The 72,089-nt window shown below is 38.8% G+C and overlaps 1 protein-coding gene across 1 annotated transcript; it reads left to right on the top strand.

Moving 5' to 3' along the window:
• Window positions 1–32,997: 32,997 nt before the first annotated feature.
• Window positions 32,998–69,404, top strand: REL (REL proto-oncogene, NF-kB subunit; the record flags this gene model as incomplete). The annotated part of the gene is made up of 10 exons (XM_079720922.1): window positions 32,998–33,157; window positions 43,322–43,464; window positions 45,839–45,987; window positions 50,387–50,478; window positions 64,618–64,758; window positions 65,890–65,994; window positions 66,105–66,317; window positions 66,896–66,964; window positions 67,438–67,509; window positions 68,614–69,404. The coding sequence occupies exons 1-10, from the start codon at window positions 33,148–33,150 to the stop codon at window positions 69,402–69,404; spliced, it is 1,785 nt and encodes a 594-aa protein (XP_079577048.1). The 5' UTR covers window positions 32,998–33,147.
• Window positions 69,405–72,089: the final 2,685 nt, after the last annotated feature.

Raw genomic sequence — 72,089 nt, 5'->3', positions numbered from 1 at the left:
TTCAGGTAGACTGCCTATTACCTCTTCATTTGTTAGGTCTGGTAGGTTTTTATCTTGCTCCTTCACCTGCTGTGTGTTTTTCTGCTTTCTCATTTTGCTTATGTTACTGTGTTTGGGGTCTCCTTTTTGCAGGCTGCAGATTCGTAGTTCCCGTTGTTTTTGGTGTCTGTCCCCCGTGGCTAAGGTTGTTTCAGTAGGTTGTGTAGGCTTCCTGGTGGGGGGGACTAATGCCTGTGTTCTGGTGGTTGAGGCTCGATCTTGTCTTTCTGGTGGACAGGTCCACGTCTGGTGGTGTGTTTTGGGGTGCCTGTGGCCTTATTATGTTTTTAGGTAGCCTCTCTGCTAATGGGCGGGGTTGTGTTCCTGCCTTGCTAGTTGCTTGGCATAGGGTGACCAGCACTGTAGCTTGCTGGTCGTTGACTGAAGCTGGGTGCTGGTGTTGAGATGGAGATCCCTGGGAGATTTTCGCTGCTTGATATTATGTGGAGCTGGGAGGTCTCTTGTGGACCCGTGTCCTGAAGTTGGCTCTCCCACTTCAGAGGCACAGCACTGACTCCTGGCTGCAGCACCAAGAGCCTTTCATCCACCCGGCTCAGAATAACAGTGAGAAAAAGTAGAAAGAAAGAATTAGTAGAAGAAAGAAAGAGAGAGGGAAAGAAAGGAAGAAGGGAAGTAAGGAAGGAAGGAAGGAAGAAAGAAAGAAAGGAGGGAGCGAGGGAGGAAGGATGGAAAGAAAGAAGGAAAGAAAGGAGGGAGGGAGGGAGGAATGAGAGCAAAAGGAAGAGTGAATGGAAGAAGGGAGAGAGGGAGGGAGGAAGGAAAGAAAGAAAGAAAGACAGGAGGGAGGGAGGGAGGAAGGAAAGAAAAAGAAAGTGGAAAGAAGAAGGGTGGGAGGGAGGGAGGGAGGAAAGAAAGAAGGAAAGGAGGAGAGGAGAGAGGGAGGGAGGAAGGGAAGGGAGGAAAAAAAGAAAGAGCAGGTAAAGTAAAATAGAATAAAGTATGAAATATAGTAGCGTTATTAAAATTAAAAAGTAATTATTGAAAAAAAACACGGACCGATAGAACCCTGGGACATATGGTGGAAGCAAAGCTATACAGAGAGAATCTTACACAGAAGATTACACATACACAGTCACAAAAAGAGAGCAGGGGGAAAAATCAAAAATCTTGCTCTCCAAGTCCACCTCCTCAATTTGGGATAATTCGTTGTAAAAAGAGGAAGAGGGCGAGAAGTCTGAAATCTTGCTACGTCCACCTCCTTAATTTGGGATAATTCGTTGTAAAAAGAGGAAAAAGGGCGGAAAGTCTTAAATCTTGTCCTCAAAGTCCACTTCCTCAATTTGGGATGATTCGCTGTCCATTCATGCACTCCACAGACGCAGGGCACATCAAATGGACCGTGGAGCTTTAATCCGATGCCTCCGAGGCTTCACAGAGAGATTTCCCTGTCTCTGCTCTCACAACTCCCGGGTCTCAGCCTTGGACCTGGCCCCGCCTCTGAGCGTAGGTCGCCGGAGGGCGTCCGTTCTTCGCTCAGACAGGACGGGTTTAAAGGAGCCGCTGATTCGGGGGCTCTGGCTCACTCAGGCAGAGGGGAGGGAGGGGCGCGCAGTGTGGGGCGGGCCTTCGGCGGCAGAGGCCGGCGTGACGTTGCAGCAGCCCGTGGCGCTCCGTGCGCCCTCCCGGGAAAGCCGTCCCCAGGTCCCGGGACCCCGGCAGTGGCTGGGTGCCCAGGCCCCCCGGAAGGCGGGGCGGACAGTGACCCGCGCTCGCACACAGGCCCCGCGGCGGCGGCGGCGGCGGCGGCGGCGGCGGCGGCGGCGGCGGCGGCGGCGGCAGCAGCAGCCGCAGCCCCAGCGTCCCACGCCCGTCTCCAAGGTCCGCGCCTTACCCGCGGCTCGCGCCTGTCTCCGGCGCCTTCCCAAGCAGCCCTCTTAATGCCCTCTCCTCGCGCACCAGGCAACAAAAAGGAAAAAAGTCTCTTGCCTCTCCGGTAGCTCCAGACCCTTTCCCCGGACTCCCTCCGGGCTAGCCGTGGTGCACTAACTCCTTCAGGCTCTCTTCCTGCCGCCAGCCCCAGTCCTCTCCCTGCGCTCCGACTGAAAGCCGATACCCGAGCCTCAGCTCCCAGCCCCGCCCGCCCCGGCGGCCGAGCAGACAAGCCTCTCGGGCTGGTGTGTGCCTGAGGGCACCGATCCTCTGTGCCAGAATCTCTCCGCTTTGCCCTCCGCACCCCTGTTGCTGTGCTCTCCTCCGCTACTCCGAAGCTTTCCCCCTCCGCCACCTCCAGTCTCCGCCCGCGAAGGGGCTTGTAGTGTGTAGAAACCTTCCCTCCTTCACGGCTCCCTCCCACTGGTGCAGGTCCCGTCCATATCCTATTGTCTCTGTTTATTCTTTTTTTTCTTTTGACCTACCCAGGTATGTGGGGAGTTTCTTGCCTTTTGGGGGGGTCTGAGGTCTTCTGTCAGCGTTCAGTAGGTGTTCTGTTGGAGTTGTTCCACGTGTAGATGAATTTCTGATGTATATGTGGGGAGGAAGGTGATCTCCGCCTCTTACTCTTCCGCCATCTTCCTCCGGCCCCCGTAACTTTCTGAAGTATGGTTTTCTCTAGATATATGCCCAGGAGTGAGATTGCTAGATCATATGCTAACTCTATTTTTAGCTTTTTAAGGAACTTCCATACTGTTCTCCATAGTGGCTACACCAATTTACATTCCCATCAACATTGTAGGAGGGTTCCCTTTTCTCCACACCCTCTCCAGCATTTGTTATTTGTAGACATATTGGGCTTTTTTTTTTTTTTTTTTTTTTTTTTTTTTTGCGGTACGCGGGCCTCTCACTGTTGTGGCCTCTCCCGTTGCGGAGCACAGGCTCCGGACGCGCAGGCTCAGCGGCCATGGCTCACGGGCCCAGCCACTCCGTGGCATGTGGGATCTTCCCGGACCGGGGCACGAACCCGTGTCCCCTGCATCGGCAGGTGGACTCTCAACCACTGCGCCACCAGGGAAGCCCTTGTAGACTTTTTAATGATGGCCATTCTGACCAGTGTGAGGTGGTACCTCATTGTGGTTTTGATTTGCATTTCTCTAATAATTAGCAATATTGAGCATCTTTTCATGTGCCTGTTGGCCATCTGTATGTTTTCTTTAGAGAAATGTCTATTTAGGTTTTCTGCCCATTTTTTGATTGGGTTGTTTGTTTTGTTTTGTTTTGATACTGAGCTGTATGGGCTGTTTGTATATTTTGGAAATTAATTCCTTGCTGGTTGCACTGTTTGCAAATATTTTCTCCCAGTCCGTAGGTTGTCTTTTCATTTTGCTTATGGTTTCCTTTGTTGTGAAAAGCTTTTTAATAAAATTTAATTTTATTGAACTGAATACAGATTTCTAAAAATATAAGACCTCCATATTGGATGGTATTCCAAAAGGTACTTTTTAAAGCTTTTTACTTTGAAATAATTTTGGACTCACAATAACTTGCAAAAATAGTAAAAAGTGTTCCAATATATCCATTACCCAGCTTCTCTCGATGTTCTGGATCACTTTTAAAAAATGAGATACCATTCATATACCATAAAATTCACTCTTTAAAAGTGTACAATTCAATGGTTTTTAGCACATGCACAATGTTGTGCAACCATCACCACCATCTACTTCAGAACATTTCCAACATGCCCCAGAGAAACCCTGTATCCATTAGCAGTCACTCCCCAATCCGTTCCTCCCACTCTCCCAGCCCCTGCAACCACCAATATACCCTCTGTCTCTATGGCTGAACCACTTTTTAACTCAGAGTGGCCTGAATGATCTCAGATGGTATCACCATCTGTGTCATCAAGAGCACTCGTGAGGGAGCATTTTATAACAACACTCTGCTCTGTCTGCTGGGTTTTCTTCCAAGCTGCTGACACCCATTCTGCCAGTTTTGATGCACATGGCAGGCAATGACACCTCCATCATAACAGCTGCCTGGCTGAGGAGACTGTAATATGACTCCCAATTTTAGAGAGGTTAAAATGTGGGAAAAAATTCACATCCTAGAATCAATGAGATTCTATAATGGAAGAACGTTATTTGAGACATTTCAATTTTATTGGCATTGCATCATTGTCAAACATATTATCATAAGTTTATACTGTCATTTGATCCCATTGCATATCTTCTGGTAAACCAGTTGGACAATACAGCTGAGCAAATATGGGATAGGAAAGAGGACAGTGATGAGTTTTCACCCTAGGGTGCAGTGGGCATTGAAAACTTTATTAAATGACTGTTCTGCTCCCATTTCAGAGCCTTCTTGGAACAAAAGCTAAACGACCCAACAGTGGTTGAAGGAGGGACTCCAAGGAGCAGTGGATGGTAGGGGGCAGGGTGTGGAAGTTAGTCTCATAAAGGTGAGGACAGAACCATGTGCCGGTTCTTTTCTTTTTTCTTTTCCTTTTTTTTGTTTTTTTTAAACTTCTTGGCCCTGTCACTCAGCATGCAGGATCTTAGTTCCCTGACCAGGGATCGGGCTGCACCCCATGCAGTGGAAGTGCACAGTCTTAACCACTGGACTGCCAGGGAAGTCCCTGTGCTGGTTATTTTCTGATTGCCCATTCCCACCCTTTTCTGCCCTACTTTGTACCTGGGCAGGCTGACTGCTTAACAGACTACATTCCCTGGTCATTACAGTGCTCTGGTTTCCTGTGCGTTTCGTCAATGGGAGGGAGTTTAGACGGTGGGAAGAATGAGTAGGCTGGATATTTCCCCCCCTCACCCCCCAGCCCATCCCTACTGCTGGCAGTCAAGGGCACACTTTGGGCACTGACTCCTTCCCTCTGCCACGTTCCTGTTGGGCAGCGCCTCTGCCTCAGCTACAACTCTCCTGAGTTCTGTACAAGCTGCCTCCTCTTGTCCCTAGAACGAGAACTTCCATGTAAATCCTGGATGCTTCTACATCCCTTGTCTGTACCCTTAACCTTGCCCACACCTCTGCAAACAATCCCTTTGTTACATTCCCTTCAATTACCTCTTTAAGTATACCATTTATTTCCTGCTGAAATACTCAGTCCTTCCCCCAGGGGGAGTGACTCACTGACGGCTTGGGTGCTTCTTTCTCCTCTCATCTCTCTCTCCCTCTCACTCTCTCTGGGTCCATGCCCCCTGCAGCAGGCACCTAAGTCCTCTCTCCTACATGATACAATCTTACTGGGGCAGGTGTTTCTGAAATAGGGAGATAAGCAGTGGGGGCCAATAGGTTAAGTCCTGGGGGAAGATATTAAAAAGTCCAGTTTTGTCTACAGATCAAAACTATACTTTATAATCTAGATTAACCAATTTAAAAAGTTAAGATTTTGTTCCTTAAGCTCTGTTTCTCAAGTTGCTTCTTAAGTCAGAAGTTAGGGGGCATTATTCATTGGTCCCCTTAAATCCCAACAACCCCTCTCAAATGTATATCTCCAGTTTCAGACCCATACAGACAGCTGTCCTGTCACTTTGCTCTTCCTCTTTCTACCCCAACCTGTTCCGAGTTCCCTATTTCATTCCATCTAACCACTCTCCACCCAAGTGCTCATGCTGAAAGTCATTCTTTTTTATTTTCTTTTTGAGGGCCCTCTTCCAGGTTTATTTTATTTTTTAACATCTCAATTGCAGTATAATTGCTTTACATTGTTGTGTTAGTTGCTGCTGTATAACAAAGTGAATCAGCTATACGTATACATATATCCCCATATCCCCTCTCTCTTGCGTCTCCCTCCACCCTCCCTATCACACCGCTCTTGGTGGTCACAAAGCACTGAGCTGATCTCCCTGTGCTGTGCAGCTGCTTCCCACTAGCTGTCTATTTTACATTTGGTAGTGTATATATGTCCATGCCACTCTCTCACTTCATCCCAGCTTACCCTTCCCCCTTCCTGTGTCCTCAAGTCCATTCTCTACATCTGCATCTTTATTCCTGTCCTGCCCCTAGGTTCATCAGAACAATTTTTTTTTTAGATTCCATATATATGTGTTAGCATATGGTATTTTTCTCTTTCTGACTTACTTCACTCTGTATGACAGACTCTAGGTCCATCCACCTCACTACAAGTAACTCAATTTCGTTTCTCTTTATGGCTGAGTAATATTCCATTGTATATATGTGCCACATCTTCTTTATCCTTTCATCTGTAGATGGACACTTAGGTTGCTTCCATGTCCTGGCTATTGTCAATAGAGCTGCAAGGAACATTGTGGTACATGACTCTTTTTGAATTATGGTTTTCTCAGGGTATATGCCCAGTAGTGGGATTGCTGGATTGTACGGTAGTTCTATTTTTAGTTTCTTAAGGAACCTCCATACTGTTCTCCATAGTGGCTGTATGTTCTCCATAGGGGCTGTTTACATTCCCACCAACAGTGGAAGAGGGTTCCCTTTTCTCCACACCCTCTCCAGCATTTATTGTTTGTAGATTTTTTGATGATGGCCATTCTGACCAGTGTGAGGTAATACCTCATGGTAGTTTTGATTTGCATTTCTCTAATGATTAGTGATGTTGAGCCTCCTTTCATGTGTTTGTTGGCAATTTGTATATCCTCTTTGGAGAAATGTCTATTTAGGTCTTCTGCCCATTTTTGGATTGGGTTGTTTTTTTGACTTTGAGCTGCATGAGTTGCTTATATATTTTGGAGATTAATCCTTTGTCAGTTGCTTCGTTGGCAAATATTTTCTCCCATTCTGAGGGTTATCTTTTTGTCTTGTTTATGGTTTCCTTGCTGTGCAATAGCTTTGAAGTTTCATTAGGTCCCATTTGTTTATTTTTGTTTTTATTACCATTTCTCTAGGAGGTGGGTCAAAAAGGATCTTGCTGTGATTTATGTCACAGAGTGTTCTGCCTATGTTTTCCTCTTAGCGTTTTATAGTGTCTGGCCTTACATTTAGGTCTTTAATCCATTTTGAGTTTATTTTTGTGTGTGGTGTTAGGGAGTGCTCTAATTTCATTCTGAAAGTCATTCTTGACACCTTCTTCTCAACCTTATATACACGAATTTTCAAATACTGCAGATCCTGTCTATGAACAAATCATGAATCCACCCAACGCTCTCCATCAACACTGCTACGACCTTGGTACAAGCCACCAGTAACTCTTGCCCAGATGTTAGTAATAGCTTTTCTTAAAGTTTTAAGGGAGAAACAAACTAAAGAGACAAAAATTTGTCCATATTCTAAAGTCTCAGATGTATCATGAAGCTTCCAGGAAGTCCAAAATAATAGCTAAGAAACATTCATTCTAATACAGAGTGAATTCTAGTCCTTTTTTCTAACAGTAAGTGACATATTTTTAAATGAAAGTGACTAATATCTAAGGGACTTAAAACAATAAAAAAAAGAAAAATAAGTGTCCCAGGGTTTGGAGCTGTGGGAACTGTGAAGGGTGGTGCTCTCTATTTGCTCAATGTTTGCAAGTGCTCCCTAGGATGAGACCTGAGCCAAATCTGGTGTTCATCAGTAGCATCACTGTTCTAAGAAGTACATGATAAGGAGGACATCTTTGACCCAAAGATCCTCCAGGGCTCTCTGCCCAAATCCATTGCTGTTGTGGGTGGAATTGTGTACCTCCAAAAGATATATTCAAGTCCTAACCCATAGTACCAATGAGTGTGATCTTACTCAGAAATAGGGTCAATGCAAACATATTTAGTTAAGATGAGATCATACCAAATTAGGGTATGACTGGTGTCCTTATAAGAAGAGAAGAAACACAAACACAGATACAGAGGGAAGAGAGCCATATGAAGATAAAGTCAAGGTTTGGAGTTATGCTGTCCCAAGCCAAGGAACACGTAGGTCTACCAGAAGCTACAGGAGGCAATGAAGTATCTTCCCTCAGAGGCTTTGGAGGGAGCATGGCTCTACAACTGGTTGATTTCAGATTTCTGGCCTCTAGAACTGTGAGATAATAAGTTCCGCTGTTTTAAGCTACCCAGTTTGTGGCACCTTGTTACAGAAGCCCTAGGAAACTAATATGCCAGCCTTTAGGAACTTAGTCCTCTAGAGCAGGGGTTGGCAAACTGGCTCACTGACTTTTTATTTGGCCCATGAACTAAGAACTTTTTTTTTTTATCAGAAGTACAATTTGGGGCTTCCCTGGTGGCGCAGAGGTTGAGAGTCCGCCTACCGATGCAGGGGACACGGGTTCGTGCCCCGGTCCGGGAAGATCCCACATGCCGCGGAGCAGCTGTGCCCGTGAGCCATGGCCGCCTGAGCCTGTGCGTCTGCAACGGGAGAGGCCACAACAGTGAGAGGCCTGCATGCTGCAAAAAAACAAAACAAAACAAAACAAAAAAAACCCAGAAGTACAATTTGCAATCAATTTGAGGATAGGAAACATTAACTTTGAACCTCAATTAAGTGAAATGTCTCCTAAAAAAGAATTCCATTTTTCTCATTAGCAGACCTGTATTACAAAAAAACATATATTATTATTATATTTTTAATATCATTTTGAAATGTGCAGAAATTTGTTTTCTCTCTCTTTTTTTTTTTTTTTTTTTTTTTGTGGTACGCGGGCTTCTCACTGCTGTGGCCTCTCCAGTTGCGGAGCACAGGCTCCAGAAGCGCAGGCTCAGCGGCCATGGCTCACGGGCCCAGCCGCTCCACGGCATGTGGGATCTTCCCAGACTGGGGCACGAGCCTGCGTTCCCTGCATCAGCAGGCGGACTCGCAACCACTCCGCCACCAGGGAAGCCCTGTTTTCTCTCTTATTATATGAATTCCTACATAGTATTTATGGTTTTGCCTCCTGGCCTGCAAAGCCTAAAATATTTTCTATCTGGCCTTTTACAGAAAAAGTTTGCTAAACTCTGCCCTAGAGGAATCTCAGCAACGTCTCCTCATTTAGCCAAGGAAATTTCTAAGCATCAGTGAAAACATTTTTTTGTTGTTGTTGTTCTTCTTCTTTCTCTAATTGCTTTAGGTGCAAGGTTAGGTTGTTTATTCGAGATGTTTCCTGTTTCTTAAGGTGGGATTGTATTGCTATAAACTTCCCTCTTAGAACTGCTTTTGCTGCATCCCATAGGTTTTGGGTCGTCGTGTCTCCATTGTCATTTGTTTCTAGGTATTTTTTAATTTCCTCTTTGATTTCTTCAGTGATCACTTCGTTATTAAGTAGTGTATTGTTTAGCCTCCATGTGTTTGTATTTTTTACAGCTCTTTTCCTGTAATTGATGTCTAGTCTCATAGCATTGTGGTCAGAAAAGATACTTGATACAATTTCAATTTTCTTAAATTTACCAAGGCTTGATTTGTGACCCAAGATATGATCTATCCTGGAGAATGTTCCATGAGCACTTGAGAAAAATGTGTATTCTGTTGTTTTTGGATGGAATGTCCTATAAATATCAATTAAGTCCATCTTGTTTAATGTATCATTTAAAGCTTGTGTTTCCTTATTTATTTTCATTTTGGATGATCTGTCCATTGGTGAAAGTGGGGTGTTAAAGTCCCCTACTATGATTGTGTTACTGTCGACTTCTCCTTTTATGGCTGTTAGTATTTGCCTTATGTATTGAGGTGCTCCTACGTTTGGTGCATAAATATTTACAATTGTTATATCTTCTTCTTGGATCGATCCCTTGATCATTATGTAGTGTCCTTCTTTGTCTCTTCTAGTAGTCTTTATTTTAAAGTCTATTTTGTCTGATATAAGAATTGCTACTCCAGCTTTCTTTTGATTTCCATTTGCATGGAATATCTTTTTCCATCCCCTTACTTTCAGTCTGTATGTGTCTCTAGGTCTGAAGTGGGTCTCTTGTAGACAGCATATATATGGGTCTTGTTTTTGTATCCATTCAGCCACTCTGTGTCTTTTGGTGGGAGCATTTAGTCCATTTACATTTAAGGTAATTATCGATATGTATGTTCCTATTCCCATTTTCTTAATTGTTTTGGGTTTGTTGTTGTAGGTCTTTTCCTTCTGTTGTGTTTCTTGCCTAGAGAAGTTCCTTTAGCATTTGTTGTAAAGCTGGTTTGGTGGTGCTGAACTCTCTCAGCTTTTGCTTGTCTGTAAACGTTTTAATTTCTCCATCAAATCTGAATGAGATCCTTGCTGGGTAGAGTAACCTTGGTTGCAGGTTTCTCTCCTTCATCACTTTAATTATGTCCTGCCACTCCCTTCTGGCTTGTAGAGTTTCTGCTGAGAGATCAGCTGTTATCCTGATGGGGATTCCCTTGTGTGTTATTTGTTGTTTTTCCCTTGCTGCTTTTAATATGATTTCTTTGTGTTTAATTTTTGACAGTTTGATTAATATGTGTCTTGGCGTATTTCTCCTTGGATTTATTCTGTATGGGACTCTCTGTGCCTCCTGGACTTGATTAACTATTTCCTTTCCCATATTAGGGAAGTTTTCAACTATAATCTCTTCAAATATTTTCTCAGTCCCTTTCTTTTTCTCTTCTTCTTCTGGAACCCCTATAATTCGAATGTTGGTGCGTTTAATGTTGTCCCAGAGGTCTCTGAGACTGTCCTCTGTTCTTTTCATTCTTTTTTCTTTATTTTGCCTGCAGCAGTTATTTCCACTATTTTATCTTCCACCTCACTTATCCGTTCTTCTGCCTCAGTTATTCTGCTATTGATCCCATATAGAGTATTTTTTATTTCATTTATTGTGTTTTTAATCGATGCTTGATTCATCTTTAGTTCTTCTAGGTCCTTGTTAACTGTTTCTTGCATTTTGTCTATTCTATTTCCAAGATTTTGGATCTGGGAAATAGAATCTTGGATCATCTTTACCATCACTATTCTGAATTCTTTTTCAGGTAGACTGCCTATTACCTCTTCATTTGTTAGGTCTGGTGGGTTTTTATCTTGCTCCTTCTCCTGCTGTGTGTTTTTCTGTCTTCTCATTTTGCTTATGTTACTGTGTTTGGGGTCTCCTTTTTGCAGGCTGCAGGTTCGTAGTTCCCGTTGTTTTTGGTGTCTGTCCCCAGTGGCTAAGGGTGGTTTAGTGGGTTGTGTAGGCTTCCTGGTGGTGGGGACTAGTGCCTGTGTTCTGGTGGATGAGGCTGGATCTTGTCTTTCTGGTGGGCAGGTCCACGTCTGGTGGTGTGTTTTGGGGTGTCTCCGGACGTTTTATGATTTTAGGCCACCTCTCTGCTAATGGGTGGCGTTGTGTTCCTGTCTTGCTAGTTGTTTGGCATAGGGTGTCCAGCACTGTAGCTTGCTGGTCGTTGAGTGAAGCTGGGTGCTGGTGTTGAGATGGAGATCTCTGGAAGATTTTCACCGTTTGATATTATGTGGAGCTGGGAGGTCTCTTGTGGACCAGTGTCCTGAAGTTGGCTCTCCCACCTCAGAGGCACAGCACTGACTCCTGGCTCCTCAATTTGGGATGATTTGTTGTCTATTCATGTATTCCACAGATGCAGAGTACATCAAGTTGATTGTGGAGCTTTAATCCGCTGCTTCTGAGGCTGCTGGGAGAGGTTTCTCTTTCTCTTCTTTGTTCTCACAGCACCTGGGTCTCAGCTTTGGATTTGGCCCCGCCTCTCAGTGAAAACATTTTTTTAAAATATTTATTTATTTATTTATTTGGCTGGCTGCATTGGGTCTTAGTGGCGGTGCTTGGGCTTATCTCTAGTTGAGGCAAGTGGACTCCAGAGTGCTTGGGCTTAGTTGTCCTGCGGCATGTGAGATCTTAGTTCCCCGACCAGGGATCGAACTCGCATCCCCGGCATTGGAAGGCAGATTCTTAAGCACTGGACCACGAGGGAAGTCCCCAAAACATTTAATTATGGTTTTTATCTGTTTTCATTTGACATAAACTTTTTTCCCTTGTTACTTTTTTTAATAACAGCTTTATTGAGATATAATTCACACAACATACAATTCACCCACTTAAAGTGTACAGTTTGATGGTTTTTAGTATATTCACAGTTTTGCAATCATCACCACAATCAATTTTGGAGCATTTTCAGCACCCCATAAAGAAATTTCGTACTCATTGTACCCATTAGCAATTAGCCCCCATGTCCCACTAGCCCCACACCCTCCAGCCCTAGACAAGCATTAATCTACTTTCTGTGTCTATGGATTAGGATATTTCATACACATTTTCCATGTTACTTTTCTATATTTGCTTTGGTTGATCTTAATTTTTATTCATTTTCTTTCAATCCTTTAACCAAGAACAAGAAGAATTAAGACCAGAGGTGTGAGCCATAAAAAGCTTTTACTTCTCTGACATCCATCTTTCCCATCCTGATATTTAGCTCACACATATGGTCCCACTGGCTGCATGTCCCATATAGACTAAAAATGTCCTGGACTTTACCCTACAGAAACGTTACATGACTGAATGTCCTGAGGTCAGGAAACTGGAACTCAGTCCCTAGAATTCCTAAACCTCCCAGCTTGTAGCTTTTTGAGCTGCTGAGTTGTGACAAGTCAGGAATCACCCCAAATATCTGTCATAGTTTGTTGATAATACGAATCTCTGAAATAGGAAGAAAAAGTGGTAAAAAAAGAAAATTACTTACACAAATTGCCTTTGAGAAATACAACATAATCTTTAAACATGTCATGTTTACCTAAAGTGAAGTTCTTTCAGAGTCAAGGTTTTTTAAAAAATATTACTTGGCCTCACCAATTAATTATTTGCTTTAATTATCGGTAACAGATCCTCTGACTGGAAACCACCAGTTCACCTTGCTCGTTATAGTAATTAGCTATAATGACTTCTAATGGTCCTAGAGTTTTTTCCTTACTTATTAAAGAGCCATAGCATTTAAATCACCTCATCTATTGTTCCGGCTATCTATTGCTGCATAACAAACCACCCCAAAGCTCATTGGCTTAAAATGACAACAATCATTTTATTATCTCGTGGTTTCTGTGGGTCAAGAATTCAGGAAGAGCTCCACTGGGTGGTTCTGCCTTAGGTTCTGCAGTTGAAGTCATTCAGTGCCAGGAGCTGGAAGAGTGAGCACTGGGAGAGCTTGGGCTGGCTGAGCATCTCTCTCCATTTCAGAAGGCCTCTCCATATGGTCTGTCTGCATGGGTTAGCTTGTGCTTCCTCATAGCACAGTGGTCTCAGGGTGGTACTGCTTGTTACATAGTAGTTCATGTTTCTAATGCAGGGCGCAGCAAACCAGGTAGACTCTGTACCACCTTTTATGACCTACCCTGGGAAGTCACATAATATCACTTTTGCCACAGTTTACTGGTCAACCAGTCACTAAGGTTTAGCCCAGGTTCAGAGAGGGGCCACAGAATTCACCTCTTTATGGGAGGTCAAAGAATTTGCAGAAAGTTCTTAAAGCTGTCATTGTCTATGCAGAAGACATTTTTTGGCTTATGCAATAATTACTCCAGTGAGAGACATTATTTCTCTCTTCCTTTTACTTCCTTGTGTCTTTTTTTCCTTCTTTCACAATCCCCTTAAAATGTTTCCAATTTAAAGATTTCAGCTCCACATACTTTGCTTGGTACTTTTGTGTTCTGCAGATAGACTAATTCTTGAGCCAGACCCAAATATTTCTGGCTGTTCTGTTCTACTCTGCCTACTTCCTGTTTGGTTGACTTTTATTTCCTGTACTCTTTGTCAAGGGCTTTGTCAAAACTGTAAACTTCCATTTTGGCCTAGGCACTGTGTTCTATTTCTGAATCTGCCAGTGGTCTTGAGCAATAGTATGCATACAGTAACTGCAAGTATAATACCGGAAGTGAAAATTAAAATACTATGTCTTAATATAGATAGAATTAAATACCCACTTTAAGGAAATACATATTTTAGTGGAGACCATTTTCCAGGAGATCAGACCTCAAAGAGTCAGCTCACCTTCTCAGGGGTGAACCACTTTGAGCCATTGGTTGGACCACTGACGATCCAGCCCCAAAGATCTTATTTCCAAGGGATTACAAGGCTAGCTAGAATTCTTTCTTTGAGACAGTTCTATAGCTCTTAAATTGTTTTGGGCTGCAAACAACGGGAACCTCAACTCAACTGGCTTAAACCATAAGAGAATTGTTTAAGCAGCTAACCATGTCATCAAAAACTCAGATTCCCTCTAAATCTTTCTGCTATAACATCTTCAGTATGTTGGCTTTACTTTTAACTCACGGTCTTAAAATGGCTTCTATAGTTCACTTGTCACTCGCAGACACAGCCAAGTCCAGTAAATTACTAGATGTCTCTTTTTATTATGAATGAAAAAAAATTATTCCAGAATCTCCCTAGCAAAATTCCCATCTTGTTACATTGCTCAGAAATGTATCATTTGCCCATTCCTAAACCACTCTGTGGCTCAAGAATGGGATTACCATGATTGGCTTAAAGATGCACTTGGCATTTGTAGCACAGCGAATTACCCAAACAAAATCAAGATTCTGCTAAAAAGGGGGAAGAGAAGAAAGAATGACAGATGGGGAGCCTTCTAATGTTTGGATTTAATGTAATACAAAGGGAGAAATTCCCCTCCTGTGGAGTTCCTAGATCATTGAATGGGACCACAATTAATACAGTTGCTCAAAGCAGAAACCTGGCAGTTCTCTTTACCTATGTCTCCCAATTATCTGTTCCCCAAAGCCACTGTCTTAATTCAAGCACGTATCTTCTCTCCCCTCCATTGTTACAATTATTTTCCTTACTGGTCACCTGCCTCTAGTCTTCCACTTCCCTTAATCCATCTTCCACATTGTTGAGAGGCTGAGGTTTCTCTCATGGATTATCAGGGTATTCTCAGTGGAGCACAAATGCTAAAAATGGAGTGACTTTCACCGTCCACTTCCTCCACATGAGTTGGTGAAATGTATTTTGTGGCTGCAGATGTATGAAACAGTTCTGGTGCAAGGGTGTTCAAGAGACAGGTGGGGAAGCAACAGAGGAGATGGGATGGCATTCGTTGCTATCATCAGCCTAATGATGGTATGGAGTCACAGAAGGGGTTAGAGCTGAAAGATAAAGATACTGTATTCATAGTAGATGCTGTGAGACTTTAGGCACAAGCAGTCTTTTGTGAGTCCCAGGTGACTGTGATACACTGTTGGACAGAAGGGAAGGTCTTCTGAGCTCAGCAAAGCAGGAAAGAATATTTCATGATCTGTTGTACTCTGTCCCTCCTATTTCAGTGATATACCAAGATCATATCAAAAGTCTAAGGCAACATGGATGGACCTAGAGATTACCATACCAAGTGAAGTAAGTCAGAAGGAGAAAGACAAATACCATATGATATCAGTTATATGTGGAATATAAATATGGCACAAATGAGCCTATCTATGAAACAGAAACAGACTCACAGACATAGAGAACATACTTGTGGTTACCAAGGTGGACGGGGGGTGGGGGCGGGATGGACCAGGAGTTAGGAGTTAGTAGATGCAAACTATTATATATAGAATGGATGGATAACAAGGTCCTACTGTATAGCACAGGGAACTATATTCAATATCCTGGGATAAACCATAATGGAAAAGAATATAGAAAAGAATGTATATAGTGTATAACTGAGTCATTTTGCTGTAAGCAAAAATTAACACAACATTGTAAATCAACAATTCATCAATAAAAATAAATAAATTTTAAAAAGTCTAAGGCAAAAAAATACTCAAAATATACCCAGTAATATGAAAGAAAACTTTATGATTTTTAATATTGATCTATAATGTTTAATAAGTATTAAATAAAAATAAATGTGTATATGTTTACTATGAAAATGAAAAAGTTCCTTCTGGAATATCCCAAATTAGGTTTAACCTCATTAGAGATTTTGATAGTTTGCTGTAAATATTAGATGAAATATTAATAATAAATTATTATTAGAAGAAAATTATGCTTTCTTCAATTTCAGTTGTTAGATAACAAAATACAAGTCTTTATTATGCAATAATTTAAAAAGCCCAACCTTCTGCTCATAATTTCCTATTTTTCCAACTTTCCCACTCCATGATCACACAAAATCTGTTTTTTAACCTCAGTAAGACCTACAAACCTTGGAACTATTCTCAGTTTGCTAGGACATCCATTTTCCAGCCAGCTTCCTTCCTTAAAGAGCTTAGTATAAAAACTATGTAGCAACACAAGACAATGTGGATGGTATAAATATCAAGTGGAAAAAAAAAGGCTACCAAATTTTATGTATGCATAGTATTCATCGCTGTAGCTATATAAATTATGTAATAAAAGTTATCTGAGGATATACTCCAAACCATTACTCTTGGATACTTTTTTCCCAGGGTTGGAGGTAAAGTCACTTTAACTGATTCTCATTTTCTCTGCTTTAATTTTTTACCATAATCAAGTAATAGCAGAAGAAATCAAAGCCTGCATATGAAAAAGTCCTGGAAGGAAACACATAAACACACTCACACATGCACATAGGTGATATCTGTATTAATAAGATAGAGTTATAGGCCATTTTTCTTCTTTTCTACAACTTTCTTTAATGTTTTATATATATATAATTTTTTTTTTTGGCCGCACTGCACGGCATGCAGGATCTTAGTTCCTCGACCAAGGATCAAACCCACGCCCCCTACAGTGGAAGCGCAGAGTCTTAACCACTGGACTGCCAGGGAAGTCCCCTATATGTATAATTTTGATGGAATTTTAAAATAAAAATTTTAGCAAAAATTTAAGAACTTTGCCTATTATTGAATAATTTAACTGGCTGGCTCAACTTGCTTCTATGATATTAATCCATGATTTTGGTATTTGTCTTAATATAATCACTATTATGCCTTTCTGCAGGCATGGTTACTTACCTCTTTGGGGAGGGAGAGTTGAAGCCTTGTGTGTGTGTGTGTCTCTCTCTTTCTTTTTTAATAGCACCTCATGCCCAGTGGTAATAAATTGTTACTCATATCAATACTGGACTGATGCAATGTATAACAATTTATATTTCATTAGATATTTACTGAGCCTCTCAATACTCAGGGCACTGTACTGACCACTGTAGGGAATAAATGATGAATATGATTTTTACTTTTCCCATGGAGTTCAATTCAGGACTTTTGGGAAAACAGCATGAGGGTCTTCTTTTTTTTTTTTTTTAATTGAGGTATAGTTGATGTACAATATTACATAATGAGAGTCTTAAAAGATACAGAGCCTGTGAATGCTAAGTACTCCTAATACTATGTTAGCATTTTTATTAGTAAGATTATGGCTGCTAAAAAATTTTTTTATATTGCTTTGTATCTTAGATCAGATTTGGAAATGCAATGTGACATACAGGACAAAGATCTAAACTATTAGTTTGGAGGTCTAGTTTCAAGTTCCAACTCAGCAACTAACTAGCTGTATGATGTGGGCATAGTACTAAAATTTTCTGTCCCTCAGTTTTTTCATGTGTAAAATGGGTTCCTTCTAACCTTAAAATTTAACTGTCCTCTGTTGAGACATATCAGAAACATCATATGACTTTAAGGTGATGATGACTTTATTACCAGTTCTGAAAAATGCTAATTCTAAATCTGTGCAAGTAGTTATTGGATCACATGCTTGTGAAACAACAGCTATTATTACTACCATTACAGAAACCAAGTTAGTATACTATGTCATACTTCCAAGCAGTGCTATACACATAAAACTAGCATATATAGAACTATAGGGCCTACACAATGTAAAGATTAAAAAGAGAGGGGTATTTTATAAATGGATGTTTTATGACTGCTTTTTAGAGTTTTCACATACTAAGATTTCATTTCTCTGGGTGTTCACAAATCTCACGTTTCAGTTCCTTAAATGAAAATAGGTGAGTGGGGAGGGTTTCCTCAGAGCTATAGGTTCTTACTTTAGGGACTGGTGTTAGGGAGAACAGGCAAAACTGATGATGGCAGGATCTGGGTTTGCTGCCACACTCCAAACAATTTATGCATTTTTGAAGTTAATCTACATATTTCCATTTTCCTGACAGCAATTCCTGCTGAATCAGCAGTTTTCCAGATTAGAAATCTGGGACTTTTCTTTGACTTCTGGTTCTTCTCAATTCCCTGTATCTAGTTGGTCACCAAGGCTTATTACTTTTCTTTGTAATACCTCTTATTTTCCTTCCTCTTCTTTTTCTACTTCATTTCCACATTCACCATCCTGGTCTGTTTCAGACTCATATTTGTTTCACAGCAATAACCACTTAATGGAGCCTTTTTTTAAAAATTAATTAATTAATTAATTTAATTTTTGGCTGCGTTGGGTCTTCGTTGCTGCAAGTGGGCTTTCTCTAGTTGCGGTGAGCGGGGGCTACTCTTCCTTGTGATGCATGGGCTTCTTATTGCAGTGGCTTCTCTTGTTGCGGAGCACGGGCTCTAGGCGCGTGGGCTTCAGCAGTCATGGCTCGCGGGCTCTAGAGGGCAGGTTCAGTAGTTGTGGCGCACAGGCTTAGTTGCTCCGCGGCATGTGGGATCTTCCTGGTCCAGGGCTTGAACCCGTGTCCCCTGCATTGACAGGCGGATTCTTAACCACTACGCCACCAGGGAAGCCCTAATGGAGGCTTTATATGCTACCAGTGTGATTTTCCTGAAACACTGCTCCCATCACAGCACTCTCTAGTTTAAGAACTTGGAGTATTTCTCTAATGCTTATGAGACAAAACTAAACTACTCCTCTAACCCCTCCATTACCAGGTTTTAACCTTATTTCCCTCTGTTTCCTAACATGTACTCATATTAGTTATTGTAATGCTAGCTGCTATAACAAAGAGATCTAAATGCAATGGATGAGAAAAGAGAGAAATTCATTTCTCAATTTAATGTCTGAGTTCCAGGATGCTCCATGCAATCGCACAGGTTCCTTCCATCTTGTTTCTCGATCCTAACCTCTAGGACATCATCCTCAATATTAGAACTGAATCTGGATGACAGGACATCTCATTAGCTTGAGGGAAGGCAAAAAAAAGGAAGCAAGCTAAACATCTGAAAGGCTCTGCCTATGAATGGGTGGGCATATATTTCTACCCAAGGGAAGCTGGGAGATAGAGTGTAGTTGGTCAACCATATATCAAGCTACAATTAATACAGAAAAAGAAGAAAAGTCAGCTGGCACTGTCTGCTGCACACCCTCTGCTTCAATTGTCCTGGTCTCTCCAACATGCAGTTTTTCTTTCTTTCTCTCCTTCCCTTCTCTCCACTTAGCCAAATGACATCCACCTACTTAAGCATTACCTCCTCTTGTCAGTATTGCAGCCATTTTCAAAGAATGCTTCAGTATGCTGAAGAAAGTGGAAATGGTTCCAGGACTGTTCAAAACTGATTTATAGTCCTCATTTTTTTATGACGTGTTTTTCCCTTTAATTTTGTCTTTTACAACCTCTTAATCCACGGAAGCGGATTTTGGAGGTCTCAAACAATGCCCACATAGGAAGTAAGTAAACAGGAGAGTAGCAGTGAAGAGTTCTGGTAAAATCCACTCCTAACAGCTGAGTCCGGCCATTGCAACTATATGTCCTGACTGGTAGTATTCGAACTGGGACTAGTGTGTAGTCTTGATAAGGCTTAATTTCTTGTAAAATATCCTTGTGGCCTAAATTGATATAAAATATCTGCATAAACTATGGATAAAAGTGGTATCAAAGAGAAGCAATGTGGTCATGTTCATCTAAAATTCTTTAAGAGACACACTGAATCTGATGAACAGGATCATTCTGGTTATCACAGAAGTATAAAAATAACTGCTTAGGCACGTTAAAGTATTGAGAGAGAAGTGTACCACTGTCTATAATCCAAGGTCTGTGCTGTTTGCAAAGCCAGGGCCCTTAATTATCTATGAAATAGGGATAATTCAACAGACTTTTTTCACAGCCTCCATTAAATATTATTCAAGACTCTCTTGCTCTTGGGGTAGTCAATACCAAATACAGATTCCAGGGCCCTTCTCCTACCCACTGAATCAGAATTTCTGGGAGCAGGGACAAAGAATCTGTATTCCCAACAAGCTCCCCACGTGATTCTTCTGACAACCAAATTCAAGAACCCCTGTTCCAAACCACTGGGGATATTTTGGAACTCTATGACCAAATAGTCCACACCACTGGCATTTACTGTAGGAGTGGTCAGGAATGCTAGATGCCCTGCAAAGGACAGTGTAACATGGCTAAGGATTGTCCACCATCCTCATGACTTACCTACGTTTCACCAGAAATTCACGTTCATGTAGATGAAAGGTCTATTATAATAATATAAGCCTAGATCACCACTCCATTTTACATATAAACAAAATATTTTTTGCATGGTTTTAACAGAAACTGAATTTCCCAGTAATACAACTACAGTCATCCCTCAATATCCAAAAGGGATTGGTTCTAGGACCTCCACAGACGCCAAAAATCCTTGGATGCTCAAGTCTCTTACATAAAATGGCATCGTATTTGCATATAAACTACAGCACATCCTCCCTATATACTTTAAATCATCTCTAAATTACTTATAATACCTAATACAATGTAAATGCTATGTAAATAGTTGCTAGTGCAGAGCAAATTCGTTTTGCTTTTTGGAACTTTCTGGAATTTTTTTCCCCCAAATATTTTCAATCTGTGGTTGGTTGAATCTAAAGATGTAGACCCATGGATACAGAGGGCTGACTGTACGGTGTAAATCAAGAGCAGATTGTTTTATTAGAAAACTTTTTAAAAGTTGAGAAACTGTTAACTGTGACAGCTTACCAATACAACATATCAGTGTCAGGCTGCATTTGGAGCCTGTGATTCTATGTATAGGTGCAAATATTTGAAAACTTCATTATGTCTTTATTTTATTTATTTTTTTTTTTTGCAGTACGCGGGCCTCTCACTGTTGTGGTCTCTCCCATTGCGGAGCACAGGCTCCGGATGCGCAGGCTCAGCGGCCATGGCTCACGGGCCCAGCCGCTCCGCGGCATGTGGGATCTTCCTGGACCGGGGCACGAACCCGTGTCCCCTGCATCGGCAGGCGGACTCTCAACCACTGCGCCACCAGGGATGCCCCATTATGTCTTTTTTTTTTAATTAATTAATTTTTGACTGCACTGGGTCTTCGTTGCTGCGCACGGACTTTCTCTAGTGTGGCGAGCGGGGGCTACTCTTCCTTGTGGTGCACGGGCTTCTCATTGTGGTGGCTTCTCTTGTTGCGGAGCATGGGCTCTAGGCACATGGGCTTCAGTAGTTGTGGCATGCGAGCTCAGTAGTTGTGGCTCATGGGCTCTAGAGCACAGGCTCAGTAGTTGTGGCTCATGGGCTTAGTTGCTCCGCGGCATGTGGGATCTTCCCGACCAAGGCTCGAACCCGTGTCCCCTATACTGGCAGGCGGATTCTTAACCATTGTGCCACCAGGGAAGCCCCATTATGTCTTTTAATGTAGTCGTGCCCAAGCATTTACATATCAAAGTCAATATTATTTTTTATAAATGACTTTTTTATTTCACCTCGATATTGCTATTACGGCATTGTTTTTGTTTGAAAACATACATGGAAGGTAGATTATACATATGATTTTCACTTCAGGGGAGTAAAGGGGATGTTACAAATACCTGTTATAAAACAGTGGACACTGATCTGGTAAGGCAGAGAACCACTGCTCTTGATACTAAAGAACATGCCTTAAACATTTTAAATCTTGCTGTTGAAAGAATAAAAAAGACACGTGGCATCAAACTGAATAGATGTAGTTATAACAAAGTTTTAGAATTAGATCAATTGTAGGCTCAGAAGAGCTATCCAAATGCAAGGTGTATGATATATAACACACTAAAGACCAGACATGGTAGGATGTTCAATAACCCAACCAGGCTTCAGAAACAAAGGTGCTGATCTCTAGACAGGATGATTCATTCAACAAACATTGAACATCGGCTATGTGCCAGCCACCCGGAATAAGATCTCCTGCTTTCAAGGATTTTATAGTTTAGTAAGGGAGGCAGGCACATGACCAGATAACTGTAATTCAGTGTGGTAAACTGGCTGATAGATAATATGCTATTATGTTGTCCAGAGAAGAAATAGCCTATCTGGCCAGGGGAATCTGTAAAGGCTTCCTGTAAACTGAGTCTTAAAGGATGAGGAGGAATGAACCAAGTGAAGAAGTGGGGGAGGGGCAATATAGGGGTTGGGGAGTGGGAGGTACAAACTGTTAGGTGTAAGATGGGCTCAAGGATATATTGTACAACATGGGGAATATAGCCAATATTTTGTAATAAATGTAAATGGAAAGTAACCTTTCAAAATTGTATAAATTTTTTAAAATGTATTTCATTGTGAAAAAAAATTAAAAATAAAATGAAAAAAGAGTACAAAAAAAAAAAGAAGTGTGTGTTAGGACACAGAGAGGAGGGAGGTGGTGAGCAGGGTCTCAAGGTAGGGCTGTGCTGGTTGTGTGGCCCTGGTGGGGAAAGGTATTCAAAGATCTTTTCAAATATTTTTAAAAATTGAGATATACCGTACATAAAATAAACAAGTCTTTATACACCAGTATAGCTCAATTAACTTGTAAATATACGTAACCCATGTCAAAGATAAACAAAGCCAGACACTAGTTACAGTGATAAAGACAGATTCTATTCAGTTCAGTAGGGAAGACAGCCCAGTGTATACTGACTTCAACTTTCATTTGTGCAGAAGTAACTGGGCATTTTCAAGGGAGAATGAGGGAATAGGGAAGGAAATGAACAGCATGAGGGAAGTGGAAATTTATAAAAAAGTGGGAAGGGGAGTTGGTCAGTATATTTAGGCCACGCAGGTTTGTTAACTGGCACTTATGGAAGTGAGGCTCCCACCCTCCCACAGAGACTGGGAGATAGAGGCCCTGACTTTAGGTGTTGGCTGGAATGAACAGTAAATTCTTTTGGCAACCTTGAGTTTTCTCAAGCAGGAACCTATGGGGGCTGAAGTTGTCATCTTAGGGATGTGGCCTTGAGCTATTAGAAAATTTGCTGGTGTTATTCAAGTCTCTTAGCAAGAGAGGATTGGCAAAATCATTTGTGCTAAGAGTCTTCAGTTGTTATAGGCCAAGGTTGAGGCCTAGTTGAGAAGCGGGATCAGAGGAGCCTGACAAGAGTTTGGTCAAGGAGAGAGCCTTTCTCACTCACCACCCAGATCAAGATATGGAACATTTCTAGCAACTCAGAAGGCTCCCTCAGGGCCACTTCTCGTCAATTTCCATCCTTAAAGATACCTAATATTTTGCTGCCCATCACAATAATTAGTTTTATCTGTTTTTGAACTTGATATAGATGGATTCATATAGTATATACTCTATTGTATATGACTTTTCAACTTATATTTATAAGATCCACCCACATTGTTATGTGGCAATAGTACATTCTTTTTCATAACTGGGGAGAAATCTATGTTATGAATATAGTGCAGTTTATTTATCCATTCTGCTGCTGATGAACATTTGAGTTGCTTTCCTATTGTTGGATAATATAAATAAAGGTTCCCTTAAATATTCTTATCTGTCTTTTGGTAGATACAAGCACTTATTTCTGTTTGGAATATACCCAAGAATAGTACTGCTGGATCATTGGGTATTTATATTTTAGGTTTAGTAGATACTGCCAATTTTCCAAGGTTGTTGTACCAATTTATATTCCCACAAAAAATTTTAAGAGAATTCCGTATCCCCACCAACACTTGGTATTATCCTTTTATTTTTAGTCATTCTGATGAGGTGTAGCATTATTTTATTGTTTTTTAATACATATTTTCCTGCTGACTAGTGATTCTGAGCATCTTTTTATATGCTTATTAGTCATTTGGCTATCCTCCTTTGTAAAGTGCCTATTTGAGTCTTTTGCCCACTTAAAAAAAATTGAGCTACCTATCTTTTTTTTATTGATTTGTAAAGTGGATATGAGTGTACCAGTTGGGTACTCTGGGAAGCAGATGCCAATATGTAATGAGCAATGCAAGAGATTTATTGGGGTAACACCTACGAAAGACAAAGGGGAGAGAAAGAAGGAGTAGATAGGGAAAGTTCAGATGCAGGTCTGACACTTGTGTAAAGAAAGGGGGAAGGAAGGAAGAAGTGGACAGGAATAGAATTAGATTGGGGTGCATCTATGATAAAGTCTCAGCCAGCCCCATGGGGAGCTCTAACACAAAGACTGTCCACAGAGAAGTCCTGTGCTGGTCAGAGATAGCAAGCCTTTGTACCACCACTGTGCTTATAACTGGCTAGGTGCTTCCAATGAAACACATGGCCTTGGCTTGGAAGCTGAGGTAGACCCTCTTGAGAAGGGAGATCTGAGTGGAGTATCTTCATGCCATAGAGTTCTTTATCAGATGTATGTATTGCAAGTTTCTTCTCCCAGTATGTGGCTTGCCTTTTCATTATCTTAGTGGCTTTTTTTTTTTTTTTTTTTTTGGTGCAGTACATGGGCCTCTCACTGCTGTGGCCTCTCCCGTTGCGGAGCACAGGCTCCAGACGCACAGGCTCAGTGGCCATGGCTCACGGGCCCAGCCGCTCTGCGGCATGTGGGATCTTCCCAGACCGGGGCACAAACCCGTGTCCCCTGCATCGGCAGGTGGACTCTCAAACACTGCGCCACCAGGGAAGCCCCTTAGTGGCATTTTTTAGTTAATTTTAATTAAGTCCAATTTATCTATCTTTTCTTTGCTAGTTAGCACGTTTTGTGTAATGTTCAACAAGTCTTTGCTTATCCCAAGGTTATGAAGGTATTCTCCTATGTTTTTTTCTAGAAGGTTAATTATTTTACTTTTCACATGGAGGTCTATGATCCATTTAAAGTAATATTTTAGGTATGGTATAAGTTTGGGGTCAGGTTTCATTATTTTCCATATAGATGACAAATTTGTCCCAGCACCAGTTAATGAAAAGACCTCCTTTTCCCCCACAGAACTGCAGTGGAGACTGTTGTAACAAGTGACTGTATATGTATGGGTCTACTTCTGGATTTTCTAATCCAGCCCATTGTTCTATTTGTCTAAAATTATGCCAATATCATACTATCTTAATTTCTGTAGTTTTATAATAAATTTGTCTATCTGGTAAGGTACATCCTCCATCTTTATTTTTCAATATTGGCTTGGCTATTCTAGGACTTTGGTATTCCTAGATATATTTTAAAATTACCTTGTCAATTCCAAGAAAAAATATGCTGTTTTTGTTTTTGTTTCAATTTTTCAAAGACAGTTTTAATGCCATGGGGAAAATGCTCACGACGTTAAAATGAAAAAAGCAAGATACAGTACCATATATGCAGCATGATCTCAACTATGAAATAATTTTAATATTTATACATTGAAAAAAAAGACTGGAAGAAAATGCACCAAACATTTAACTGTAGTTATCTGTGTATAGTGGGAAAACAAGATACTGAATTTTTTACTTTTTGGAAATTTTCAAATTTTTCAAGAAATCAGTATTTATAAATCAGAAAACCAGTAAAAAAAAAATTAAACTTAAATGTTAAACTGCGTCACAGCTAACTAACAATGGATTATTAAGGAAGCACTAGGTGAGTAAACTGGCTTTGAGGCATGGCTACATGGACTTTTTCACCTCAATGAAAAAAATGTCCAAGAAAATTTTATTGCAAATTCATAACAGTTTTGTATTATTAATGTTGGAAGCTTTAGTTAAGTCTTACCCACAGAAACTTCAGTAGCTAATATCTCATCTTAATATACAGAAAATGCCAACTTTTCATCAAAAATTTAATGCTATCTTAATTGCCTTAATTTGTTCAGAGGCTGGTCTGAACAAAGGGTATAATTTAAAAATTCCAGCCTTCAGAAGAGTTTCAATTAAAGAAGATTTTAAATAATCAATTTTAAGCAATTAAGAGATGAGATTTGCTTTTGGTGCATTAATCTCTTACATCTTAATTTCCAAATAAGTTTTTTAAACATTTTACTGTTAAATAACTATTGACAGTTCTGTTATTTCAGGAAGATGCAGAATGCAACATTCAACAGACATTTATTAAGAATCTACCATGTTCCGCACTTTGTGCTAGGAGTGTGGGCAAGAGGAGGAAAAGGGGTTCTGAAAGGTGGTTGGATATAAATCCCCCACAGGTCAGTTCTAATTAATTCTCTACAACAGAAAATTGCCAAGAAGTTTCTTTCATGCTGTACCATTGGTTTAAAAGCACTTAACCTAAGTATTTGTGTGGCTGTCAATGTTTGTTTCTATATATTTAGCTTTATCAATGGATGGAATGAAGAGTGACAGAAAAGGGGAGAGACACAGAACCAAGCATAAATAATCAAATTTCTTCTTAAAGGTACAGATCTCAATTTTATCAGGAAGATTTGTTCTCACCAAAATTTGGGAACTTCTCTACTACACACAGGCCGAAGAATGTTCTGACAAAATAACAAAAGCTACAAAACTTGTGCTCAAAGGAGCAAGAAAATCCTATTGGTCCATGCTGCCTAAAATCACAGCTTTCCAAAACTCTAGGCGAAGAAGGGATCCATTTTATGACAAATTAGGAATCTGCCTTACATTTTTTTTTAAGTAAAAATTCCTACCTGACCTTACACCCCTAAATATATCAAATGAATGCATTTTTCTTATATGGCCCTATACTCAGTCTCTCCAGATCCAAGAATCTTGTCATGCAACTTTGATTTTAAGAGACTAAGGATCACCACATATACCAGAAAAAGACTTTGTTAGACCAAAAAGAGAAGCCAGATACGGAGTCTATTAACTCCTGAAGTGATGGCATTGTGCCTCAATCTGATTGCCTGGGATTACATGCTTCAAACTGTCTAATAATACAATTCTATTAGGCTAGAAACTCCTTGAGAGATTATGTGATTCATCTTTGAATCACCTGCCCTTATCACTAGCCTCTAATAAATAGAATGCTTGGCTGTTTACTGTGTTCACTAAATGTTGGATAATAGGAAAGGCTACAGAATGACAAGATACATTTGTATTTTTAAATGATCACACCTTCCACAGAAGGATTTTAATTGCAGAAATCAGAATTCATAGCACCACATATGCTGGGTTTTTGATTGGAATCCATTAAATCTATAGATTAATTTGGAGAGAACTGACATTTAAACAATATTGAGTCTTTCAAACCACAAACATGGCATGTCTGTGGGAAGGAGCATTCTAGGCAGAAAGGAAAGAATGAACAGGGCAGAAAGACAAGAAATGGCATGGCTCATGGAATATGAGAAGCTATGAAGCAGTTCAGTGAGGTGTGAAGTGCAAGGTGTGGAGTGCAGAAGATGAGGCTAAAGAAATGGACAGAGGCCAGATTATGGGGGAACTTGTCAGCCATGTCCAAATTTGGATCTAAGGCTAATGGGTGGCCTTAAAGCACAAGAGTGGTATGGTCTGATGTGCATTTGTCCAGAGGATTCAAGTGGCAATGGGTTGGAATACGATTGAGTGGCTTTCAAATGGGACAAAAGTATAGACAGGCATAATAGTTAGAAGTCCATTCCAGTAGTTCAGGTGAGATATGATGAAGATCTGAACAAGGACAATGGCAGTTAAGATGGAGAAGCAATGGATTCATACTGGTAAAATCAGCAGGACTTGATTAGACATTGTGGGTTAGGTAGGGGATAATTAGAGAGAGAGTCAAAGATGGCTCCCAACTTTCTAACTTGTGTCTGGGTAGATGGTGGTACAAGGAATATGGGAATAAGAGTAAACTTGGAAGAGGAGATGCTGTGTTGATTGAGTTTGGGGTGTCTATGAGTCTCCTAATAGACAACTGGATATACAAGTCTGAAACCCATGCAAAGATCCAGGCTGGATATATGGTCCTGGGACCGTAGGTAAAATAATGGGAATGCGTGACATCACCCAGGGAGTGTGTGTGAGCTGAGAAGTGCTTAACATCCCTCCCTCATATTCCCATTCAGACTTAAATTTTCCTAGTTCTTTGTCTTCTTTTTCAAAAATAAACCCATTGATATCCCCTGGGTTAAAAACCATACAAGAACTACTGTGTACTGGTGTGACATTACATTTATGACCACAAATTTCAAATGATCATTCAGTACAGGCAGACACATCTAATGTTCCACTCTCACAGACCGCATTTTCAGCTTCTCCTCTTGCTTGTTGCCCTCCACTCTCAGCTGAACATAACCTCATACCTCATACTTCACTAAAAAAAAAAAAAAAGCAATTTGACTGACTATTTCATCTCTATACCATCAGGTCTACTAGGTTCTACTTTCCTCCTTGTTACCACAGAGGAAGTGTCCCCATTCCAATCTATGGCCAATCCTATAACCTGTGCTTTAGATTTCATTCTTTCTCCCTTACTCATTACTTCCTTCCTCTCAATCATCACCTATTTCTCCTTCACTAGTGAGTCAGTCTTATCTTTTACAAACATGCCTTAATCTGACCCTCTATAAACAAAACAAAACTGCAGTACCAGAGACTGCTAGTGATTACTCATATCCAATTTCTTCTCTACTTCCATGGCACATATTTAAATTCCATTTCTCAAATTATATTTCTCAGCCCCCCTTGTGGAGACCATATGGAAAACAGACTGTGACCAGAGGAATGTATTCCACTTTCAGGTCTGGCACATAAAAATCTCCCATTCATGATTCTCTACCCTCTTTCCTTTTCCAAGATGACTTTCAAATCCACATGTTGGTGCTACAAGATAGAAGGCATCTAGGTTCCTGGATAACTTCTGGAAGAAAGCCACTCAACTCACATTGGACTGTGACTCAAGTGATAAATAACCTTTGTGTTAACCTGGTGAGATGGAGGTTGTAGTGACAGCCCTTAGCCTAAGACAACCCCACATCCCCCTCCAGCTATTGCCCCATTTGTTTCCTTTAACAGTCTTCAAAGAGTTGTATATACTCATCCTTTCCATCATTCTCTTCTCAACCTCCTCCAATTCAGCTTTCATTCCCACCATTCCACTGACATGGCTCCCATCAAGGTTACTGATGACCTTCATCTTGCCGAATCCAAGGTCATTTCTTTATTCTCATCTTTTGCAGTCTCTCAGCATCATTTAACACAGTTGACCACTTCCATTCTTTTTGAAATAGTCTCTTGGTTTTCCTCTTCTTTCACTGGCAGCCCCTTCTTTTCGACCAGCCTTCTTTTTAATTTTTTTCCTCTGTGCTCCTTTTTTTTTTTTTTTTAATGAAATGCTGCTGACTCACACATCTTTATTTCTACCTTTGACCTCTCCCCTTAGCTTAGTTCTATATATTCAACTACCTACTCAGATATCTAATAGGCACCTGTAACTTAACAAGTCTAAAACACAACTCCTGGTTTTCCCTCTCAAACCTTTCTCTCACCAGCCTTCCTTTTTACCTTGTTGCTCAGACCAAAAATGTGGGTTATCCCTGATTCCTTTTTTTCCCCTTCCATCTGCATCCAATCCATCAGCAAGTCCTTCAGGCTCTGACACCTGAATCTTACTGAATATGACCATTTTCACCATCTCCTCTGCTAAAACATAAGTCCAAACCACTTTTACTTCTCCCTTAGACGACTGCAACAGCCTCTCTGCCACTCTGCCTTCACTCCTGCCCCTGGTTAGCATACAGTGCCCCTAGCAGTTTAACACATCAGCCAGAGTAAACTTCTCGAAATGTAATCATAAATCAATCACGTGCTTAAAACTCTCCAGTAGGTTCCTGTGTGCACCTGGAATAAAATCCATCCTCCTTACCGTGGCCTACAAAGCCCTACATGATCTGGCCCCTGCTTATCTCTTCAACCTCATTCAGTTTGGTTTGGTCCCAGTGGTGTTTCAGTCCCTCACATAAGCTCTTTCCTGTCTCAAGGACTTCGTACTTGGTGTTCCTCGCACTGGAATGCTCTTTCCCTGAATCTTTCTGTGGATGTCTCTTTCTTTTCTTTTCTTTTTTTTTTGGATGTCTCTTTCTTATTCCTCAGGACTCGGCTCAAATGTCACCTCCTCAGAGTATCCCTCTCCCTCAGTCACCTTCTATCCCATTACCTCATTTTCTTGACAGCAATAAAGAAACAAAATAGTTTAATAATAGTATCTTAGATGATCTTATTTGCTAACACGCTTGATGTCTTTCATGTGAGACAGCTGCACGAAGGCAGAGATTTTTGTCTTTTTTTTTAATTGAGGAAAAGTTGATTATCTTGTTATTAGTGTTCGTGCCACAATCTAAAGAGCACCTGGCACAGAATATATATTTGTTGGACTGAATAAATAGTATCAAAAACTGTAAACCCTTGAGGAATAATACCATGTGTTACATTATAATCCCCACCAACTAGCTGCCAATCATCTTTACAGTAATAAACTATTTTCCCCCCACATAAGTCTGAAAAAAAATAAAAACCACTGCTCACATTTGTTGTTGTTTTTAGTCCATCCATCACCTTGTCTTGTAATCTTCCTTTTTTTCTAATTAAGTTTATCCTGCACAAGTGAAATATTTTCACTTTTCAGATGTGGACTGGATCTTTGAAAAAAGGGCTCAGCAAGTTTCTAAAATAGTGAAAGGATTTTCAAAAAAGCCTTTAAAAAGGTGAGATAATATAAATCTACAGCTTCTTCATGTGACAAATAGCCCTGGAAATAAATACAAACATGCCATCCTATTAGTGAGGAGGTTTAAATAAGTGAGTCTTTGAAAAATAAAAATAAAATAAATTGAAAATTCTGTAGTGTTACTAAATCTCATAAGATCCAGCTTGTGATTTCATAGTTGGAGTGGTTTTAGGACTAGTTTGGGGTCCTGCAACTGGGACAGATTCTGTTTGGCCCAGAACTCTTCAGTAAGCAAACATTATTGTGTCCTATTAAGAAGCAACTATGGGCTTCCCTGGTGGCGCAGTGGTTGAGAATCTGCCTGCTAATGCAGGGGACACGGGTTCGAGCCCTGGTCTGGGAGGATCCCGCATGCCGCGGAGCAACGAGGCCCATGAGCCACAACTACTGAGCCTGCGCGTCTGGAGCCTGTGTTACTCAACAAGAGAGGCTGCGATAGTGAGAGGCCCGCGCACCGCGATGAAGAGTGGCCCCTGCTTGCCACAACTGGAGATAGCCCCCGCACAGAAACGAAGACCCAAGAGCAAAAATTAATTAATTAATTAATAAACTCCTACCCCCAACATCTTAAAAAAAAAGAAGCCCCTAAAACCAATCATTTCTGGAGGTGAAATATAAACAAATACACGCAAAATATTTTCCATTCCTATTCGTCTCTCATCCTCCTATTGGATTTTTAAACATTTATGCTTAGTGCATTCATATAGTTCTCACATTTGGGGTTGTAAGGGTAAATACAAGTCTAAAATAATTAAATTTAAAAATCTGCCTGGTGTCAAAAAGAACAAAGAACATTACCCTCTCTCTTTTCATTTAGCAATTCTTTTAGAAAAACAGAAGCTATAAATGATTTCTCTGAGATGTATGTACACCTTTTAAAAAGCTAAACAAGCTTCTTGCCAGTTTTGTACCCCCTTAAGATCTTTCTTGGGGGCCTTTGAGCTATCTCTTTGAAATGTGAATATCAAGGAGGATGGTGCCCCATCTCTCTGTCTCTGTGGGAGTTTAAACCTTGGCTTTTGGCTCCAAGATGTAACTTCCTATTTTTTTTCCTTGGGAGAAGAACAACAGGTATGTAATTGATTGCATCTGTCTGATTATATAAACGAGTGAGATTTCTTCTCTTTGCAATCTCTTTAGTACATCACAGTATGGTTTAATGCTTATTCTATAATAAAACTATTTCATTCTTTTCTACTTTTCTATATTTTGTGGAGAGGATGTTTTGGGCGTGTCAGGAGAGTTTATTTTTAATTATTTCCCCAACTGGGTCCTCCAGTTTTGGCACTTGTATGGCTGATATTTCCCATTGCCCCTCCACACTTATTTTAGGCGGTAAAGGATAGTGGAAAGAGCATGGAGCTTTTGGAGTTAGAAAACCCTGAGTTTAAACTGTTTTGTTTTGTTTTTTTTAGTAGCATTCTGAGGTATGAACAAGTTACTTAACTTCTCTGAACCCTGATTGCCTCATCTATAAAATGAGGATAATAATACATTATAAGATACTAAACTGACACATAGAAGGTTCTTTACACATGAAGGAAACAAAGTTAACTTAGATTCCTTTAGCATACTAAACTTTCGTCCTCCTTTCCACGTGGGTAACTCTGTCAAACCCCAAGGCAGTGTCCACGTCATTAATCTTGAGCACAGAGTGATGAGGCAACGAACTCACACTGCGGACCTCACGAGTTTAAAAAGTTTTAGTTTGTAAAGTACGTTAACAGAACAATTGAGATGATGCAAAGGGATAAGATCAGACTGCTGGGGTCCCCGTATGCAAATACCTTAATTACAGGCGCGCAGAGGCCGCTGCAGCTTCCGCACTTCCCCTCAAGTGCGCTCCGGGACGCCCGCAGGCGCGGGGGCGGGGATTTGCATGTGCGAAATCAGGAAGAGGGGGAACCACCCAACGAAAACCCCAGCTGTCCTTAGCCCTGCCTGGGAGGACGGGCCCCACTTCGCCGCCCGGCCCGCCCCCAAGTGCTCGCGGGCGGCCGGCCCTCTAGACGTCACCGCACCCTCCCACCCGCTCCTGAACTTTAAGCCACGCGCCCAAGAACACCCTGGAGGAGGGGGATTTCTCAGGAGCCGGCGGCTTTCGCACGCTCGGGGCCGTCACCTCTCGGCTCCCAGCGTTCCCTGCGCTCCCGAAGGTCCCGCGCTCGCGCTTCCGCGACGAGGTCCCAAGCCCACCGGGGCTCCGGGAGAGCGGGCGGGGCGGGGGCGGGGGCGGGGCGGGGCACGGGCGGGGCACGGGCGGGGCACGGGCGGGGCGGGGCGCGGGCCGCTGAGGGCGGACGCACGCGCGCCGGTCGCAAGACGCTCCGCCCCCGCCCCAGCCCGGGGGAAGAGGCGGTGAGGACCTTACGTCAGACGCGGGAAGTCCCCGTCCCGCCGGGCTGTTCGCCTCTCGGGCCGACCTACCCTCAGCTGTATCAGCGCTCCGCCTCCTGGCTCCTGCAGCCTGGACGGGCAACGCCGGTTGACCGGAGCGCGAGAATTAAGCGGGTGGGAAGGTGTGAGCCGCAAACCCAGAGGAGGGCGGGAAGGAGGAAGAGGAGGCCCGGGGGTGGTCAGGGGGACTGGGGATCCCGCCGGCAGAGGTCCCTTGGCCGTCTGACTGACTGACGGGCTGATTGACTGCAGCGGCCTCGGGTCCGGACGGTCGGAGCGGGGCGGCGCGGTGAGCTGAGCCATGGCCTCGGGTGAGTGTTCTCGGCGCGGGCTACCGAGGGCCGGGCGGGAGCCTGGCCCTGACGGCGGGGGCGGGGGCGGAGCGCGTCCGAGGGTCTTGCAGCTCAGGGTTTCGGGCGCTCAATTTTGGTTGTGACTCCTTCTGCCTTTAAAATCGCCTCTGGCAAACTGTCAACCTTTTAAAAAAGTAAACTGGTTCAGGGTTTGCGTGCGAAATCAAAGTCACGCTCTGTAATTTGATGCCATTATAATAGCCGGAGCCTTAGAGTTTGCAAAGACTTGGTTTTTGGATTAGGGAAGTAATAAGAATCTAAATAAAGGAGGACGAAGATTTCCCGTATTTAAAAATTGATTTAAATTGAAATGGTGGTTTTACGTTTTAGAACAGGAACGAGGAACCTTCCGACCTCAGGAGAGGTCTATCTTTTTTTAGTTTAATTTCATCAGTTGCCAAGAGGTGATCGCTGTCGTGCTGACAGTTGGACAAAATGCGGTGCGGCTTTAAAAATCACCAGTGGTATTTTAACAGGTCTTACGTGAAAATGTTGCTTCAACAAAGTGAAACATTTTTACTGTAAAGTGCGTACTTTCTAATTTATGGAACAGAAGTCGAGTTTTGTTTTTTCCTTTGTTGGAAAGAAGGGGAAAAGAGGATTTTTAGAATTCCCGTGCTTTAAAATATGAGTTAGAATGAAAACAATTTTCTATCACTTATGTGAATACTTATTTTTAGTCAATAAATGCGTGGATCTCTTGCTTTGGGGGAAACCAGTTTACCAAGAAACTGCTTAAAGGGTGAGGGAGGGAGCCTCACATCCAGCCATGGTTTAGGTCTGCCTGTAATCTAAGGGAAGTAAATCAGGTAGACTGCATTCGAGTGGGACCTTTACAGAAATCTGGCAAGGTTTATGGGGGCACTTTCCCGGCAGAGGGAGCAGCGTGAGCAGAGGCTGGGGGGCCTAAAAGTGTGGATTAACCCTGTGCTAGGAGGCTACAGACGGAGGCTTGTTTATGCTTGACCCGCATCCTCCCAACTACCTGGTTCAGTGACCCTCAGTAGAAGGCTGATGACTAGCAGAGAAGAGGAAGTAGAAAGCATAAAGGACTTTTTTTTAAAGGGTTGAGCAGAACAAAGCCATAGCTAGTGCTGTAGGCTGAGAAGGAAATTGGGGTGGTTCACATGACATTTGATTTCAGTTTGTCTGTGGTTTTCATGTGAGAATACAAATGTAGTTTAACATATTTCAACTTTCTCTTTAGCCACTTAAGTGACCCTGAACTTTCAGATAATCTTGTAAATTCATAAATTCAAACCGTCTATAGATTAAAAGTGCAAAGTGACTTGAAACACTTGGTTAATTTATTGATTATCAGAAAGATTTTGTATGAAAGTTAAAGAAGGGCCAGCATTATAAGAAAAAAAAAATTAGCCTTCTGGTAATTTAACCAAACTTTGTTGATATATGGCATGAATGTAATACTCCTAATTCTTTCAAAAGAGAAAGAAAAGAATTAGCCATTTATATAGAGTATTCTAAGACCCACATCATTTAAAAATGTGATACAATTTAAACTTGTTTAATGACACTGTATTTTGTCCTATTGTGAGGACTGATTTCCTAAATTGAAGGGGAAAAAATTTAAAGGAATGGAAAGTTGTAGGGTAATTTTCTTTTTTTTCCTGTTTTCTGGAGTTGCATTAAAATGGGACTGTTTAAAATATAACAAGTTATTTAGGTTGTAATTCAGTTGTCTGAAAACTGCTGAGGAAAAGTGGGTTTCCTTAATCACTCAGTAAAGACCTTAGACAAAAAGATTCACAAAATTATAAACTCCCATCCTGTTTTGAAACAGTAATTTAACCGAAAGAGTAACAACAACGACAAAAAAACTTTTGCTTAATTAGTTTATCATTGTCTAGTTTAGTGTCTGTTTGTAGTAAAGTTGTATAAAACCTCAAAAAGTATTTTTATTGATTACCAAGCATTTAAGACCATTTCTCACCGGATGTAATATGTAAATAGGTGTCTGTAGTTGAATATATGATCTGTATAATGTGAAAGTAACAGATCATTATTTCATAAATAAAATTATATAAGTACCATGAATAACTGGGACTTTATGTATGATTCTAAATTTTGTTCAATTAAATTATATTATTTAGGATTTCACAGCTCAAGTTCTATTAAGCTGTCTTTATTGCTTTTTTTTAAAAAAAATTACACCTTGGTTCCAGTCTCTTGACACAATTAATGAGGACAGACATTAAGAAAAATGTTCTCAGTCCTATCCAAGGTATGCATAGACAGTCATTACTCTTGTATATTTATGATTGTATCCTGTTTAATGTAAATAAAATTAGCTCTTTTGGGTTTCCCTGGTGGCGCAGTGGTTGAGAGTCTGCCTGCCGATGCAGGGGAGGGACACGGGTTCGTGCCCCGGTCCGTGAAGATCCCACATGCCGCGGAGCGGCTGGGCCCGTGAGCCATGGACGCTGAGCCTGCGCGTCCGAAGCCTGTGCTCCGCAACGGGAGAGGCCACAACAGTGAGAGACCCGTGCACCGCAAAAAAAAAAAAAAAAAAAAAAAAAAAAAATTAGCTCTTTTTTTGTCTGAATTTAAAGCTTCTCATTGTTCCAGTAGAAAGTGCAAATGTTCCTGTGTGTGCATAGCTCTGTTTACTAATAAATAGTACTGTCTTTGGTAAAATATGTTTTAAAATTTAGGTAATTTATTTTTATTTACAGTTTTAAAAATTATTATTTTTTAAATTGGAGTATAATTGATTTACAGTATTGTTTAGTTTCACATGTACAGCATAGTGATTCGGGTTTTTTTGCAGATTATATTCCATTATGGGTTATTACAAAATACTGGGTGTAATTCCCTGTGCTGTACAGTAAATCCTTGTTGCTTATCTATTTTATGTATAGCATATTCACAGTTTTCTTTAGTATAGTTCTGCTACATCACATAATAGGAAGTACACAAAGAAATTGTGTTTGTTATTGCACTACTTACCAACTTTGTAGTGTAAATTGCAAGAGAACTGTTTCTCTTGAGTAAGGGGGAAAAATTAGTGTAGCACGACACAATTTAATCTTTAATGAAAAACTGGAGCTGGAATTGATACGTAAAGACAGTGATTTATTTTTTTTAATAGAAGACTGAACACATAAACATGAAGGCTGCTTCAGAAGTGCAACACATGAAAATGTAGAGATAACAGTAGTATAAAAGAATTAAGATGATATATGATAGACATAGAGTGAAGGGAATGAGCAAGTGAAATGACTAGGGAGGAATCATGATGAGTCATAATTGGGAACATCTGGGGTGTGTGTAGTATCTTTCTCAAATATAATTTGAGGGACTCAGAATTTCCTTTCATTCCATCTTTCTTTCATCTGTGTTTTCTGCAAATGATTGTGTTTGTAGGCACATGACCCAAATAATTGCATGGGATATACTTATAGTAAAAAATTACTTGTTTAATTCATATTTAAATGGGCATCCTATAATTTTTATTTTTAAATCTGACAGTCTTAATCCAGACAGATGATTTGGCCCTGCCATCTGTTTTTAATTTAGTTTCTCTACTTTTTTCACCCTGGAAGTTAAAATTTTTTTTCAGGAGTTATTCTTCCACCCTGCACCCCAACGGCAGTGGAATCTCTAGCAGTAAAATCTCTTTGCCAAAATTTTTTACATATTTTATTTGCCTTGTGGTGCATACATCAGTCAAATACTCATCTGCAAATTCCCTTACTTGGATTCTTAAAGCCCAGATGAGAGAGTCAGCCTGATATATTGGAATAAACCTGGATTTTAGTTCATGATGGACCTGGGTTGGTTTTTATTCCAATTCTGCCACTCTGTGATTTGAAAATGGGTATAACTACTGCAGAGTCTTAATAGGAGCAAATGAGGTAATGCATGCCCATAAATGTTAGTTTTCTTCTGTACTGGAGCTGTTTTGGGACTCAGACCTCTAGGAAACAGGAGCTCCTAGAAACACTTGGCACTTAATACTGTTTAAGTATCCTGATGATTCTAGAATTTTACAAAACCTTAAGGTTTCATAAAAATAGACCAGATGCTAGATAGAAAATATATCTTTCAAGAATATGTAAGCATGCCCATTTACTTTTAAATAATTTGAAGTGGTTTTGTGTATATTTAAACTAGGGGAGTAGAAGTTGACAGTGATGTTTGGAGGCAGTCTCCTTTGTCCACTTAAATGATAGTAAGCATTCTGAAGAAGAAAGTAAATAAAAAATTGCTTAGTAAATAAACCACGTGTCCTTTTGCTAATTTGATTGATATAACTTATCCTTCCTTTGATTTCTTTTGCACCTTCTGCGTTAGTCTTTTTCTGTCTTTATGGGAATAGGCTTGAGTTTTCCTTGCCCTTTTGTTAATTGGATACAATTCTGTGTAGGAAGTGGTAACTCTAAATTTTTATTGTAATTGGGAAGAAATGGAAAAACTCACCTGTGTCTTAAGGTAAAGAAGGTCATCAACATAATTCATTTCGGTTTGAGGAAAGAAGAACAGGTCTTTTCTTTTTCTCCAAAGTGAGTAGAGGTGATATTTAGAAAAGTATATATTGGTAGCTCCATTTGCTCCTTTGGGTCTCAGGCAATCTGTTATCCTGTACTTCAGTGAATGAGATTCAGTCTCTAGTCAGTTATTCAAAATTGTGGTGTTCACACATTGGCATGCTGTCTTGTAAGAAGTGTTACTGATGGTAGTTAAAATATTAATTTTGTAAAAGATTTATTTTAAATATCAGTGCAGTTGAAGGCTATCTCTGTAATAGTGCTTTTTTTCTCTTGCTTGCATTTGGGTAAGCTTTTTAGAGTGGGAGAGGGTTACAGGTAGTCAGAATTCCTCCACCTAGCCTGTCCATCACCTGGCTCATCCTTGTGCGTGAATTTTGGGGTTGCTTCTCCAGATATGTGTGTTGTTGTTTCCACTTCTTTATGTTTTAGGGCAATGGTTCTTAATCAGGAGTGTGTTCAAATTGCTTGGGAAGTTTTTCTCAGAAACAAGTCTGGGCTTTAGATGGATTTCTATCTCTATTCAGCAGATCTCAGGTGGGGTCAGGACATGTATGTTTTTTGAAAAAGCTACCTAGGTGATTCTGATATATAGCCCCAATATGAACTTTGTTCCAGGAATTTCATTGCATCTAAATACTCACTTGCCTGTGCCAAGATGCATTATCTTCTTAAACTGAGCTGCATTTAGCTTATTTGCTATATCAGTTATTGTGACTTTATCCACAGCTGCTTTTATGCTGCTTGTTCTCTGAATTTGACCCCCCTGGGATCCCAGCTGTCATATTTGCTAATGTCATTCATAATTTCTTTTTCTTATAACTTTACATAATTTTGAACTTTAGTTTTATCAACTGTAAAATGGGATAATAATTCCTGTCCTGTTTTTATGAGACTGAAGTTAAGAGGATCAAATGGGAAATGTATATTAAAGTGCCTTAAAACAGTGTTTTAATTACTATAATTAACATTTTTTCACTGTGCAATTGATGCTGGTTCCCATTGCTAGCTGACAGTTGATCATCCACTTTTATCTTTTATTTCAATGTACGTTCTTTTTTTTTCTTTCTTTTCCAATGTACTTTCTTTTTTTAATCTTAAAAACTCAAATAGCACTCTTTCTTGCCTAAGTGCAAATAAAAACATAAATATATCTTGCAAACATTTTGGCTATATTTCAAATGTTATTCTGGTCTGTATGAGCATTTTACAATACTGTTAAAAATTTAGGGGTCAATCCCAGCTGTGCATAATATTGGTTAAAGAAAAGTACAGTAATCAGCTTGTTTAGAACCAACTTTTGAAGACATTTCTATGATTTTCAAAACTGTAGTGATTTGAGATAATCTTAGTTAAGAGTACTCATTTTCTCTACAGTTCCCTGATTTATGTTTTACCAACTTCCACTCCATAGATGATTGCATTTCACCACTTTTTATCTTCAGGAAGGATGGCACTTCAGAACAGGGTACTGAGGAAGGAAGTAACTGATACACTGTACTGATGCATGATATTATAAATGATTTATAGCTGGGAAGTTTTTTAAAATTTATAAATAGAGGTAAAGAAATTAGAATATGAATAGGTATGCTGAGTATGAAGGTGTAGCGATTTTAGTACTCACAAAGCACTGTTTTTTTCCTTAGTAGTACAACCTAATAAGGAAAATCTGAATAATTATTAATATAGTCTTTCAATGTTTGCATAATGTAGACAAACAAAAAGATCTTTAAATTTTCAGTCATTCATTCCACAGATATTTACTGAATATCTGTGCAAGGCACTGATGAGTAGGACACAATTCCTGCCTTTAGGTAGCTTGAAGAAATAAAACAAGTTGTTTGAAGAAATAAAACAAGTAGCTTTTTTTCAAGAAGAAATAAAACAGTGAGTCTTCCCTAACTTACAGTTATTTGCAATAATTGCCATAAACAAAACGCTGTGATAGTTTAGAGGAGGGGAAGATTATTTCCAGCTGGGGGAATGGAGAATATTACAGTAAACTCTGGTTGTTAGACTTTTTACCAATAAAGAGCTTCTACAATAGAAAGAATAGAGTTCAAGGTTTTTTTTAAGTACTTGATATTATATGATAACTAATATTTGTCATTTTTAGAATTTAAAAATCTTTAAAAAATGTTTTATTTAATCTTTCAACAACTGCTTTTCTGTTCTCTTGTCTACAGACTTTTTTCTTAAACACACTTTCTAGTTTAAGGAGGTGTTGTATAACCAATGAAATATTTGAGTGCTCACTTTAAGCCTAGCACTTTTATTCACACTCCTCCCTCAGAAGTTAGCCACTTACCATTAGTGATGTCATTCTATATCAACTTCCCACTAAGACACCTTTAAATAAGCAGTGGGCAGGGATTTATTGGACCTTTAGTTCAACCACAAAGATGATTTAAGATATTACTTAAAAAATACTGTTGAGTATTTTGAACTTCGTTTTCAGAGGAAAATGTACTTTCTTTTAAATACTCCTACAAGGATATATAAGGTTGTGAAATTTTTGGTCTTTTTTTTATTAGAGTATAATTCACTTACAATGTTGTGTTAGTTTCTCTTGTACAGCAAAGTGAATCATATATATATATATATATATACACATATATATACAAATATATATCCACTCTTTTTTAGATTCTTTTCTCATATAAGTCATTACAGAGTATTGAGTAGAGTTCCCTGTGCTATACAGTAGGTTCTTTTTTTGTGGCTGCGCTGGGTCTTTGTTGCTGCGCACGGGCTTTCTCTAGTTGCGGCGAGCGGGGGCTACTCTTCTTGCAGTGCACGGGCTTCTCATTGCAGTGGCTTCTCTTGTTGCAGAACATGGGCTCTAGGCCTGAGGGCTTCAGTAGTTGCAGCACGCGGGCTCAGTAGTTGCGGCACATGGGCCCCAGAGGGCGCGGGCTTCAGTAGTTGTGACGCATGGGCTCAGTAGTTGCGACACACAGGCTCTAGAGCACAGGCTCAGTAGTTGCCCTGCAGCATGTGGGATCTTCCCAGACCAGGGATCGAACCTGTGTCCCCTGCATTGGCAGGCGGATTCTTAACCACTGGACCACCAGAGAAGTCCTATAGAGTAGGTTCTTATTTGTTATCTATTTCATATATAGTAGTGTGTATATGTCAATCCCAATCTCCCAGTTTATCCCTCCCAAGGATGCAAAATTGAAATACTCATCTGTATGCGTTACATTTTTCAGTAAAATTGAAATAAGTATTATTAACTTGATTAGGTTAAAGTCAGTTTTCCCTGGCTCTTTGTCTTTTGAATAAACAAATAGGTAGTAAATTCAAGCACAAGGAGTCTAAGCCAAACAGAATAAAATTAAAGATACCAGTAATGCTTTACTTAGTAACAACACAAAGTAGAAAATATGGAGCCATCAATGATTCTTTACTTTCTCTTAACCCTAATGTTCATTCAGTCACCAAGTACTGTCAATTTTATCTTTTAAATAATCCTTCATTCCTATTATCACTACCAAGTTTCAGAAATACTCTCATCATTGCCCACATTACTGTAACAGCCTCTAAACTGATCACCTTGCTTTCTCTTTTCTTTTTAATCTGTTCACTGCCACCAGAATTCTTACTCTAAAATGTCAATCAGATCATGTGATTTCCCCTGCATAAAACCTTTCATTGATTCCCTGTCACTCAAATCTCCAAATGTACTCTGGCTTTGGTTCTCTTTCTGAGGGTGGAAGTGTACTTCATTTCCATTGGGGCTGTATTGTGATTCTTTAGCTCTTTTTTTTCTGTGCCTCCACCTTTGGACACACTCTTCCCTTTCTCTAGAATGCCTGCGTTTCTCCCTTCCCCCTCCCCACCCTTTTGCTTCAGTACTTCTTTTTTTCCTTTGACAAAGTTAGGCTTTCCTGACTCTTTTGCTCTTATTACAATTTTATGTAGAATTTTGTTAGCATAAACAAAATTTTGTTCCTTCCTCTATAGTCTAATAATTTGTGTTGTTTGCCTCACTATTCTGTAAGATCCTTGAAAGAAGCAGTTGTATATATACTGTCATGGTATCACTATAAATCATTGTTTTCAAGAAAGCATTCAAAATAATAATAGACCATTTACTGAATATTTGTTATATGCCTGACACTTGGTAAGAACCTAACACGTTATCTCTAATACAACAACCCTATGTGGTAGGTGCTATTGTCATTATCTCCATTTTATAGAGTAGGAAACTTAAGAGATATGATATTTCCAGGGTCTTCAATGTTAAGATGTGGCTGAGTAGTACTCAAAAGGCCTCTTCCCCATACTGCACTGATAATACCCACTGTGTTACCCTTTCTGAAGATTTGCTTGCATCATAACAGAGGATAAGCCTTTTTGTCAAATAAATGGATATCTTAATTGTGGGAATTTAGAAATCACTAAAGTGATTGAGGGAGGGTTTTTTTGGGGGTTTTGGTTTTTGACTTCGGGTTTTTTTTTAGTGGAAGACATCTTTATACCCCTGAAATAAAGATATGTTGCTAAGTACCCTACTTGTAAGCACACTTGAGTGTCTTTATTAAACTGTCATTTCCATGATTTGGATAATAAGAGGGGGCAAAAGTGCATATGGTTTAGACAGCTTTATTGACATATAACTAATGTACAATAAATTGCACATGTTTAAAGTATGCAATTTTATAACTTTTGACATATTTATACAATTTTGAGATCATCACCAGATCATCATCAGTAATTAACATGTCTGTCATTCCCCAAAGTTCCCCATCCACTTCACACCCCTATGCTTAGGCAACCAGTGATCTGCTTTCTATCATTATAGATTAGTTTACATATTCTAGAGTTTTATATAAATGGAACCATAACAGTATGTGCACTTTTGATCTGGCTTCTTTCACTCAGCATATTTATTTTGAGATTCATCCATGTTGTTCTGTGTATCAGTATTGATTCTAAAGGTATATATTTTGAATTACATTTGTTATAGAAAGTAAATAATTATTTTCTTTTCCTCTGTTGTGTCTTATACTTTAGGTGGGACTGACTGAAAATTCTTTTGAGCGTAAAGTCCCTTCTGGAACTTGTTTTGCTGTACTATGTATAAGTCCTTTAAGATTCCAATGTAGATATAAAAAACTTAACATTTCCTTCTGCAAGGATTTAAATACATTTTCATTTTCAATGAACAGTCTTCTAGTCCACTGTTAAGTCTAATGTAAAATCAAGCAAAGTCACTTTTGGAATATAATATTGTACTTCTGAAGACTATCTTCTTGACCCTTTTGGGAGAATTTTGGGGGAAAACCCTTCTGCTTGGTCTCATGTAAGTGGGTATCTCTGAAGTGGTTATCACAGAACTTCACTCTGGCATTAGTTATAGATATTAAACAATAAAGTGCTAACCAGTAAATATGATTTGAATGACTTGTGTTTACACTGTACGGGAGCTCAATTTGAATGAGAGAGAAGAGTGTCTTTACCACCCAATCTTTGATAATTACATTTCAACCTTGTTATTTAATATTGAGAGGGAAAATTTTTTAGTCTACTGTTTTATAAAAAACAAAATGGTCAAAATCCATTATCATTTCTATTGTAATCTCACCCTCCCCCCTTTTAAAATTTTCAGGTGGTTATAACCCATGTATAGGGATAATTGAACAACCCAGGCAGAGGGGAATGCGTTTTAGATACAAATGTGAAGGGCGATCAGCAGGCAGCATTCCAGGGGAGCACAGCACAGACAACAACCGAACGTACCCATCTATCCAGGTAATAGACCATTCTCCTGTGTGTGTCTGTCTCTTAGTTGCTTCATATTTTAGCTACAGCAACTATGTTAAAGACCCAGCTTCTTCACAGTGATCTCCACCAGCTTTTCTTCCTTTTTTTTTCTTTTTAATTGATCTATACTGCATAGAATTCTAGGGACATTTCTTAAGTACAGCATGGATTCTTCATCCCTGTGGATAGTTATACATTGTGTGTTAATCTAAGTAGAGTGATTCCCAGTGCTTAGTATACATTGGCAGCTTTTGGATGATGATCCCTTTCATGGAACAAAAAGCTAATGAGGAAAAAGCATTCTCTCCTTCCAGAGGTGATCAGAATTGTTCTGTAGATTGAAAACATGCATTTGGGAATTAAATTAGAATTCTTCCTGCAGTCACTTGGTTAATCTAGGGTCTGGGTAAAAAGAGAACATTTTTGTCTTTTTTCCCCCTTACCTTTATTGCCTATCCCTGATACTCTGGGTTGCCTTGACTGATTTGAAATATTGTCACTTTTTAAATATAGTTTTTTCATATTAGCATAAATTTTGAAAGCAGTTTGACTTTGGTAATATACTATAATTATAAACTATACTATATTTGTATTTTATATTTATATACATTTCCTTCAGTTTTTAATGATTTTTTTTAAAATTCTTTAAATGCCAATTTAAAACCTTAATGGCAGAGTGGATTTTTGAAAAGTGTTATTCAGTGTTTCATCAGCAGATCTGAATTCACTATTTTATAACTAGATTATTTACAGAGTTTATTGAACTTAAAGGAAATGCTAAGTTATATAACAAGCCAATGGCAAAATTACATATTGAATTACAAATTCCAATCTTCTATCACATGTTTTTTGTTAGCAATATGGATTTGAGTTAGATCTAAGTCTTTTTATATAATGTTAAAATGGGAGAGGTGCTAAGAAAAGGTAAATAAGAAAACAGTAATCTTCTATTCCTTTAAGAGCGAATTTTAACTCTTCTCCATAATTCAGCTTATTCTATACATTCTCTTTAATATTTCTAAGATCTATATCCTTACCATTCCAGTATGTTCTAAACAACTTTGCAGCTTGAGTTCTACATTAGCCTACCTTATGCTTTTTTTTTCTTTTTCTTTTTTTTTGGGCTGCACCACATGGCTTGCAGGATCTTAGTTCCCCGACCAGGGATCGAACCTGTGCTCCTGCAATGGAAGCACGGAATCCTAACCACTGGACCGCCAGGGAATTCCCAACCTTACACATTTAAGTTGTTACCTTCTCTTTTATTCAGAAAAGCAATAAATACTTTCTGATTACTGTTCAAATTAAGTTTAAATTCAAAATTATGGATTTTAAAGCCCTTTTACCTGTGAAACCACCTATTCTTACTTAACTGCCTTGCCATTTGTGCTTGCAAATTTGCTAGCTTCCAACCTAAACATTAGCTCATCCCCACATGCTTCCTTCCTCTCCCATGTTTAACTCTTCTTTCTCAGTGTTCTGTGTGAAAACTTAATTTTGCAAAACTCAACTTGATTTATTGCCTCTCATACAGTGAACACTTGCAGTATGCTTACTGATTAACAAATATTTTTGTAAAATGAAATGTAATGTATTAAGTAAAATGATCATATTTGTGTGCTATCATTTCCATTATGGCTTAAATATATACTTTTTTGTTTTTTGGCTGTGTTGGGTCTTTGTTGCTGCGTGTGGGCTTTCTCTAGTTGCGCCGAGTGGGGGCTATCTTCGTTGCAGTGCGTGGGCGTCTTATTGCCGTGGCTTCTCTTGTGGAGCACAGGCTCTAGGTGCACCGGCTTCAGTAGTTGCAGCATGCGGGCTCAGTAGTTGTATCTTGCGGGCTGTAGAGCATAGGCTCAGTAGTTGTGGCGCACGGGCTTAGTTGCTCCGTGGCATGTGGGATCTTCCCGGACCAGGGCTCCAACCCATGTCCCCTGCATTGTCAGGCGGATTCTTAGCCACTGTGCCACCAGGGAAGCCCTAAATATATACTTTGAAGGGATGTTTATGGTATGACAATGAATATAAGAGCATGGCATTCAGTGACTCAACATCTTAGAATTTCCTCATGCTCTGTGATAATATTTTGGTGTAATTTTACTTGTTTTCAAAGGAAAGTAAGCAAAAATCAGATGATATGACCAATTGAATTAGGGCACAAAATAATATGCCAAGGAACTGAGAGGTAAAATTCTTCTCTACTGGTATTCTCTGTAAAGTTTCATCCAAACTGCAGTTGCCAGTCAATTGGACTCTATTTATCCAGTGCTAACTGTGTTATATAAATTGAACTCTCATTTTGTAGATCAGTTCTTAATGAGACGTATTTGTGGATCATATATTTTATTTCCCCCCTTTTCAGATTATGAACTACTATGGAAAAGGAAAAGTGAGAATTACATTAGTAACAAAGAATGACCCATATAAACCTCATCCTCATGATTTAGTAGGAAAAGACTGCAGAGATGGCTACTATGAAGCAGAATTTGGACAAGAACGCAGACCTTTGTTGTAAGTACACAGTCACAGACATTTTTAGGAATAGGATAAGCATAGAATGAATGCTCTTGATTCCTATCCATGTACCTCTGTTATTTTTTAGCAGAATAAACTAATTCCTCACTGTACTTCTATTTACTATAGTATACATTTACATTTTCTTATCATTTGCATTGGAACTACCCTTTCATTCTTTATTAGTAGACACAGTCCATGATGGTAGCAGGAATACTTCTTTATTGTAACTAAAAGTAAACAAACTTATTTTATGCTGCGATTTTCTTTCTTAGTTTGAGCAACTTATGAAAGATTTTCTTTGATAAATTTTTACTCTCTTTTCATTGATAATTAACTTAAAAATTGCCAGATGTGAGAAAATCAACTGGAAAACTGGAATTATTATCTGAAAAGGGCAGTTATAAAATTAACATACAACAACAGTTCTAAAATTTTTAAAAAGTATGTAATACTTTGTGTTTGAGGCTGCTGGATGGATCCATTCATCCTATTGGTGAGAGTGTAAATAAATATAATCTTTCTGGTAGGCACTTTAACAACTACATAGCAAAAGCCTGAAAAATATGAATGTCTCTTGAACTAGCAATTCTATTTCTAGGAATTTATCCTGAGGAAATAATTTCTAATTAAGCATGTTCAGAAACTTAGCTATAATGATGTTCATTGAAGCTTTGTTTGTGATGGCAAAAAGTTAGAAGCAATCCAGATAATAAACAAAGGGGGATTAGTTAAATAAACTGGTATATCCATGCAGTGTACTCCTATGTAGCCTTAAAAATAACCTTGCAAATATGTCTTTGTATAGAATGATATTCCCAATATTTAGATAAATAAAATAGGGCTTTAAAACAATGTGTGATAAATAATTTTTTTAATTTTCATTTTATATTGGAGTATCGTTGATTAACAATGTTGTTTTAGTTTCAGGTGTACGTGATAAATAATTTTTTCAAAAGTAAATGTGTACATATACATAGTAGTATAAACACTAAGGTATTGATAGTAGTTGTCTCTGGGTGGGAAGAATTGTGGGGTTTTATGTTCTTTTAACTGGTGTTTATTTTATAATTCATTTTTTGTAACGAACATGTGTTGCCTTTGAGGAAAAATGAAACCAATTGCAACAGGAAAAGATTAGTAGCCTCCTTAAATACTAGCAGTAACCATTTAGAAAGTATACTTTTAAAATATTCCTCTTTCAGTAACAACACAAAACATAAACTATCTAGTTATACAAACTTGGCAAGAAGTATTTCCTGTTTACATTATTTGACCTCCCAATAGCATTTTACATTGTAGATTACTCCTTTATTGGAACATTATTATTCCTTGATTTCTGATTTAGTAAGAACAAACTTTCCTGTTTTACTTCTTAATTCTCTGGCTGTTCTTTCTCAGTCCTAGTTACAGGCAGTTAAATTTTTGGACTACCTTTATTATGTCCAGTGATGCCCAATAATGCCTGTTAGGGCTGTCCTACCTTTCCCCTCACTCCAAGATCCTGTTAAGGATCATACATTATTTTTAGGTGTCATGCTTATTTAGTCTCCTTTAATTTAGAACAGTTTCTTGGTCTTTGTTGGTCTTTCATGACATTAACATTTTTGAAGAGTTTAGGTTGTTTTGAAGAATGTTGTTCAATGTGGATTAGTCTGAATGGTTGCTCATGATTATGTCCATGTTACCATGAATAATAATTTCATGTTAACATGAAATATTTTGGATGAGAAATCTACAGAGGTGATGCTGCATTGTTCTCAAAATAATGTTTTAGGAGACGCGATATTAGTTTTTTCCCATTGGTGATATTAATTGGCATTCTATTGTAAAGAAAAACTTTTCCATCTTCCCCTACCTCAGTTGAAAAAATACCACTATAGACTCATGGGTTCTTTTATTCAGTGTATTATAATTGAATGCTAGTCCATTACTAGCATTATTATTTTGACTTTCAAATTGACCCAGTCTTGACCAATGCAAGCCCCTTCAGACTGTTTCCTGTGTCCTTTTGACATGTCCCCATCTTTCTTCGAGCACTTCTTTACTTTCTGACACAAAGAAGTGTTCAAGACTTACTTGTACTTTTCTTGCCCAAGCCTTGAAATCTTCAGTTTTTTCTAAGGATCCCTGGTTTCTTTCAGTAGGGAATGGTAATAAGGGTGATTGCCTTTTTGACATATTCTCTTAAATAGCTCAAAAGCACCTCAAATAGAATATGCCCTAAACCATGATCTTACCCTGATCATATATACCTCTTTCCTCTCAAAATTTGTCTTCCAGTGTACCCTGTTTTACTAGTTGCTATAAAAGCCCCAAACATAGGTGTCATCCTTGACACCTCCTCACAGAGGTGCACATGTTGAATTCACTAACAGGTACCTCCTAAATAGGTCTTGAATCTATCCACTTCTCTCCATGACTCCATCACCAACATACTAATTGATCAACTCTCTCCCATCATAGGTTCTCGTGACATAATGTGTATCTCCTTTATAAAACTTGTCATGATTTCAGTTTAGCATCTTGGTGTGTGATTACTTCATATCTGTTTCACTAGAAAAAAAGTTTCAGCAAACTTTTTCTGTAAAGGACCAGATAGTAAATATTTTAGGCTTTGCAGGCCCTGTGGTCTCTGCTGTACCTGATCAACTCTGCTGTTGTGGCATGAAAGTACCTGTAGATAATATGCCAACAAATAAGTTTGTTCGAGTAAAACTTTATTTACAAGAACAGGTGGTGGGCCAGATTTAGTCCATGGGCTATAGTTTGCCAACCCCTGCTCTAGACTGTAAGCTCCATGAGAGGAGGGCTTGTATACTCCCATTACTTACCAGAGTTTTTGGTACGTAGTAGGAACCCCAGAACTTATTGAATGACTATGAATGAATGAGTAATTGATCCAGATAATCTCTGCGATCCTTGGTTTCCTCATGTCAGAATTTCAGTGTGTGAATAGGAGTCAAATATGATTATTCAGATGAAACTGTCAAGTAGTGTATAAATATATAAAAACAAAGAGTTCTTTAAAATCTTTTGTCAAAGAAAAAGTGAGAACCAACCTAAGAATCTTTCAGAGAAGTGGAATACTTTTGAGGAAGACAATCATGATTTCAGGGTTTCAAGAAAGGATTACAAGTTCAAGGTTTACTTTTTAATTATTGGAGGCAGAAGAAGGAAATGTTAAAGATATTTTAGGTGCTAACAAAATCACAGGTGTGGTGAATGTGAAGAGCATGAACAATAAGACAACAGCGCATGGAGGGGGCAAACAAGGCAAGTGACCTCCTGGTGCAAAGGGCCATTTCAAGTTTGAACAAATAGTAATGTTAGTATAACCAAGTTTTGCTTCCTTATTCACACCCACCCAACTTTAATGATGTCATGGTTTTTCCATGTGGGAACAAGTATGACTGGTGGTGGTAGGGGAGTTCCCCCCACCATCATCTGTACTACACATATGCAAATTAGTAATATTTGTAGCAGTTGAGAAATTTTCCATAAATGACATTTTGAAACTTTTGTTAAATATTATTGTTAGTATTAAATATCTTTCTAATGAAAAAATATGTAGTTTGATGCTTTCTTATGATGAATGATTATTATAACTTCATATGATAAGGCACAAAACATATTTCACTGCTGCTGGCAGTGAAGTCATTTGAAGTCAAAAACCAGATGTCCATGGAGTGGAGAGGCTGAGGTGTAAGAGGATTAGCAGGCACTGTAGCAAACTGCAGAGCCCTGTATAAATGGGGCTGCAGGTGCTTAGCTCCAGCCAGATGTTTCTGTGCCAATCTACTGTTGCCAGACCTTTAAAATGTTCAAGAGAAGCCAGAAATCCAGAATGTTTATATGCAGTTACCTGGTTTTTAAATGTTGGTAGTCTATGCACATTTTTTTAAAATGTAGTCAACACTTTTATGAGCTCAGCAAAACTATACCTGTAGGTGTCAGCCTGTGGACATCTTTTTACAACTTTTGCTTTACATTATCAAATGTACAGATTTTATTGATTTGATTATGAATTCGTTTGGGAGGTGAATTTTAGCTTTTTGGTGTTGCTTTCCTCTTAATCTTTGTCTACTTTGGTATATTTGATGCAGGAATATTAGTAAGATCTAACCATAAAATACTGTATGTAAAAGTGGTAAAGTATACGCTGCTTTTCTTTTAACAGTTCTCTTAGAAATATAGCCCCATTTTTTTATCCTCACATCTTTATCATAGCAATTGGAAATGTACTTCATGCTTTTAATATCTCCATCTGACATTATGATGACCTTTCCGTGCTGGATATATGCTTGATTTTTGCAGTATTCTTTAATAAAACCTCATTTATGTGTCCTTGTATTCAGCTATAAGGAAATTTGAAAGTTCTTTGTTTTCCTTCTAGTTTTCAAAATTTGGGTATTCGATGTGTAAAAAAAAAAGAAGTAAAAGAAGCTATTATTTCAAGAATAAGGGCAGGAATCAATCCTTTCAATGGTAAGTATGTCTGATTTAATTATTTCTATTATTTGGATATTGACTTATTGTGATAAATGATTTCTACTTGTATCTTCAACCTGTGCTTTAAAAGCTGTCTTAAGTTCTATGTTAACTTATATACTTGCCTTATACCTGTAAATGAGGATTGAAGTATATTTAAAGTGCTTCAATGTTGAAAAAAAAAATCTTATTCACACAAGGCTTTCTACTATCAGTGAAGAGTGTCATTGTTTTCCATAAGAAAACCCTCTCAAAAATATTCTGATTCTTTTGGAATGTGGCCTTCCTTTTGCCACTCCAGTAGACAATATATACTCCCCTCTCTGAATATTGAATAGGCACTGTGGTTATAAGGTATTGGAGTGCATTTAACTCAAAGGCATATTCAACAGTGAAACTTAAATTAATCCCAATGTGGAAGTAGTATAGAAATAGTAGAGGCTATACAAAATATTTTCATAGTATATTTGTGTGTACGGCTAGATATTTACTGTTTAGTGGATTTTGTTGGGGATGGCACTGTCTGGTGTAGCACCTGGTAATGGTGCCACAATTGCTACAGGATAGGTGAGGGCTATATTTCTTGAATAGAAAAATGACTACCAAGCTGACATCCTACACTACAGTGGTCTCCATTGTAAAGTCATCTGCAGCCACTTAAATATGCATAATTCAGGTATTGAACAACTATAAGATTTTCAGAGAATAGATTTCTTTGTCATATTTAAGATATACTTATATTGTTAGTTTGTGTTTTTTGTGGATGTTTAAAAATAATTTCAGGGATATGATGATAATTTAAAGAATATGCTCATAGACAAGTAGTGTTTTTATGAATTATAAGGTCTGCATCTCTTTTCTCTAGGTCTTTATTTTTCATACTATTTAGTATAACGCAAAAAGCAAAAGTCCCCTTCTTTCTCTTCAGTATTACTCACTGTAAGAGACTACTGTTAAATTTGATGTAAATTTTTCTAGAATTTTCTTTATACATGTGTCATGTATATATATACACACACATGTATTTTTTATACAAATGGAGTCATGTTACACTTCCTAATCTACTGCTTCATACTTTTCACTCAGGAATATATCTTAAACATCTTTCCATATTAGTACTTATAAATCTAGTTTACTTTTTAACAGTATTCTGTGGTTTGGGTAGGCTTTAATTTGTTCATCTAGTCATCTATTAATAAACATTTAAGTTATTTTCAATTTACTAAAAAAACTCCATTGAATATAGACTTTGAACTCGTGTGATTTTTTTTTTTAAATAAATTTATTTATTTATTTATTTATTTATTTTTGGCTGTGTTGGGTCTTCGTTGCTGCGTGCGGGCTTTCTCTAGTTGCGGTGTGTGGGCTTCTCATTGTGGTGGCTTCTCTCGTTGTGGAGCATGGGCTCTAGGCACGCGGGCTTCAGTAGTAGTGGCATGCAGGCTCAGTAGTTGTGGTGCATGGTCTTAGTTACTTAGTTGCTCTGCGGCATGTGGGATCTTCCCGGACCAGGGCTCAAACCTCTGTCCCCTGCATTGGCAGGTGGATTCTTAACCACTGGGCCACCAGGGAAGTCCCTCTTGTGTGATTTTTTTTCCTTAAATATTTTCTATGCCTTCATTTCCTTATTTATCAAGTGGAGATAATAATAGTACGTACTTCATAGGTTGTTATAAGAATTAAATGAAGTAAAATATGTAAAGCACTTATTATGTACTAGGAACTATTCTAAGTGCTGTATGAGTATGTGTTATTAATATCATGCCTTGTTCTGGATTGGTAAAAACAAAAATCAGAAAACCCCCCAAACTTCCACAGATGGCCCATCTGCCTTTTGACTCCTGCATTTTCCTTTTTAATGCCCTTTCCACTGGAGTCAGGAGATCTGGATTTGAATTCCAGCACTGCCACTTGTACATGCTACGTGACTTGGAAAAGTTAAGTAACCAAAGCTTTGGTTATCTCTTCTGTAAAGCAGTGTTGTAATGATTAAATAAAATAGTGTACATAAAGTACTTAACACTTACTCCTTGACATACAAATAATACTTAATAAGTGGTAGCTATTATTTATAATCTCCTTGTTTTATACTGCATTATCCCTGTTTCATACTATGCCTAGACTTGATGACCACTTTAATTTAAAAGTTGGCCTTTTACTTTAGCAATAAATCAAAATTTTAAATGAGCATACTCTTGACACAGAAATTTTCCACTTTTGAAAATTATCCTAAGGAAATAATACCTGGTGGAGCTTGGATTTGAAAACAGGTAGCCTGGCTCTCAGGCACATTGCTTTATCTCAACTATGCTTGTTGTATTAACTGTTGTATTAACTCCCCGCCCCCCCCTTAGAATAATCTTAGAACAGTGCTTTAGCATATTATTGTGATTAAAAAGTTGCAATGGCTCCTTAAATAGTTTAAAAACGAAATGGCCCTAAATTGGAAATCTTCCACATGTAGCTCCAACATATCTTTCCTACCTTCTTGTCCACTGCTCCTCTTCATGAACCATTCTCTATTCCAGAAAAACTGTTTTGTTCATCTACCCTGACCATCTCTCAGTCGTCTCTGTTCTTCTCACTACCATTGTAGGAATGTAAGCTTACATCAGTTTTCAGCCTGGACCGTTATTGATAGCCTCTAAACTTGTGTTCCTGCCTCTATTCTAGATCACCCTCCAAGCAGTTTATACACTCTACATCCAAAAAGATTCTTCTGAAACCAATATGAATCAGTTCAGAACTCTGCTTATTATCCTTCAGTGACTCCACGTCATCTTCACCAGTGACTCTCAATTTGAATGTGCATAGGAATCCCTTAGTACTTGCTAAAAATGTAGAATCCAGGCCACATTTTCCCGAATTTGATAGGTCTGATGTGGGGCCTTGGGCTCTGCATTTTAAGAAGCCTCTAGATCCATGTTTCTTAACTGCAACTCACAGTAGGAAATAGATTTTATTTCTCTACTCAATACATACACATGCACACGTACACACATAGATAAAAACAATATTCTTACTACATGCAGTATACTCTCTAATCCATTCCTTTCCATTTGATTTTTTTTTAAAGAAAATGCATGTCCAACCCAGTAAATTAATTTTATGACCAATGGGTCCTAAACTCTTAGTACATGCCGTGTGCTTTCTATTCTATTCAATTCCATTTCTTTTTCTTTTTTTTTAAGACAATGCTTAATGAACCCACTAAATTAATTTTATGACCATTGGGTCTCAAACTACAATTTGAAAATCTCTGCCCTAGATGATTCTAATACAAGTGATCCATGGACCACACTTTGAGAAACTCTGATATACTTGCTAGATTCAGTTTCTCAAGCATGGCATTTAAAGCCCTTCATAATCTGATCCTTGTTTTCCATTCCAGCGTCATTTCTACCTGTCATCCTCTGCCTCAATTTCCTGTCTGTCCTTCCCCTAGCACTGAGTGCACACATGCCATCTGAACTTTTGGCCATTCTGAATTACTTGTCATGTTAGAAGAGCCATATTTTTTCTTGCTACTATGTTCTTTTTTTTTTTTTTTTTTTTTTTGCGGTAGGCGGGCCTCTCACTGTTGTGGCCTCTCCCCTTGCGGAGCACAGGCTCCGGAGCACAGGCTCAGTGGCCATGGCTCACGGGCCCAGCCGCTCCGCGGCATGTGGGATCCTCCCAGACCGGGGCACGAACCCGTGTCCCCTGCATCGGCAGGCGGACTCTCAACCACTGCGCCACCAGGGAAGCCCGCTACTATGTTCTTATACGTGCAGTTCCTAGCATGAAATGCCTTAATCTACATGGTGAATTCTTTCTGCTCATCCCTCAAGTTTAAGGGACACTTCTTTCAAGCTATCTGTGACCTTCTCAGAGCAAAGTATTCTGCTTTCCCAAAGTGCTGTACATATTCTAATATGGTTTGCTATAAATTTATTTACATGTTTCTCCCTCACTAAATCGTGAGACTCTGAAAGGTAGGGACTCTCTTCTGTGTATCTCTGGCACCTAGACCAGTGTCAGATACATGGAAGAGGCTTAATTAAAATTTGTTGACAGAATAAATGAACAAATGAATGAACATGCCTTGTTTGTACTTGTCTACCAAAAATATTCAAATTGCTTTCCTTACCTGAAATGCCCTGAAAGCCTTTTCAGTTCTCTCTGAAGAACTGAAATCATATCCTCTTAATTATACCATTCACGCAGCAATTGATCATGGAAAGCTTTGTGACAACTATTAGGTCATTTAATTGAAGCAGATGAATTTCATGCTTATTGTGGACAGAGTCTCTGATGGAACTTATTTATATTTCACTTTGGCACCTAAACAATGTATTTGTATTACTGTTACATTAGATATCTATCTTCACAGCTAAGTACCTTCAGGTAATGTGTTTTCTACCTGTATACAGTAGGTTACCCAACTTAACTACTTATGCATTCATTCCTTTGACAGATTTTTACCTTATGTAATCCTTATGGTCCTAGGTTGTTTTAGGTGCTTAGGATAAGTCAGTGAACAGAACAGACAGAAATTCCTCCCTTTGAATAAGGTATATTCTAGTGGAGAGAGATCAACAGTTAACAATCAACTTCACTAAACAGGTATATAATTTATTAGACAACTAAAAGTGCTAAGGGAAAAAAGCAGCAGTGTAAGGAGCCAGGAACCTGTAGTTAGGGGGATGGGTTATAAATTTAAGCAGAATGGTTAGAGTAGGCCTTGTTCTCTATTCTTTTTTTTTTTTTTTTTTTTTAATTTTGGCTGTGTTGGGTCTTCATTGCTGCACGCGGGCTTTCTCTAGTTGCGGCGAGCGGGGGCTACTCTTCGTTGCAGTGCGTGGGCTTCTTATTGCGGAACACAGGCTCTAGGCGCATGGACTTCAGTATTTGAGGCATGCAGGCTCAGTAGTTGTGGCTCACGGGCTTAGTTGCTCCGCGGCATGTGGGATCTTCCATGACCAGGGATCGAACCCATGTCCCCTGAATTGGCAGATGGATTCTCAACCACTGTGCCACCAGGGAAGCCCTACTAGGATGGGTTTTTTTTTTTTTTTTTTTTTTGTTGGCTGTGTTGGGTCTTTTGTTGCTGTGTACAGGCTTTCTCTAGTTGTGGTGAGTGGGGGCTACTCTTCGTTGCGGTGCGCAGGTTTCTCATTGTGGTGTCTTCTCTTGTTGCGGAGCACGGGCTCTAGGCGCGTGGGCTTTAGTAGTTGTGTCACGTGGCTCAATAGTTGTGGCTAGCGGGCTCTAGAGAGCAGGCTCAGTAGTTGTGGCGCACGGGCTTAGTTGCTCCGTGGCATGTGGGATCTTCCCGGACCAGGGCTCGAACCCATGTCCCCTGCAGTGGCAGGCGGATTCTTAACCACTGTGCCACCAGGAAAGTCCCTTGTTCTCTATTCTGAAATGGTTTTCATAATAGAAATAATTATTCTGCGTTTTATTGTTTTCCTAGAATATTGAAATAAAAACCTAAAATATGCATTTCTAATATTAAGCAAAACATAATATCTAATCCCCCTGAAAAAACTCAGAACCCTAAAAACTAATTAAAATAGTCTAAACTCAGCTATAGATCTTTCTTGGTTGTTTATTCTATGCTATTTTCAGGATATACTGGTAAATTCTACCACTTACGTAGGAATTTGTCAGAGCTGAACTGACACTTTTTTATAGATGTATCACTTAACACAGGAAAATTCTACTGGTAAAGATAACAAGATACTAGCCAACTTTGTGTTATATCTTTATGATATATAGAAACAATGGAATTGGAAACGTTTAGCAGAATAGGGTCTACAAATTCTGGTCTATAGACTATCTCATTATGACAGTCTGTTCCCTAAAGATCAAATATGTGAAAATACAAAGACTATTAAAAATTATTTTTACTTTGCATGTATCTAGGATGTTTTAAGGCAAGTCCTTATCTTTCTTGCCATTAGTTCTTTAAAATAGGAACTGTCTCTTGCAGATAGGGACATATAACAGTCAAGTATTATTAAACTTGAGGCTTCATGTAAAATACCTGTTCAAATTACCTAATATGTGCTGAAGTCTAAATTGTGTGAGGAATTTATTTAAGGGCTCCATTATCAAATTTTAACAGTGTCCATTTAGCTGGCACCAAAAAAAATGTCAGTTAGACTTCATAGGAGACTCTTACTGCAAAAGCAGGGAAATAAAAATTTAATTGTCATTTTCTAGCTATGTATTTAATGACATGTAAGGAATTCTAATATTCAGTGATTAAAATCCATAAGATTTTTACCATAAAGTATTTGCAATTCTGTTTTATTAGTCACTTTACTTTTTTTCCATGTACAGAGGACATTGAGTTGTTGTGAGAGCACAAAGGCTGTTTTGCAGTTGAGTTTGGGGGGATTATTTTATTTTGGTAGTCTGAAAGGGAATACAGTTTAAAAAGACAGGTAGTCTCTTAACAGATTCTTGTCTCTAAAAGTCTGGTTTAATACAAGAAAATAAGAGCCTTTCCTCACCACTTAAAGCCCAAACAGCAAGAAGAAAAAAAAGCTCTTGTGTAGTTCATTATCCTTCATTGCAGTCATTTTAGAAAGCCTTCTTTATTACCCTGTGCAGAACTTGGGGCAGTTCTTTTATGCCTTCAGTACTCCTTGAGCATACTCCCATTATAACACTTTTCATGTTACATTATGTAATTTTAGTTTATGCATCTGTTTCTCATCCAGACACTAATCTCACTAAGAGCAGGCACTGTCTTTTCATATCTCTATCTAGCATTTGTTTTAGCACATAATAGAAGCCCAATAAATATGTTGAAAGAATGAGTAATTAATGATAGACTGCTATGACCATTTACCTTTTGCCTGGCACACAAGCGCTTAAATGTTAGCTTTTATTATAACTATACATTTTAAGTAACAGAAATTAAAAGAATTATAACTAAACTTTGTTATTTTTTCCCTTAAATAAGACATAGCTCTTAAAATTGTTAATCTATATACTGTACATTTTTGCCCTGTTAATTACTTTTTAAATTTTAGTAATATTTAGCAATAATTAAAATTTTAGAAAAGTCACATCTCTAGAGCTAGTAGGTGTTATAATTGATTTAAAAAATTTAATCCCTACTTTGAAAACAAATAAATCATGATCATATCTTTTTGATAAAAATGAAATTCTTATTGCATATACGCTGCTTTTAGGACTAAGGAGTGACATTTATTGCTAAAGATAGATTAAGGAGAATAATTATTACCTTGTATGTATCTTTTTGATCAAGTATAAATGGAAATTTTAAACTAGTTTAAGAGAAATTTAAGAGAATTTGCTTGGTCTCGTGCTTTCTTTTGCTAGATTTTGCAACTATCATTTTTCACATTGCAGAATTTTTAAAATAAGACATTCTGTATCATGCTATATATTTAAAAGCCTACTGCAAGCATTATCTAAGTGGAGGAAACATCCGAAGCATTCACTTTAAAGTTAGGAATGAGAAAAGGATGTGCACTCTTGCCACTTCTGTTCCACATTGTACTGGAGATTGTAGCCAGTGCACAGAGCTGATCAAAAATGAAGAAATAAAACTGTAATTATTGGAAGCTATTATTTACAGTGAACACTCAAAAGGATATACAGATTATTAATATAATGTTTAAAAGGGTGAATGCATGTACAATTAACATACAAAATTCAGTTACATTTCTATACATCAGCAGCAAATAATTAAAGAAAATATTGTCAGAAAATATAAAATACCTAGCAACAACTCTAAGAAATGATGATCAAGATTTCTTTAGAGAAAATTATAAAATTTTATTATGAGATAATAGAGAACACCTAAATAGATGGAGAGGTATATCATGTTCTTTAATATCAATATTATAAACATTGCATTTTTTCCCAAATTGATATACTGGTTCAGTGAAATTCCAAACAACTCCCAACAAGATTTTTCACTAAATGTGATAAGATGATTCTGAACAGGAAAAGGAGGATAATTTATAGAGGAGTAATAGTGATGAAAAACTGACCTTATCAGATATTAGGGTTTATTATGAAGAAATACTTATGAGATATTAGGGTTTATTATGAATAAGTACTAATTAAGTAATATTGGGGTAACAATAGACAAATTGACCAGTGGAGTAAAATTGAGAGCCCAGAAACAGACTTAAGAAAATATGAAACTTTAGTAAATGACAGTGGTGGCATGTTAGATCAAGAGAGAGGGAGGAAATATTTGATAAGCAAAGCTGGAAAAAATGATTATTTAAGTTGGATTCCCTACCTCTTGCCATATATAAAAATCAGCTTTCAAATGGATTAAAGACTTTAATGTAAATCAGCACTTCGAAAACTCTTAGTATAAAATATTGGTAAATAGATTTTAGTCCTTGGCTTATATAGAAAGACAAGACACAAAGTGTTTTCTATAAAACAGTTGATAAATTTGATGGTGTTTAAAATTTCAGTTTACTGTATTTTTCAGTTCTAGAATTTTGGTTCCTTTTCCAATAGGTTCAAGTACTCTACTAAACTCCCAATATTGTCTTTAACTCCTTACATATATTAAGTGTAGTTATTTTAAATCATGTATCTGAAAACTTCATTATTTGGAACCTTTGTGGTCTGTTTCTATAGTCTGTTGTTTTTCTTTTCTTTAAAAAAAATTACTTTGTCTCTTCTTATGCCTGCTTATTTAAAATAGAATACCAGTCATCCTATATGCAAAGTTGTTTAGGTCTAGGGTGTTTTCGCCCTTCAGAAGACTTTCTTGTGGTGGGTGGCTAGTCACACTAGCAGTCCCAGATCATCTAAAATTAGTGAATGATTTAGGTGAGGTCTGGTATCTCTGCATCCAGTTCACACTTACTCCTAGGGTATAGCTCCTCCAGAGCCCCAACCAAAGCACTGGGCATTTATCAGATTCTCCATCCTTAGCAGACCCTGAACTCCTTTATTTTTTGCCTGTAGTCTATTGAGAGTTCAACTCGATTTCTCATCCTCTTAGCTACCTCTTACAAAATTGGCAAGCTGTATCTGGAAAAAAGAGTCCTCTTATTCTGAACTTACCTCTCTGGGTTTTTGTGATGTTGTGATTTATAATAAATATATCTTCATTCCCATTCCTGGTTTATTAACGAGTTTATTTTTCTTTCATGTGCTATTTTAAAAGATTTTAAATAAACTTTTCTTGAGGTCTCATTTATATACGGTAGGATCCACCCAGATATATGTAACACCACCACAATCAAGATAAGGAATATTTCTACTACCGCCACTATTACCACAAAATTTCCTTGTCCACTTACCGGTCAATTCCCTCTCCCATCTCTGGCTCCAGTCAGCTATTAATTTGCTTTCTGTTGCCATCAGTTAATCTTTTCTAGAATTTTCATATAAATGGATCATGTGGTATATATTTTATATCTAGTTCCTTTTGCTCACATAATGTTTTCGAGATGTATACATGTTTGTGTATATATCCATAGTTCTTTTTTATTGTATAGCTGTCACAGTTTATCCATTCACATAGGTTTGTTTTTAAACTTGTCAATTTATTTTTGTGTTTATTGATTACTCATCTTTGGAATTGGGAAACATTAATGTCTTCAACTCTAAATTTATAATGCTATAAAAAATTATTTTGAAGAGGTAGATCTCTCATTGCCTACCTAATTGTGCCAGGAGAGTATGCTGCTGTGGTACAGGTGTTTGTATCATAACATTTGACCTTTTAGTTGTACAAATATGTTTTTGTAGCCTCTTTGAAATGCTAGGCTTAAGATTGCTGATAATGGAATAATTTTTTTTTTTTTTTTTTTTTAGGTACGCGGGCCTCTCACTGTTGTGGCCTCTCCCGTTGCAGAGCACAGGCTCCGGACGTGCAGGCTCAGCAGCCATGGCTCACGGGCCCAGCTGCTCTGCAGCATGTGGGATCTTCCCAGACCGGGGCACGAACCCGTATCCCCTGAATCGGCAGGTGGACTCTCAACCACTGCGCCACCAGGGAAGCCCTGGAATAATTTTTAATGTTGTGATAGCTACTGAGTATAGTTTAAAATAAAAACAGTCAAAAGTACATTTGGAGGGCTTCCTTAGTGGTGCAGTGGTTGAGAGTCTGCCTGCCAATGCAGGGGACAGGGGTTCATGCCCCGGTCTGGGAAGATCCCACATGCCGCGGAGCGGCTAGGCCTGTGAGCCATGGCCGCTGAGTCTGCGCGTCCGGAGCCTGTGCTCTGCAACGGGAGAGGCCACAACAGTGAGAGGCCCACGTACCGCAAAAAAAAAAGTACATTTGGAGGTTCCTTAAAAAACTAAAAAATAGAACTACCATATGACCCAACAATCCCATTACTGGGCATATACCTTGAGAAAACCATAATTCAAAAAGAGTCATGTACCAAAATGTTAAGTATGGAAACACAAAAGACCCCGAATAGCCAAAGTATTCTTGAGAATGAAAAACGGAGATGGAGGAATCAGGCTCCCTGACTTCAGACTATACTACAAAGCTACAGTAATCAAGACAGTATGGTACTGGCACAAAAACAGAAAGATAGATCAGTGGAACAGGATAGAAAGCCCAGAGATAAACCCATGCACATATGGTCACCTTATCTTTGATAAAGGAGGCAGGAATGTACAGTGGAGAAAGGACAGCCTCTTCAATAAGTGGTGCTGGGAAAACTGGACAGGTACATGTAAAAGTATGAGATTAGAACACTCCCTAACACCATACACAAAAATAAGCTCAAGATGGATTAAAGACCTAAACATAAGGCCAGAAACTATCAAACTCTTAGAGGAAAACATAGGCAGAACACTCTATGACATAAATCACAGCAAGATCCTTTTTGACCCATCTCCTAGAGAAATGGAAATAAAAACAAAAATAAACAAATGGGACCTAATGAAACTTAAAAGCTTTTGCACAGCAAAGGAAACCATAAACAAGACCAAAAGACAACCCTCAGAATGGGAGAAAATATTTGCAAATGAAGCAACTGGCAAAGGATTAATCTCCAAAATTTATAAGCAGCTCATGCAGCTCAATAACAGAAAAACAAACAACCCAATCCAAAAATGGGCAGAAGACCTACATAGACATTTCTCCAAAGAAGATATACAGATTGCCAACAAACACATGAAAGAATGCTCAACATCATTAATCATTAGAGAAATGCAAATCAAAACTACAATGAGATATCATCTCACACCAGTCAGAATGGCCATCATCAAAAAATCTAGAAACAATAAATGCTGGAGAGGGTGTGGAGAAAAGGGAACACTCTTGCACTGCTGATGGGAACGTGAATTGGTATAGCCACTATGGAGAACAGTATGGAGGTTCCTTAAAAAACCACAAATAGAACTACCATATGACCCAGCAATCCCACTACTGGGCATATACCCTGAGAAAACCATAATTCAAAAAGAGTCATGTACCAAAATGTTCATTGCAGCTCTATTTACAATAGCCAGGAGATGGAAGCAGCCTAAGTGTCCATCATGGGATGAATGGATAAAGAAGATGTTGCACATATATACAATGGAATATTACTCAGCCATAAAAAGAAATGAAATTGAGTTATTTGTAGTGAGGTGGATGGACCTAGAGTCTGTCATACAGAGTGAAGTAAGTCAGAAAGAGAAAGACAAATACTGTATGCTAACACATATATATGGAATCTAAGAAAAGTAATGTGATGAATAACCTAGGGGTAAGATGGGAATAAAGACACAGACCTACTAGAAAATGGACTTGAGGATATGGGGAGGGGGAAGGGTAAGCTGTGACAAAGTGAGAGAGTGGCATGGACATATATACACTACCAAACGTAAAATGGATAGCTCGTGGGAAGCAGCTGCATAGCACAGGGAGATTGGCTCGGTGCTTTGTGACCACCTGGAGGGGTGGGAGGGAGGGAGACGAGAGAGGGAGGAGATATGGGAACATGTGTATGTGTAACTGATTCACTTTGTTATAAAGCAGAAACTAATACACTATTGTAAAGCAATTATACTCCAATAAAGATGTAAAAAAAAAAGATGTTCAAAGAAAATAAATAAATAAATGTATGTATGTATGTATGTAATAGGACTAAATACTCCAAGTAAAAGATCAATATTATCAGACTAGATTTTTTTTTAAAAAGTACATTGTCATTTTTATTAGTTATTGCTAATTGTAAGACTAAAGAATTGGGGTTTTGAGGCTTCCCTGGTGGTGCAGTGGTTAAGAATCCGCCTGCCAATGCAGGGGACACGGGTTCAAGCCCTGGTCTGGGAAGCCCTGGTCTGCACATGCCGCGGAGCAGCTAAACCCGTGTGCCACAACTACTGAGCCTGCGCTCTAGAGCCCACGAACCACTACTGAGCTCGCGTGCCACAACTGCTGAAGCCCGCGTGCCTAGAGCCCATGCTCCACAACAAGAGAAGCCACTGAAATGAGAAGCCCGCACACTGCAACGAAGAGTGGCCCCCGCTCGCCGCAACTAGAGAAAGCCCATGTGCAGCAACGAAGACCCAACACAGCCAAAAATAAATAAATTAATTAATTTAAAAAAAAAGAATTGGGGTTTTAACTTTTCAAATTTAGTGTTTCAAATTTCAGTACTTTCTGAAAACTGAAAGTGTTCGTATAATTTAATATGTGTATTTCATGATTTTTAAAAATATGGCTATGTTAGTTATGGTTGATTGCTGCACCTTATAGTATCTTTGAAAAGGCAGTAATATTCTCCTTTGGAACTGGATTTCTTTTAAATAGCAATTTAACAAACTGTCATTATATTATATTCTGTAATAAAGAATGGTTAAAAACTTTTTTTTCAGAACTGTAAAATTTTCCTGCTGTAGCTTTTTTTTTTTTTTTTAAGCAAACCTAGTTTCCACATAAAATTTCTTATGGAAACTAGCTGACTTACCTCCTCTAGTATCCTCTTGGTATTTAATCCCTAAAATATTGATCTAAGTTTTTGTAGATATTCCTGTGTATGTCATTTTTATGCAAAACATATGTAAAATTTTCTAATAGAGTTCAGTTTTTAAGAGCATAGGCTCTGGATTCAATGGCCTGAGTTTGAATTCTTCTGTGCCACTTCTTAGCTGTGAAATGTTGGACAAGTAATTTAATTTTTTTATTATTATTATTTTTTTGTTTTTGTTTTTTTTTGTTTTTTGCGGTACGCGGGCTTCTCACTGCTGTGGCCTCTCCCGTTGCGGAGCACAGGCTCTGGACGTGCAGGCTCAGCGGCCATGGCTCACGGGCCCAGCCGCTCCGCGGCATGTGGGATCTTCCCAGACCGGGGCACGAACCCGCGTCCCCTGCATCGGCAGGCGGACTCGCAACCACTGCGCCACCAGGGAAGCCCTATTATTATTATTTTTAATAAATGTATTTATGTTGGCTGCGTTGCTGCATGAGGGCTTTCTCTAGTTGCGGCGAGCGGGGGCTACTCTTCGTTGTGGTGCACAGGCTTCTCATTGCGGTGGCTTCTCTTGTTGTGGAGCACAGGCTCTAGGCTCACGGGCTTCAGTAGTTGTGGCTCACGGGCTCTAGAACGCAGGCTCAGTAGTTGTGGTGCATGGGCTTAGTTGCTCCGCAGCATGTGGGATCTCCCCAGACCAGGGATCGAACCTGTGTTTCCTGCATTGGCAGGCGGATTCTTAACCACTGCGCCACCTGGGAAGTCCCAATTTCATTTCTTTAAAATCAGTTCCTCATCTGTAAAATGGAGTAATTCTTATGTAGATTTTGGAGATAATTTACAGAGTCCTTAATACATGACTGGACTAAATACATATTTGTTGAATTAATGAATGAATGCCTATTCTCTATTGTGTATAACCTGCAACCATTTTTGTAAAAATTTGATTTATGTCAATTTTGGATTCTGCTCTAAATTTCACATGACTGGGGTAGTTACTTCCTGACCATGGTCATAACTTAACAAATTATGTTGGATAGTGACTATATGATGAAAAGGATTAAAGGCAGTCTTGAGATTATGTACCATTCTATTTTTGTTAGGACAGATTTGGATGCTACTAAAGGTTATAGGCTATATTGGGCAGGGAGGAGGACTTAGCAGGATTTTAGTTCTATGTGACTATTCTGTATTCTTAAAAAAAAAATGTACTTTTCAGTCCCTGAGCAACAGCTGCTTGATATTGAAGACTGTGACCTCAATGTGGTGAGATTATGTTTTCAAGTTTTCCTCCCTGACGAACGTGGTAATTTGACAACTGCTCTACCTCCTATTGTCTCTAACCCAATTTATGACAACCGTAAGTAATTTATTTTCTTGTATTTGTAGCCTTAGCTCTTTAAAATGATTTTTAAAAGTATTTTTGTAATTAGAAAAAGAGTGTTCATTATAGGAAAAATTCAAACATTACGGGGTAGGTGTTATCTATCTGAAGTAGATAATGAGGAGAGTAAACCTCCTATACATCTCATCCTCCAAAGATATTTCACCGGTTTCTTCTTCATGTATATAGAAATACCTTGTTTCATCATCATCACCATCATTCACACAATATATTTTTGGCAACTTTTTGAAAAATCGTCATTGATTTTTTTTTAAACTTTTTTTTTTCTCCTCTTAGCAACATATCTTGAACCTCTTTACCTTTCAGGTACCTTACTCTTTTCGGTAGCTGTATATTTCCTTATATCATAATTTAACTAAATCATTATCCTATTACAAGACATTTGGTTTGTTTCCTTCTCAATTCTTTTCTTTTGCTTTAGCAAATTGTTCTGCAATAAATATCCCACATGTGCATATCTTGTGCAAATGTCTCTAGCATAAATTTGTAGAAGTAGAAATGTTGGCAAATGCTAGATCAAAGGATATGGATATTTATAGTGTTAAAAGATTATGAAATTGCCCTCAAATATTTGTGTGTTTGTGTACTCATATATGCACCCACCAGTGGTGTATGACTATACCAGTTTTGCATGTAGAAGGATAGTGGGACATAGAACTATAAAGGTAAATCAGAATATCCTCATCATGGAGAGCTTTGAATGCCAGGGAATTATTGGAATAATGTTGACCAGATAATAGGAAGCATGAAAACTGCATTGCCACAGGGTTGTGGTCATGATTTAAAAAGATTAATCTGATGACAGTGTATAGGATGGATTGGACGAATCAGAATTTAGAAGCAAGGAGATTTAATTAGAGGACATGTCATTGCCTAGAAATGAAGTCATAACACTCTAAACCAGGGTAATGCGCTTAAGAAAAGAAAGGGACAGATGTGGATGATTAAGGTATTGAGTGCCCTTAATTTATTTATACTCTAAAGCTTTTATCTATCCTGTAAGTTGTTTTCCTAAAATTCTCCATCAGAAAGGAATAAGACATATTACTAAGGTAGCAACCCATTAAAAATATCCTTTATATTTAGGTGCTCCTAATACTGCAGAATTAAGGATTTGTCGTGTAAACAAGAACTGTGGAAGTGTCAGAGGAGGAGATGAAATATTTCTACTCTGTGACAAAGTTCAGAAAGGTATTTTTTTGTTTTTTTTTTGTTTGTTTCATTGAATTCAGAATATATTTTAGATTGATAGATACATTTTACTTTCTTTTCCCATTGTTACTTGCTTTCGTATTCACTAGATGACATAGAAGTTCGGTTTGTGTTGAATGATTGGGAAGCAAAAGGTATCTTTTCACAAGCTGATGTACACCGTCAAGTAGCCATTGTTTTCAAGACTCCACCATATTGCAAAGCTATAATGGAACCGGTAACAGTAAAAATGCAGTTGCGAAGACCTTCTGACCAGGAAGTTAGTGAACCTATGGATTTTAGATATCTGCCAGACGAAAAAGGTATGACTTTTTCATGGTAATGTTTTATATATTTCTTGAAGTTAGTCCTGCTAAGAACATTTTCTTGTAAGATACACTTGAATACAATTGTGTTTATTCATAATTTATGTTTCTTTTCCTGAAAGTTTTTGGTTGATTTTTGACTGATCTTTGTGCTCTTTGAATCTCTTCCTTAGGAAGGTATCTGGAATAATTTCAAAGTATCTAAACTGTTTATCAAAATTTGTTTTACATTTGAGATTCTGTTTTGGTCCTTATTGTGCCCTCTTGATAGACGGCATACTTGCCACTCAGAAAGTAGTCTCCATTTTGGTCCTTATCTGCCATTACTGCATTAATTGACATTGGTGACTTGTAGGTGTTATAAGAAAACAAGATGAATATTATAAACTATTTTTTACTAAGAAAAATATCCTTTATTACTGACTTGGGATGTAGTTTGTGACACTTATAAATCCATCTTATGTACATTTATTTAAAGCATTTTCTATGTAGGAGTAAAACATCTGTATATTTATTAAAGGAGAGGAAGCATAATCCCATGATGAATCACATTTTCTCGGTTTCTTTCTAAACAGATACATATGGCAATAAAGCAAAGAAACAAAAAACAACTCTACTTTTCCAGAAACTGTGGCAGGATTGTGGTAAGAATATTTTGTCATTGTTGTTTTTAATAAATTTATTTATTTATTTTTGGCTGCATTTGTCTTCGTTGCTGCCCGCTGGCTTTCTCTAGTTACGGCGAGCGGGGGCTACTCTTCGTTGCAGTGCGCGGGCTTCTCATTGCAGTGGCTTCTCTTGTTGCAGAGCACGGCCTCTAGGTGCACAGGCTTCAGTAGTTGTGGCACGCAGGCTCCGTAGTCGTGGCGCATGGGCTTATTTGCTCCACGGCATGTGGGATCTTCCCGGACCAGGGCTTGAACCTGTGTCCCCTGCTTTGACAGGTGGCTTCTTCACCACTGCTCCACTAGGGAAGTCCCTGAACATTTTGGATTGATTTGTATTTAAGTAAATTTGTTTTGTTTTGTTTTGCTTTGCTTTATTCAGTTTTTCAAATTTTAACTGATATACTGTTGTTTTTCAAATTACATTTAATAATGGAAAAAATTTATCATAGGAGTTAATTTTCCTGAAAGACCTAGACCTGGTCCCCTAGGATCAACTGGAGAAGGAAGATTCATCAAAAAAGGTATTTTATTCCCTATAGAGTATTCCTTGTGATTAGAGAGACCAGTGCTTTGCACAGTATATTGGAATTCCATTCTTAGGAATGAAAACTGCCTCTTTGATTTATTCCACTCCTACATATTTTTTATGCTATGAATATGGAATGAATTGATCTCAGCTTCCAAAAGACCTGTTGGCAACTATGATTATGTTTTGGGGATTTATTGTTTGAGAAATTACATTTCATTCATATGGTGGTAATTTTACTAATTACAGTGTGTCATGGAAGAAATGATTTCTATCTGGCCAGTTGCCTATCTTTATTTATTTATTTATTTGTAAAGTTTTACTGGAACACAGCTCATTTGATTGCATATTGTCTATGGCTGCTTTTCTTGTACTATAGCAGCAGAGTTGAGTAGTTCCAACAGAGGCTATATGGCCCACAAAGTCTAAAATATTTACTGTCTGGCCCTTTATGGAAAAAAAAGTTGCCAAATTCTGGTTTAGATCGTTCAACCATGGTTAATTAGAAGTCTTTTTTTCTTTTTACATTCTTAAATCAGAGCTTTTTCTTGGTTTAATATGTGCAGCAGTCATATAACATGTAAATAAATACAGACTCCTTCATTTTTTTCTGACTGGGAATTTTGTAGTACCTTAGAGTGAGTAGTATCTTAATATAGCTTGGAAATTTATGTAGATTTTTAAGCCATCCCTAATGAATGTTTCCTCCATCCCTCCATTTTCTCCTAAAGAGGAGAATATGAAATGATTTTGAATATTTAGAGGCCCATTAACTGAAATTCTGATATTTATCTTTCACATTTCAAAAATACCTTTATAGGGCCTCAGAAGCTAGATTTCCACGTTTAACTGGAGTGAAATTTTCAATGCCAAAGTAACTTACCAAAATTATTTTATAGGTATTTGTAAAACAATTAGTATTAAAGAATTCAATTTTGGACTCATAATAATTTTTAGTGCTATTTAACATTTCTATTTGAAGTGTTACATTGGTTTCCTTTAAAATTTTTTATGTGTTTATGTAATTTTAATTTAGAAGTAATGCTTTTTATAATTTTGTTCATTTCTATTTTGTACAAATACATTTCCTCCCCCACAGAACCAATCTTGTTTTCTTATGGTGCAGTTTTGACAGAAACGTCCGGGCCAGTTTCAAGCCAAGCAGAATCCTACTATTCCTCATCTGCGTCCATCTCAAGTGCATTGCCACATCATGCTTCAGCCATACCCCCAATGGTACCTCAGCCTTCTTCAAGCTGGTCATCAGTGGCCCATGCCACCTCACGTTCAGTCAATACAAATTCACTGAGTAGTTTTTCAACAGGGACACTTTCCTCTAATTCACAAGTTATCCCACCATTCCTGGATATGTCTGTTGTGAGTGATTTGAATGTGTCTAATGCTTGCATTTATAACAATACTAATGACATAGGCAGAATGGAAGCATCATCCGTGCCACCAGCTGACTTATATGGTATTTCTGATGCCAGCATGCTGCCCAATTGCCCTGTGAACATGATAACGCCCAGTAATGACAGCATGAGGGAGACTGATAATCCAAGACTTGTGAGCATGAATCTTGAAAATCCTGCCTGTACTTCAGTGTTAGACCCAAGAGACTTAAGACAGCTCCATCAGATGTCCTCTTCCAGTATGTCAGCAGTCGCCAGTTCTAGTACTACTGCTTTTGTTTCACAGTCAGAGGCATTTGAGGAATCTGACTTTAATTGTGCAGATAACAGTATGATAAATGAGTCAGGACCATCAAACGGTACTAATCCAAACAGTCATAGTTTTGTTCAAAATAGTCAGTATTCAGGTATTGGCACTATGCAGAATGAACAATTGAGTGACTCATTTGCATTTGAATTTTTTCAGGTTAACTTGTAAGATATAAATGGTGATTCAAGAATTAAATCCCTTTAAAGGTAACCCTTTTGATATTACCTTTATAAATGCAACATTATGTATTTCTCTAAGACTATACTACAGTATATCGTGGACCCTTGAACAACATGGGTTTGAACTGTGCGGGCAGGTCCAGTTAATACTCATATTTTCTTCACTAAATATGTAGTGCAGTACCACACGATTTGAGGTTGGTTGAATTCATGGATGCAGAAGACATTCCTGGAGACAGAGGGCCGACTGTACAGTTTTTTTTGTTTTGATTTTTTTTTGGCGATACGCAGGCCTCTCACTGTTGTGGCCTCTCCCGTTGTGGAGCACAGGCTCCGGAAGCACAGGCTCAGCGGCCATGGCTCACAGGCCCAGCCGCTCCGCGGCATGTGGGATCTTCCTGGACTGGGGCACGAACCCGTGTCCCCTGCATCGGCAGGCGGACTCTCAGCCACTGTGCCACCAGGGAAGCCCGACTGTACAGTTTTAAACACAGATTTTTCACTGCACGGAGCGTCTGCACTGCAACCCCCGTGTTGTTCAAGGGTCAACTGTAATTATAACTTTAGGTATGTAGGGGATTCCTCTAACGGGCAATCTTGTCTTGGGAGCTTCTTGTTTTGCTGGCAGAGAATTTGTTGGGATATAAAAGATGAATGCTCAGTGCTTGAAGCTGCAGCTAAAAGAGAAGGATGAACTCATTTCCCAAATTCAGGAAGAGTTAGAAAAAGTCCAGCATTTACAGAAGACTTTTGCTTCAAAAGTAGATAAATCCACACAGACCGAACTCCTAGGCTATGATGCATTGTGGAATCCTACATACAAAGAAAATTTATGTAAACCAGTGTATTATGAATCTGTGACATGTTAAATATTGAATAAAATCAATTTTTTCCATTAAAAAAACCCAACTTTGGGTATGTAGAATACAAAGTTGGAAAGTCATAAAAGGAAAATTCCAAAATAGAAATTTAAAAGAGCTTTACTGTTTCCCAAAATAGAAATTTAAAAGAGCTTTACTGTTTCTTCTTTTGAAACATGTGATCTGATACTGTGTGTGGTGGGGATTCTAGCATGAGAATCCTGCCACATTTTCCCAGGACAGACTGAGGAGAACATTAGAGCAAGGCTTCAGTTTTTCCAGCTACATCTTTTTATACTTTTATAATGTATTAATGTATTCTTAGTTAAATGAATTAACTGATATTTGCTTTTAAGCAAATTTAAGGTAAAACCTGTAATGGCTATGTCATTGGAAAAATTAATTCCTTATTATTTTTGAGGCCAATGGGCCAAGGTGACCCCTAAGGGGTTTTCTGAGGCTTCCTGGAGTTTCTTAGATTTACATGTAAATCAAAATTTCTTTAAAATGTTAAGTTGGGCAGCAGGCAGTTGAAGTAAGCTTTCAAGGTATGGGAGTTCTCTACATTTTGAACTATTTAGATCCATACCTTTAAAATTGCTTATGATTTTAACTTTACATCCATGTTTTTAAGAGGAAGAAGTTTCCTTGGACCTGTCCTCTTTGTTATGTGTCCGAACTCACTGTAATCTCATCCAATTTCATGCTGTCAACTCCCAAATTTTACCCCTAGCTTAGACCCACCGCTTGAACTCCAGACTTGGAGCTTATGTGTGTGTGTAAAACTGCTTATTTGACATATCTGTACATAGAGATGTAATTAAAGCTCAAACTCAACACATCCAGAGCTGAGTTCTTGATCTTCCCTCCCAAACTTGCTTATCCTTCAGTCTTCCTCAACTCAATAAATGGCAATGCCATGTTTCTAGTTGCTCAGGTCCAAAACAATGGAGTCATCTTTGCTTCTTTTTTTTCTTTTATCTCTCATATCCAATCCATCAGCAAATCTGGTAGGCCCTACCTTCAAAATATGTCTTAAGCTGCCCACCTCTTTTTTTTTTTTTTTTTTTTTTTTTTTTGCGGTACGCGGGCCTCTCACTGTTGTGGCCTCTCCCGTCGCGGAGCACAGGCTCCGGACACGCAGGCTCAGCGGCCATGGCTCATGGGCCCAGCCGCTCTGCGGCATGTGGGATCTTCCCGGACCGGGGCACGAACCCATGTCCCCTGCATCGGCAGGCGGACTCTCAACCACTGCGCCACCAGGGAAGCCCTGCCCACCTCTTTTGACCTCTGATATTAACATCCTATTCCAGACCACCATCATCTCTTGCATAGATTGAATTATAGCCTCCAAAAACTCTCTTTACATCCTTGTACTCCTGCCGTCTGTTCTCCCTGAAGTAGCCACAGTGATTATTTTTAAAAGAAATCAAACCATATTCACTTGCTCAAAACCATCCAGTGGCTCCCCATCTCACTTAAAGACCAAAATCCTTAAAATTAGCAGGCCCACACTCCCTCTCTTACCCTCATTCACTACCATTTTCCCCTTCTCATTCAGCTCCAGGCACTCTAGCCTCAATGCTCCTCTTCAGAAACACCGAGTACACTCCTGCCTCAGACCCTTTGTACTTCCTTGGTGGTGCAGTGGTTAGGAATCTGCCTGCCAATGCAGGGGACATGGGTCTGAGCCCTGGTCTGGGAAGATCCCACATGCCACAGAGCAGATAACCCCGTGAGCCACGACTACTAAGCCCGCATGCCTAGAGCCCGTGCTCCACAGCAAGGGAACTAGTTGTAAAATAAACGCAGCT

The sequence above is a fragment of the Hyperoodon ampullatus genome (assembly GCF_949752795.1).
Source record: "Hyperoodon ampullatus genome assembly, chromosome: 15".
NCBI classification, from domain to species: Eukaryota; Metazoa; Chordata; class Mammalia; order Artiodactyla; family Ziphiidae; genus Hyperoodon; species Hyperoodon ampullatus.
This window is presented reverse-complemented; position numbering and strand designations above follow the sequence as displayed.